The sequence below is a fragment of the Pollachius pollachius genome, assembly GCF_949987615.1.
Source record: "Pollachius pollachius genome assembly, chromosome: 4".
Classification (NCBI taxonomy): domain Eukaryota; kingdom Metazoa; phylum Chordata; class Actinopteri; order Gadiformes; family Gadidae; genus Pollachius; species Pollachius pollachius.
In genome coordinates, this window is record NC_136937.1 from 13,526,393 (window position 1) to 13,598,481 (window position 72,089).

The window sequence follows — 72,089 nt, forward strand, 5'->3', positions numbered from 1 at the left end:
GGACTCTGAAGTCCGCAGCAGGAATGATGCCCTGAGAATCAAGAAGAAGATGGAGGGAGATCTGAATGAGATGGAGATCCAGCTGAGCCATGCCAACCGCCAGGCTGCTGAGGCTCAGAAGCAGCTGAGGAATGTTCAAGGACAACTGAAGGTACTACTTGAACTAAACTACTGTCCAGGACATTATATCTGGACATTTGTTTCCTGTTGTGACATCTTCCATTTTCATTTTCATATTAGGATGCCCAATTGCATCTTGATGATGCTGTCAGAGGAGGTGAAGACCTGAAGGAGCAGGCTGCAATGGTGGACCGTAGGAACGGTCTCATGGTGGCTGAAATTGAGGAGCTGAGGGCAGCTCTGGAACAGACAGAGAGAGGCCGCAAAGTGGCTGAGCAAGAGCTGATTGATGCCAGTGAGCGCGTTGGACTTTTGCACTCTCAGGTAAACAAACATATTCTTACAAGAAATGCTCCCAAGTTCCCTAAAATATTAGCAAGATTATCTGCGTGTCATAACCACTGGCATTCATTTTAGAATACAAGTCTTCTGAACACAAAGAAGAAGCTGGAGACTGACCTGGTCCAAGTCCAGGGTGAGGTGGACGACATCGTCCAGGAAGCCAGGAATGCTGAAGAGAAGGCCAAGAAGGCCATCACTGATGTAGGTTTGGTATTATTTTCTTAATTCATTGAATTGGACATTGCTTGAACTTTCAATTAATATTTTATATTTTTTATTAGGCTGCCATGATGGCTGAGGAGCTAAAGAAGGAGCAGGATACTAGCTCTCACCTGGAGAGGATGAAGAAGAACCTGGAGGTCACTGTGAAAGACCTGCAGCACCGCTTGGATGAGGCTGAGAACCTGGCCATGAAGGGTGGCAAAAAGCAGCTCCAGAAACTGGAGTCCAGAGTAAGATACTGGCACACATGGATGTATTTACAGTTCCAGCAATATACGAGTATATTTAATGAAAATATTTGATTTCTTAAGGTGCGTGAGCTGGAAACCGAGGTTGAAGGTGAACAGAGACGTGGAGTAGATGCTGTTAAGGGTGTCCGCAAATATGAGAGGAGAGTGAAGGAACTCACCTACCAGGTATGGCAGTTTATATTAAAAAAAAAAATTGAAACAATGTAAATCAGAAAAGATTACAGTTAAGAGTCTGGGGCATAACCATTTGCATTACTTTAGACTGAAGAAGATAAGAAAAATGGTGCCAGACTCCAGGATCTTGTTGATAAGCTACAGCTGAAGGTGAAGGCTTACAAGAGGCAGGCTGAGGAAGCGGTAAGTAGAAACGACGTCACAAAATCAAGTTATTGCATAAATTTTGGTACGTCTTATTTAAACAAAATATGAATCTTCCTACAGGAGGAGCAGGCCAACTCTTACCTGTCCAAGTGCAGGAAGGTTCAACATGAGCTGGAGGAGGCTGAGGAACGTGCTGACATCGCTGAGACTCAAGTCAACAAGCTGAGGTCTAAGAGCCGTGATGGTGGCAAGGTAAGTTCATCAGTGCATAATGGTGTGTTCGCGATGCATCGTACACCAACCGCACAAGTTGCTATTGTGATGTAAATTTTTGGCTTGTAGCACTTATAGTGCAGCCATCTTTGTTTGTCGAGTCGTACGATTAACCTCTCTGAACTCGTTTGACTCTCAAAATCCCGAGATATTACGACCAAAAGGGGAGTGCCTCGGTTAAATTACGCATGAAATCTGGGAGATTTCCCACTTTGCAACTCGTGTGGGTGGTGTACAAGGCATCCCGAACACACCATATGCCCATTGACTGAGAAAGAAATGTAATGCAAACAAAATTGGACAAAATGCTGGTTGGTTTAATTTTTTTCTTTTTTCTCTTCCCCAGGGAAAGGAGGCAGCTGAATAAGATGTAATGCATCATTGTACAATTAGAAAGGCATGTCATAAAACATGACTTCTTGTTTATAGTAAATTATGAGCTGCAATAAAATATTACAAAGCATCTTTTTTTTCGTTGGTAGTTTGACTAATTACTTCAGTATTTTGAGCACCAATGGGCCATTCATCACAATTTCACCAACTTTTGAATTTGAATCTGATAGTCGATATTAATGACACTCATGAATACAGAATTGTAAAAATCAGCACAACTCTGGAATGGGTACTAGGAAATATATTATAACAGAAAATGAACGCTGAATTATATGTACATTCATTTTTTTTTTTTTTTTTAATGATTCAAAGTTGTGCCTTGAAGATGGTTTAGTGTACATTTAAGAGTGGAGATAACAATTGATACTGGGGAACAAACAACCACAAAACAATTTCTGAAACTAAATGGGCTAGTGAACCTTTAACCCGAGAACAACAAGTCCTGAATCCACTAAGGATCTCCCTTATTATGTTACAATCACTCACCATTAAGTAATATTAGTTAATAAAAGTTAACTAAGGGCTAGAAATCATTTACTAATGGTGTTCATGATGAATAAGGAATGAATGTAGTGTTTTTCAATGTTGTGAACAATCAAAAGTATATTCTGCATATAGTACATGCCATTTAACAGGCCATTGTTTTCATTGGCAATCTTCCAATCAAACTAGCCTGAAGCTCCAATGACAGCACGAATTGTCCTCCAAATGTTGTCTTTTTTTAAATGTTCTCCTATAAACAATGAGTGATTCAGTGAATCACTCTTCAGAGTGATTCAATACCCCTCCGCTTCACATTGGGATAGTGCTTCACCCTGCCAGGGTTTATTTCATGACAATGACTGGCTCGCTGTACATTATACCTTACTAAATAAATTGGCAGGGGGAGACGGTGATAAAGAACGAACATGTGAGGCAGTCAGACTGCCCCTCTAGTCCATGTTCACAGCATCTAAAATGTTTCAGAAATGTAGAAAATTTATCAAATTTTAAATAATCAATTCAATTTGGTTCCTAATGGGCCTTGACGCCAGACGAATGTCTCTATTGTAGCATCATCCATTCAGTATTTCTCCCGAACTTACAGATGGCTAGTCAGACACTGTGAATTGGCCTTATTTCCAAGAATCTATTTAAACACCTACAGTCGAAAGATTTGGCCAGTCTCACCCATACCCTCTGAATTACTTTCTACTGATTTGAAGTTGGCTTGTAAACATTTGGCAAGCAATTACCAAAAAATATGATGCAACTAGACCGACAAAGAAAAAGAAGGCTGATCACATAACACTTATACTCAAATTCAAACACTGCCTTCCTATGCACTTCAGAATTTACCTCAAATTATGTCTGCTATAAATAATTTACGAACACTGGGCCAAAATATATCGCTGAACTGCTCGCTGATGTTGAACCCCGTAATCAGCTTAGGTCATCAAATCCTGGCCTTCTAACTGTTTATCTTTTACCTATCATGCTGCACACAGGGCCGGAATAAGTAATTTTGAGGCCTGAGGCTATATACCAGGAGGAGGCTACTATATCGCTCCGACGCACATGACACACACACAAACCCTCGGCACGTGCACTGACACATCAGCGCTTTGAAGTCCACATGTTACGGCTCCAGGATGTTCGCTTGCTACGTCTAGGGGGGAACCATAACACATGTAACTGTTGGACTGACTGGGAGAACAATAACGCATGGCACAACAGCAAACTAGTTACATTTATTTGGCGAGCATTCCGCCAAGGGGAATAGGGAACTATAAGCGGAGCCAAATCAAAGAAAACAAGATAAAGTGACAACTAACTAGTGCACACATACAACCTAGCTAATACATACAGAGGGTGGCCCCGCTTCTAACTTGATGTAATAACAGAGGAAAAACTACGTGATGGTAGTGTACACCCAAGGGTATCTTATCTATTCACCTAAACCCCTATGGCATCTCAAAAACAAAGGCAACAGCATGACACAGCCAACAAACAGGCAGACAATGGCGTGTTACAATGGAGACAGGCAGGTGCAGGTTATCAAGGCCTGATGACACTGATTGGCCATCAGACAGCTCCCAGATTGGACAGGGGGTTGGACGATGGTGGAGGAACAGCCAATGGCGTGAGACCTACAGAGAACACAGGAAGACACAGGAAAACAACCACACACGTAACACCACAGAACCACTCTATGAATATGATCGCACACTAGACAGTTTAAAGCCAAGGAACAAATGTATGTGCAATGACATACACTGTAGACTATAAAAAAACAATAATGTAAATGTACACAGATTTCAATTTATTCCAAAGTAAAAACAAAATAGCCAGGGAATGGCCATTGTTACCACAATCCCAAACACAAAAAAGGCAGTCAGATATTCCTGGAGTGCAAGTGCAACATCTCCAGGGTAGAAAGCATTTGAATTAGCCCTACATACAAACAAGCTATTTTGAAACTATTTTACAATAAAGTAGTGTAGGCAGCAGGCGGCCTATATCAGGGAACAAACATTTGACTCACCATCACCAATATTGATGATGTTAAAGGGCCAGTTTACGGTTCTTTCTCAATGCAAAATCATGAATGAGCTCTTCAAAGTCAAGTTGGCGCAGCAGGTCATGCTCTATGGAGCGCAACAGTGTGGTTCCGGAAGTAACGATCCCATTAATTTTCTCCATAGAGGCTTTGATTAAAAGCTGTCGTTACCATCTGAAGTATACGTACCAAGTGCCGTTATATTGTGAAATGATGATATGCTCCTGCAGAAGCCACAAGTTAATGAGGTAAACATCTAGTTTTTAGAAAAACACGTTTATTTACGATTTCTTTTTAACCACTACACTACCCATAATCCAAAAGTGCAACATGACTGGAGATAATTGGTGGAGCTTGCTGTTACCATGGAAACGTTTACTGCACCCACAAAAGTCAAGTCACCCATAACTACTACTGAACTGGATAATTTACCACAGAAACTATGATTTCCCTTAGATTAATGGAAAGTTAGAGAATTTTTGTAAGGCCTATAGAGGAAATGTGCTCTAGATGTTGATTTTTTTTAATATTAAATATAAAATAAAGTAAAAATATACAATGTAGCACTAGCAAGGCTTTTTTTTAATGTTGGTTGCATAAAAGCTAAGAATGCAGAATATTTAATGAATATGTAACTGGAATACGAAACTGAATTCTCATTGAAGTCAGGAACGAAGGAACGTACCATGTCGATGACAACGCCATACACTATATGAAACACTATACATACACACACACGTACACACACGCGCATGCACACACACACACAAAAACACACACACACACACACACACAATATATGACACAACTTATATTAACAATGTTAACAATAAAATAATGACAAAGGGTATAAAATGGAAGTAATGTGCTAAACTAGTGGGTGGAACCATTGTGGAAGGTTTCACAATGGTTAATGGGATGAGTAGTCCTCCGCTGTTCACAAATATAATGTACACAGTCTTTACCTTTGCCTTTTATTCCGTTTTCCAAATTATTTTTTGGCCAGTATCAAATCTTTAATGGATATGACTATCTTGACGAACGATTGCCTTGGTTCCAGGCTTAAAACTCTTTCTATAATGATTTTAAGAAAAGTAAATGGAGAAAATGAATGGGTAATTAACTTCAGTCTGTCTTCACAGATAGATGTCCTCATTCTATGCCTAATAATTCCCAATTTGGAAAACGATCTCTCCCCACTGGCATTACTGTCGGCGCTATGTCAACATTTGGGTAAACACTTTGGAGGTGCCTCTCCCATATTAATGAAAGTAGATTCCTCACTGTTGGATATTTTAGATCATACATCCGGTTAGAATAAGGGAGGGAGACAAATGGGAAACAGCTTTTAACACACCACTTGGTCATTTTGAGTACCTGTTTATGCCTTTTGAAATAACCTATGCCATAGCTGTTTTCCAGGCTCTTGTGAATGATGCTCTCTGCGACCTCCTCCACCGTTCAGTTTTTGGCAACGATTGACAACAAAAAAAATTCCCGCAACATGGAGGAACACAACATCCGCTTGAGGCAGGTTCTCCAGAGACTCCTCTAAAGTTCAATGAGAGCTCTGTGTTATTCCTGGGATCCATCATTGAGAGCGTGGAGGTGAAGACTGATCCAGGGAAGGTGCAGGCTGTTGCAGAGTGGTCTACACCTACGACTGTTAAGCAGCTCCAGTCCTTTCTTGGCTTCTCCAACTCCTACCATTGGTTCATCAGGGACTTCAGCAGTGTGGCAGCGCCTTTTGCCAAGCTCACCTCTCCTGCAACTCCCTTCTCCTGGACCGCTGAGGCAGAAACTGCGTTAAGGGAGCTTGAGAGATGTTTTACTTCCGCCCATGTCCTCATCCACCCTGATCCTTCACGTCAATTTGTGGTGGAGGTGGATGCTTCAGATTTGGCGAAGTTGTGTCCCAGCGCTCCGCCTTCCAGAAATATCAAGACCAACACTTTCTCCCGCCTTTTTTTTTTGAGGGGTTGGCTCCCATCTGCGAAACTATTCTCCCGTCGTCCTGTGTGGTGGACGCGGTGACATGGGAGATTGAGTCGTTGATTTGGGAGGCCACCTCACTGAACCGGACCCAGGCAATGGCCCTACAAATCGTGTCTTTGTGCCTGTGTCAGTCCGCTCTCAGGTCCTCCAGTCGGCGCACAACTCTAGGTTTGCCTGCCATCCAGTAATCAGTCACACACTCTCTCTGCTGAAGCGGAATTTCTGGTGGTCCACACTGGAGGCTGACAACCATGCCTTTGTGGCCGCCTGCACTGTGTGTGCTTGTGGGGAATCCTGCTGGCCTGCTCCGTCCCCTGACAATCCCCTCTCAACCCCGGTCATATATCACCCTCGACTTTGTTACAGGTTTTCCTCCTTCTAAGGGTAACACAGAGATACTCACCATAGAGGAAAGTTTTTCTAAAGTGGTTCATTTTGTGGCTCTCCCTAAACCTCCCTACTGCTTTTGAAACGGCAGAACTCTTGGTAAATAATGTGCTTCGTCTCCATGGAAAACCCTTGTACATTGTTTCTGACCGTGGACCCAAATTTATGTCAAAAGTATGGAAGGCTTTCTGTCAAGCTCTGGAAGCTTCTGTGAGCTTGTCTTCTGGATATCTGTTGCGTCTCTGCAAGAAATCCTTCTTCTTGGCGCACCCATTTGGCCTGGTTGTGCCGTGGGTTACCAGCTACCTCTCTTCCCAGCTCAGGAGGTGGACATTGCCGTCCCATCGGTTCAGTCTGATCTCCGTTGCGTTCGCAAAATTTGTAGGGACGTTGGTTCCACCTTGCTCTGCTCAGCTGACCGCAACCGGTCCCAGCCCCCAAACTAACTCCAGGGGCAGAGGGAAGGGACCTACCCCTCAAGACGATTTCCAAGAAACTCACCCCCATTTCTGTTGGCCCTTTTTGATTGACTTTCATAAACCCCAAACTGGTCAGACTCATGTTGCCTTCCAATATGAAGGTTCATCCAACCTTCCATGTTTCTCAGTTAAAGCCTGTTTCCACCAGCCCTGTGCCCCCCGGTTGCATCTCCTCCACCTTCATATCATCGATGACCCCCCCCCCACTGTTTGGTGGCTGCTGGGCAAGTGCCGTCAGGGAAAGGGTAACCAATACTTATGGGAGGGCCAATACCCTGAGGAGCGTAGCTGGGTGCCCCACAGCAACAACTTGGATAAGTTATTGGTCCGTGATTTCCATGAGCACCCGGATAGACCTGTTGGCTTGCCTGGAGGCGCCCATTGAGGAAGATAACTGTTATGGTGGTGGCCATACCTAGCAGATGCTTTGCTCTGTCTCCCCCTCTCAGTGCCTTACAGGCAAGGCATTCCCTCATTTTCCCCGGCTCTACACCTGTTTGACAGGGACACCAGCCATCCATCTCCGGTCATCATCCTGCCCTACCTCAACCCCGGTTCATCACCCATTCAGATCGTTGTTACAACCAAAGTGGTAGATAACCAGTCTTGGCATTGGTGGATTTTTTATTTCTAAATACATTTCGTTTTACATGTTACCTCCTGTTCTTCATCTCTGTGTTATCCTTGCCCCAGGATCACCAACCCTTTACCTGCCTGGCAACCATTCTGTGTGATCATCTACCTTCCAGTAGGGTTGCCTGCCTGTCATCCATCATTGCCTGTCCACCTCCTGTTTATTCCCTACTGCTCACATCCTCCCTACAATAAACCTCTGGTTTAATTCAACATCCGTTGTCTGCGTCTTTGCTTTGGCTCCCCGAGTTTGGTCATAACATAAAGACCATAACATGGTGCCGGCAAAGTTGGTTTAAATTGATCTTTCACAATTGTTTAATTGATTTACATGATGAAACATGTGCTTCAATAATTCTACACATTTTGAATTGCAAAATCTTATACATCTTTTTTTTTTTTTACAAGAGAACTGTTTTATTTGTTTTGATTCATTCCATCTCCATCTAAAAATATCATAATTTCAGTTCGACATTTATAACACATTTTTTAATAGTTTTCTGAATAAGATATACAGATAAACACTGTATCAACAAAAAAAATTGTGTCAGAACAACAGAATAGATATAAGAACATATAGAGAATTTGGATGACAACAACTATATAAACTATTTTTCATAGCATTATATTCACATTATTGTTCATGAATGTTTCTGAACACCAGTTATTGTAAGTTTTTGTTTAGGATTTTTTTTATTCTGATGCATTTATTAATTAATACAATTGTTTAATTATTTTAAAATATACAATCTAAAGAGGAATCTGCACTTACATCCTAAATTTTGCAGGAAACCAAGGCGGTTGACAAGTAGACATATAGTAAACATAGTGCTGGGTTTTAAATCTCAAAAATCCTATTTACAACTGTACTGCAACACTACACCCATAGACAGAGATCAGGTTTCCCCATTGAAGCACAAAGTCTTGTGCTTTGTAAGCAGTAAGGTCTGAAAAAGCTGTAAACCTGTTACCATGTTATTTATAGATTTTGACATCTATATGTGACATTCGTAATGTTCAGGTATCTTTAAGAACGGTGAAATATATAAATATGCAACTTCAAAGAGTAACGTGAATAAAAAATACAATTGGATTGGATTAACTTTATTAATCCCCAATGGGGAAACTGGTTTGCCACCATGGTCTGTATACAACATAGAAAATACATTAAACAGGAATACCAGTACCAACATAAAACAAGAAACAAGCATGGTCACAGAGGGAGTTTGGTCCACTACCATAGTAAAATAATAGAAGGCTAAAACCAAATTAAAAATAGGGAATAAATAACAATATTATGAAGTGCAAATGATCAATGTGCAAGATTGTATCACTCTTGCCAGTATGCCATATTGCCACAACTGGTCAACAGCATCAATAAATATAAATACAGCAGAATTACAACCATCAAATCAGTAGTCCTGATTAAAAAGCCTAGCTGCTGCAGGAACAATGAAAGGAGTAATGCCACATGTTTATTGCATATTGTTGTATCTTGTACAATAAACGGCGTCCATCAGATCTTTAAACTAACTGTTTAAAGCGCTTCATTTGTATAAAGATTACAATGATTACATCACAATGTCCATATAATTGTTCTTCATTGCATGCGTTCATTTTCCATTTGCAAATCAGCCCAATATTTTGTATAGAACACATGGCAAATGTATACCAAATCTATAAGAGGGTTTGCGCCTCATGCCCATTTTGAGTGTGGGCTTACCCAGTGGTCTGCTATATAAGAGGGCCCTGAGAGGGATGTACAGCTTGCAGGGCAGTTGAGGAAGAAACAACTGGTGGTAAGTCAGAGTGACGCTGAAGCTCTCTTTCATTCAAAACTTTAAAAAAAAAAGACGAATAGATTGATTTTCAATTGAAACATTAGCGTTGTTGCAAATCAAGCCACACTATTTTATCATGTTTTCTTCGTTCTTTCTTTGTTATTAATCATGAAGGTTGTATTCTGAGGCGTTGAAATTAGGTATACCTTTGTTAGGTATACCTAATTTTGATACCGAAGCCATATTGCCTTATTTTAACAATTTCTTCAATACAGCCTGTTTAGACAATTCACAAGGAACAAAAGCTGTTGTTGAACCATTAAGGCTAGACGGTAATGCAGAGTGATGTTACAGATCTCACTTCAAATATTATATATAATATAGTTTGACTCTAACTTGATATTGGTATCTAACTTAGAGATTGTTTTAAGTAAAAAATATCTATTGTCGTGCACCCTGGGGGCTCACCTGGTAGAGTGCTTACAATAAAGGCTCAATACTTAAAGCAGACACCCAGGTTAAATCTCGCTCTCTCTCCTTCCCAGATCTTCCTGTCTGAATCTTACTGTATCTGTCATAAAAAAGTAAAAACATATGATCTATTGCATGTCATACAGTGTTTGTATTTTTAGGAATATAAATGTGCAATTACAATGAAACACGATTATACGAAAGTTGTAAAACGTTCATGTTTCAAGTTAATTGTATTGTAAGTGCTGAAATAGCATCTGTTAAATCAGTTTAAAATATTATGTCTTTCAATTTCAGGGCTGAAACTTGAAGATTCTCATTAGAAGAAAAACAAGGTAAGACTTATTTGATGTCGGCCATATCGACCTCTATGAGAACAATCTGAGGACAATATCATATGACATACATCAAAACATTTTCTGTTTTTCTCTGACAGTAAGCTGCCACCATGAGTACGGACGCGGAGATGGCCTATTATGGCAAGGCTGCAATTTACCTCCGTAAGCCAGAGAAGGAGAGGATTGAGGCCCAGAACGCGCCCTTTGATGCCAAGAGTGCTGCATATGTGGCTGATGCTAAGGAGCTGTACGTCAAGTGTACCATCATTAAGAAGGAGGGTGGCAAAACCACCGTTAAAGTCTTGGCTACAGAAGAGGTAGGCTGCTCTTAATTTATTGCCATGCAGAAAATAGTTTGAAACGTTTCAAGGTTATAGATGAAACAAAACTAAAAATGGTGTGCCTTTTCTAGGAGAGAACAGTCAAGGAGGATGATGTCACACCCATGAACCCTCCCAAGTACGACAAAATTGAGGACATGGCCATGATGACCCATCTCAATGAAGCCTCTGTGTTGTATAACCTCAAAGAGCGTTATGCAGCATGGATGATCTACGTAAGATATTTAACCTACTAAATGAAGTTAAATATTACTTAACAATATCACAGATCATATTAATGATCATCTCTGAATGATTTCCTTCAGACCTACTCTGGGCTGTTCTGTGCCACTGTAAACCCCTACAAGTGGCTCCCAGTGTACGATCAGGAGGTTGTCAATGCCTACAGAGGCAAGAAGCGTATGGAGGCTCCACCCCACATCTTCTCTGTCTCTGACAATGCCATCCAGAACATGCTTACTGGTATGCATAAGCAAATGTGGTATAAATGAATGAACTTATGTTAGGTTGAAATATTTGAATAAATGTTCTTTTACCTTTTTTTATTTTGCAGATAGACAGAATCAGTCTGTATTGATCACGTAAGTTTGTATTTTTTCTTGATGTTTAGTTGAATGATTTAACATTAGAAGTAAAATCGTATGCCACAAAAATCTCACAAAGAGTCGGGGAGACGTAAAAGACTACTAATTACTTTCTTTTCATACCCAGTGGAGAATCCGGTGCTGGAAAGACTGTGAACACCAAGCGTGTCATCCAGTACTTTGCCACCATCTCAGTGGCTACTGACAAGAAGAAGGAACAAACTTCCAAGATTCAGGTATGCTTAAAAAAACATAAAATCTGTTTGCTATATAAAAAATGTATCATCATAAATGACATGAACCACACAAGAGATGTAAGGATGCCCTGAGAACTAAAGATCAAAACTGGAACTTTCCTCATAGGGGTCACTGGAGGACCAGATTATTGCAGCCAATCCCCTGCTGGAGGCCTACGGTAATGCCAAGACTGTGAGAAATGACAACTCATCTCGTTTCGTAAGTACAAACTTAGTTTGTCAAACAATGAAATTAAAAACTTGATCTGTGACAAAAACTGAAGTGAGTCTTTTCCAAACAGGGTAAATTCATCAGAATCCATTTCGGTGCAACTGGTAAACTGGCCAGTGCTGACATTGAGACTTGTAAGTACCAAATACTAGTACCAAATTACCAATGAAACAGCTCTCGTAATAGGTTGAATAGGTTTGATTTATTAATGTGAATCCAAACTTTATTTTACTAAATTAAAACCCTAAAGATCTGCTGGAGAAGTCCAGAGTGACATTCCAGCTTCCCGATGAGAGAGGCTATCACATCTTCTACCAGATGATGACCAACCACAAACCTGAGATCATTGGTAAGATGGTGTAGTAGTGAGAAATAATTTCATTAAGATGTAATGTTATACAGGGTTGCCTTTAACTTATGTTTCATTTTGGATTTTGGAGTAAAAAATACAAATAATATATGTGACCATATAATATATATTAATAACATTTTCTTTCTCTAGAAATGACCCTCATCACCACCAACCCCTACGACTTCCCCATGTGCAGTCAGGGTCAGATCACTGTGGCCAGCATTGATGACAAAGAGGAGCTGGATGCTACTGATGTGAGTCAATGTTTACAACTACCTTAGGTAGCATTTTTGGCAGGGACTAACTCGGACCAAAAAAGCTTGTGGGACTTTTGGTCTGATTCCAGAAAGCTCTATATGTTTCTAACCTAGGTAGAGGGCATTTATCATACTGACGATACAAGGTTATATCCCGCTCTGAAATTTTCCAAAATCTTTGTATAATCGATGTATTGATTATCCTTTTCCTACAGCTTGCCATTGATATTTTGGGTTTCAACAATGACGAGAAGATGGCCATCTACAAGTTTACTGGTGCTGTACTTCACCACGGTAACATGAAGTTCAAGCAGAAGCAGCGTGAGGAGCAGGCCGAGCCTGATGGCACAGAGGGTAAGTTGATTGTGTTTTATAACAACCACTGGACATTTCCAAAGTCCGGGTTCGCTGCAATTAATTGTTTTCACAATGTGTAAATATATGTAGAAATTCAGCAATTTCTACCAAAGGATCATACTTTTTTCTTTCATATAAACAATTTAGAGGCTGACAAAGTTTCCTACCTACTTGGTCTCAACTCTGCTGACATGCTCAAGGGTCTGTGCTACCCCAGAGTGAAGGTCGGAAATGAGTTTGTCACTAAGGGACAGACAGTACCTCAGGTATGTTAATACCATGGAATAACAATCAAAAAGTGATTTTAATAGTAGTAATTTGTACGTATATCTAATCTCCCACCCTGCTCTAGGTGTACAACTCAGTGAGTGCTCTTGGCAAGTCTATCTATGAGAGGATGTTCTTGTGGATGGTCATCCGTATCAACCAGATGCTGGACACCAAGCAAGCAAGATCATCCTATATTGGTGTGCTGGATATTGCTGGTTTTGAGATCTTTGATGTAAGATTGCATTTCTTATAATTTCAACGTTTCTCTGTCTAAAATCAGTGTCTCAGTGATTGAACATTTGCTAAACTAATGTTCTCTATCAGTATAACAGCATGGAGCAGCTGTGCATCAACTTCACCAATGAGAAACTGCAACAGTTCTTCAACCACCACATGTTCGTCCTGGAGCAAGAGGAGTACAAGAAGGAGGGTATCATCTGGGAGTTCATTGACTTCGGCATGGACTTGGCTGCCTGCATTGAGCTTATTGAGAAGGTAAACATGACTTGTACAACAAAATATGACCTTTCACAGTGTCATTCAAAACTATCTTATCATAATGTTGCCCAATATTTCTTTCTAAATAGCCAATGGGCATCTTCTCCATCCTTGAAGAGGAGTGCATGTTCCCCAAAGCCTCAGACACTTCCTTCAAGAACAAGCTGTATGAACAGCATCTTGGCAAAAACAAAGCATTTGAGAAGCCCAAGCCGGGGAAGGGCAAGGTTGATGCTGACTTCGCCATGGTGCATTATGCTGGTACCGTGGCCTACAGCGTCGCGGGCTGGCTGGACAAGAACAAGGATCCCCTGAATGACTCTGTTATTGGGCTGTACCAGAAGTCCTCAAACAAACTGCTGCCTGTCCTGTATCCCGCTGTTGCTGTTGAAGGTACAATATCTGTTTGGGGTCTCAAGTATTACGCTTTTGCATATTTCAACTTTACTATGGAATTGTAACTCTCATTTTAAGCATTCAAATAATTATCATTATTTAAAAAATGATATTATAGATGCTAGCGGTGGCGCCAAAAAAGGTGGCAAAAAGAAGGGTGGTTCCATGCAGACTGTGTCTTCACAGTTCAGGGTAAGCATTCGGAGAAAACTGAAGTTCATTCTTGATATCCATTTATTTGTAGTTTCTTTTAATTCAAATATCTTATGTGAACAGGATAATTTGGGCAAGCTGATGACCAATTTGAGGAGCACCCATCCTCACTTTGTGCGTTGTCTCATTCCCAATGAGTCTAAAGTTCCAGGTAATAAATCTTAAAATACTCTCTAAACTAAATACTCTATACAGGTTGGCGTTGTAGTAGAATATAGCAAAATAACAGTCATATTTTAAAAGTCTGAAACCTACAACACTTCACAGGAATGATGGAGAACCACCTGGTTATCCACCAGCTGAGGTGTAACGGTGTACTGGAGGGCATCAGAATCTGCAGAAAGGGATTCCCCAGCAGAATCCTCTATGCTGACTTCAAGCAGAGGTATTAACGCTTTGACAGAACAATTATATTGTCATAATTATACAATAACTTCATTCATACAATTATATACTTGTTTACACACACCGTTCTTTTAAACAATTAACATTGCACTTCTACAGATACAAAGTACTGAATGCCAGTGTCATTCCGGAGGGACAGTTCATTGACAACAAGAAGGCTTCTGAGAAACTGCTTGGGTCCATTGATGTGCCTCACGACGAGTACAAATTCGGACACACCAAGGTCTGTTTATTGTTGTCAATAAGTATATTTGTGCTTGATTGAAAGTTACTTTCTGACTAGTTCGTCTTACCTTAAGGTGTTCTTCAAAGCTGGTCTTCTGGGTACTCTTGAGGAGATGCGAGATGAGAAGTTGGCATCTTTGGTCGGAATGGTTCAGGCTCTCTGTCGTGCTTACCTCATGAGGAAGGAGTATGTGAAGATGACAGCTACAAGGTTTGTTTCAAAAGATTGATACATAAGAAGATACGCTATTTTGTCAAATAAAAAATGGTGCATTAAATGGACTGCCTTTTCGCCACAGGGAAGCTGTTTACACTATTCAGTACAACATCCGCTCATTCATGAATGTCAAAACCTGGCCATGGATGAAGGTGTACTACAAGATCAAGCCTCTTCTGAAGAGTGCGGAAACTGAGAAGGAGCTCTCTGCGATGAAGGAGAACTATGAGAAGATGAAGACAGACCTGTCTACTGCCCTGGCAAAGAAGAAGGAACTTGAGGAGAAGATGGTTTCTCTACTGCAGGAGAAGAATGATCTTGCGCTGCAAGTGGCCTCTGTAAGTAAAAATATTTATCTGTCTCAACACGTACACACAATGAGATCCATTTGATATGACATTTGATATGACTGATATGACACCTTTTAAACAGGAAGGAGATAATTTGAATGATGCTGAAGAGAGGTGTGAGGGACTCATCAAGAGTAAGATCCAGCTGGAGGCTAAACTCAAGGAGACAACCGAGAGACTCGAGGATGAAGAGGAAATGAATGCTGAGCTTACTGCCAAGAAGAGGAAGCTGGAGGATGAATGCTCTGAGCTTAAGAAGGACATTGATGACCTGGAGCTTACCTTGGCCAAAGTGGAAAAGGAGAAACATGCTACTGAGAACAAGGTTTGTAAAGATTCTTTGAAAGGAGATAAATTAAAATACAAATAAGCATGTATTACACATATGTCTGTTTTGTTTAGGTGAAGAACCTTACAGAGGAGATGGCCTCTCAGGATGAGAGCGTTGCTAAGCTGTCAAAGGAGAAGAAAGCCCTCCAAGAGGCACACCAGCAGACGCTTGATGACCTGCAGGCAGAGGAAGACAAGGTCAACACTCTGACCAAGGCCAAGACCAAGCTTGAACAGCAAGTGGATGATGTGAGGTTCCTTTTTTTTATGAAATTAGAAAAAACCTGTAATTCTTTTGAAATGCAGTCAAATAATAATATATTTTTTAATTGCAGCTTGAAGGTTCTCTGGAACAAGAGAAAAAACTCCGTATGGACCTTGAGAGAGCCAAGCGAAAGCTTGAGGGTGACCTGAAATTGGCTCAGGAATCAATAATGGATCTTGAAAATGACAAACAGCAGTCTGATGAGAAACTCAAAAAGTAATGTGATTGAACAAAAATCATGCTTTGATTAGAAAGATTCACAAGAAGTATGTTAATAAGTTGTGTGGTATTGTTTCATCATCAGGAAAGACTTTGAGACCAGTCAGCTTCTAAGCAAGATTGAAGATGAGCAGTCCCTGGGTGCTCAGCTTCAGAAGAAGATCAAGGAACTTCAGGTAAGACAATGTATATGACAATCCCACATAATTCATAAAGGTCATTAATATTAGTACATTTTTACAAAATATGTGTTCCTTACTTATTAGGCCCGTATTGAAGAGCTGGAGGAAGAAATTGAAGCTGAGCGTGCTGCTCGTGCCAAGGTTGAGAAGCAGAGAGCTGATCTCTCCAGAGAACTTGAAGAGATCAGTGAGAGGCTTGAGGAGGCTGGTGGAGCCACTGCTGCTCAGATTGAGATGAACAAGAAGCGTGAGGCTGAGTTCCAGAAGCTGCGTCGTGACCTTGAGGAGTCCACCCTGCAGCATGAAGCCACTGCTGCTGCTCTGCGTAAGAAGCAGGCTGACAGTGTAGCAGAGCTGGGAGAGCAGATTGACAACCTCCAGCGTGTCAAGCAGAAGCTTGAGAAGGAGAAGAGCGAGTACAAGATGGAGATTGATGACCTCTCCAGCAACATGGAAGCAGTTGCTAAGTCCAAGGTGACTTATCTTTGAAATTAAATGCAAAATACGATATTATAATTAATACTATATAATCTGTGTAAGAAACCACTTGTGTTAACAAGTAAAACGTTGCATCACCAGGGAAATCTGGAGAAGATGTGCCGTACCCTGGAGGACCAGCTGAGTGAAATCAAGGCCAAGAGTGATGAGAACAGTCGCCAGATAAATGACATCAGTGCTCAGAGAGCAAGGCTGTTGACAGAGAATGGTAAGTATTCACAATTACTTTAAAAAAAACCTGCATATTAGAATAGCCCTAACAATAACCATAAATAACCTTAACACTAACCTCCAACAAATGCAACCAAACCTTATTCATATATTTAGGGAGAAATGTGGTATTGCTATATTTTGTAGCTAACAATTTATGTCATCACCTAGGTGAGTTTGGTCGTCAGCTCGAGGAGAAAGAGGGTCTCGTCTCCCAGCTGACCAGAGGCAAGCAGGCCTTTACTCAGCAGATTGAGGAGCTGAAGAGGCTCAATGAGGAGGAAGTCAAGGTAAACCATCATTTTTAATCCATTAATTTGATTAACATGATTCCATTATGTCATTGCAGATTCTACATTTTTGTAACTTTTAATGAGTTAATTAATTGAGTCAATCACCTTTTGCAGGCCAAGAATGCTCTTGCTCATGGTGTGCAATCAGCCCGCCATGACTGTGACCTTCTGAGGGAGCAGTTTGAGGAGGAGCAGGAGGCCAAGGCTGAGCTGCAGCGTGGAATGTCCAAGGCCAACGGTGAGGTGGCTCAGTGGAGGACCAAGTATGAAACTGATGCTATCCAGCGCACAGAGGAGCTTGAGGAGTCCAAGTGAGTATAATATTTAATACTTTTGCTAAAGTTTACACTATATTTGATGAATGTCACAAATTAAACCATGTTATACTTTAACAGGAAAAAGCTTGCCCAGCGCCTTCAGGAGGCTGAGGAACAGATTGAGGCTGTGAACTCAAAGTGTGCCTCTCTGGAGAAGACCAAACAGAGACTCCAGGGTGAGGTGGAGGATCTCATGATTGATGTGGAGAGGGCCAATGGACTGGCTGCCAACCTTGACAAGAAGCAGAGGAACTTTGACAAGGTGTGTTGTCATTCATTGAGATGGCCGTTTAAATTGTATTATCATTTGATTATTCTTCAAGTGATTAACATGTTCCGCTTTATTAACAATATTGTGCAGGTTTTGGCTGACTGGAAGCAGAAATATGAGGAGGGCCAGGCAGAGCTTGAAGGAACTCAGAAAGAGGCTCGTTCTCTCAGCACTGAGCTTTTTAAGATGAAGAACTCCTATGAAGAAGCTCTGGATCAGCTGGAGACCCTGAAGCGTGAAAACAAGAACCTGCAACGTGAGTTAAACTGTTCATTTCGGCATCAATGTTTCCAAGATTACTACATATATAACTTTATTGGAATTCATTCAAACAACAATATGTAACCCTCTCAACAGAGGAGATTTCGGACCTGACTGAACAAATTGGTGAGACTGGAAAGAGCATCCATGAGCTGGAGAAATCCAAGAAGCAAGTGGAGACAGAGAAGAGTGAGATCCAGACAGCCCTAGAGGAAGCTGAGGTGATCATAATAAAAATACGAATGAATCGAGCGATAATTTTGTTATTATGAAATAGAATATGTAATGAATATGCCAACATTGGTTTATAATTTAGGGTACTCTGGAGCATGAAGAGTCCAAGATTCTGCGTGTCCAGCTGGAGCTGAACCAGATTAAGGGTGAGGTTGACAGAAAGCTGGCTGAGAAGGATGAAGAAATGGAGCAGATCAAGAGGAACAGCCTGAGGGTCACTGACTCCATGCAAAGCACACTGGACTCTGAGGTCAGAAGCAGGAATGATGCCCTGAGAATCAAGAAGAAGATGGAGGGTGATCTGAATGAGATGGAGATCCAGCTGAGCCATGCCAACCGCCAGGCTGCTGAGGCCCAGAAGCAGCTCAGGAATGTTCAGGGACAACTTAAGGTATGACACAAACAAATGTCTAGGACATTAAATAAATTGACATTTATATCCTGTTGTGTCATCTTCCATGGTGTTTCCATGTTCATTTTAGGATGCACAACTGCATCTTGATGATGCTGTCAGAGGAGGTGAAGACCTGAAGGAGCAGGCTGCTATGGTGGACCGTAGGAACGGTCTCATGGTGGCTGAAATTGAGGAGCTGAGGGCAGCTCTGGAACAGACAGAGAGAGGCCGCAAAGTGGCTGAGCAAGAGCTGATTGATGCCAGTGAGCGCGTTGGACTTTTGCACTCTCAGGTAAACAAACAAACATATTCTTCCTAGAAATGCTCCCAAGTTTCCTAAATATTCAGCAAGATTATATGCGTGTCATAAACAATTACAATTATTTTAGAATACAAGTCTTCTGAACACAAAGAAGAAGCTTGAGACTGACCTGGTCCAAGTCCAGGGTGAGGTGGACGACATCGTCCAGGAAGCCAGGAATGCTGAAGAGAAGGCCAAGAAGGCCATCACTGATGTAGGTTTGCTACTACTTGTTAATTCATTGAATTGGACATTCGTTGAATTCTCGATTAATATGTTATATTTTAAATTAGGCTGCCATGATGGCTGAGGAGCTGAAGAAAGAGCAGGACACTAGCTCTCACCTGGAGAGGATGAAGAAGAACCTGGAGGTCACAGTGAAAGACCTGCAGCATCGCTTGGATGAGGCTGAGAACCTGGCCATGAAGGGTGGCAAGAAGCAGCTCCAGAAACTGGAGTCCAGAGTAAGATTCTGGCACACATGGATGTATTTACATTTACAGCATAATAAGAGTATATTTATTGAAAATATTTGATTCCTTAAGGTGCGTGAGCTGGAAACCGAGGTTGAGGGTGAACAGAGACGTGGAGTAGATGCTGTTAAGGGTGTCCGCAAATATGAGAGGAGAGTAAAGGAACTTACCTACCAGGTATGCCACTTTTTAATGAAAATAATATTTAAATCAAAGAATATCAGAAAAGACTACAGTCTGAGACATAACCATTTTCATTACTTTAGACTGAAGAGGATAAGAAGAATGGTGCCAGACTCCAGGATCTTGTTGACAAGCTGCAGCTGAAGGTGAAGGCTTACAAGAGGCAGGCTGAGGAAGCGGTAAGTAGAAACGACGTAACAAAATCAGGTTATTGCATCAATTTTGGTACGTCTTATTTAAACAAAATCTGAATGTTCCTACAGGAGGAGCAGGCCAACTCTTACCTGTCTAAGTGCAGGAAGGTTCAACATGAGCTGGAGGAGGCTGAGGAACGTGCTGACATTGCTGAGACTCAGGTCAACAAGCTGAGGTCTAAGAGCCGTGATGGTGGCAAGGTAAGTTCATTACTGTATAATGTTTGTTCAAGATGCGTCGTACACCGCCCGCACGAGTTGCCCTTGTGACGTGATATTGTGGCTTGAAGCACTTACAGCGTTCCAGTTTGTCTTTGTGGGCATCGCTATGCGACGAGTCGGGGAAGAACAGTAATTGGTTAGTCATTGTTATTGTTGGCTACATAAGCCTCTTTAGCAAAACAGCTCGAAAACAAACAACAAAAGTTTACATTGTATTGCACGAAGAGCAAGACTGTGCAATGCATAAATTGGTGATCGGATTAAAGCGTGTAAGAGCATTTGAAATCGACATTTAAATAACCAGTGTGGTACAAATACAAAGAAAATACATCTCATTATCGGCAAGGCCATCTTTGTTTGTCGAGTCCTACGGTCTACCTCACTGAACTTGGTGGACTCTCAAAATCCCGAGATATTACGACAAAAAGGGGGCGTTCCGCTGTGAAATGCCGCAAGAATTAAGGGGGGTTTCCCACTTTGCAACTCGTGCGGATGGTGTATGAGGCATCCCGAACACACCATAAGCCCATTGACTCATGAAGAAATGGAATGCAAACAAAAATGTTGGGTTTTTTAACGTTTTTCTTTTCTTCTCTTACCCAGGGAAAGGAAGCAGCTGAATAAGATGTAATGCATCATTGTACATTAAGAAAGGCATGTCATAAAATATGACTTCTTGTTTATAGTAAATTATGAGCTGCAATAAAATATTATTACAAAGCATCCTTTTGTTGGTAGTTTCACTAATTACTGATCAGTCAATTTTAATGACACTCATATGAATACAGAATTGTACAAATAAGCACAACTCTTGAACGGGTAATATAAAATAGTAGTTGTACCGTGCAGAAGTTTTACTGTTTATTTAAGAAATAACAATTCATACTTGGGAATAAACAACCAAAAAACATTTTATGAAACTCGTTAATGTTACATTTGTCTTCCTGATTCATGCTTGAGCAAAATAATGCACCCATGTTAAATGGGGTGGCGATCCGTTAACCTGAGATCAAGTCCTGTATCCATTGAGGATCTGCCTTATTATGTTAACCATTAATGAGTTTGACACTCTAGAATGACGGTACAATCATTCACCATTTATTAATACTAGTTAATGCAGAAATATGCATTCAAATAATGCATACACCCAAATAATGCATTCACCCACAGTTAATTAAAAGTTAACTAATGGCTAGTAATCATTTGCTAAAGGTATTCATGATGAATAAGGAATTTATGCAGTGTTTTTCATCGTTGTGAACAATCAAAAGTAGATTTTGCATAGAGTACATGTCATTTTTTCAAATGTTTTCATTGGCAATCTTCCAGCTGAACTAGCCTGAAGCTCCAATTACAGCACCAATTGGATTGGGAATTCAAGGCCCCTCCACTTCAGATTGGGTAGTGATTCACCCTGCCAGGGCTTATTTCATGATATGACTGGCTCGCTGTATGTTATACCTCACTAAGTGAATTGGCAATTCAATTGAAATTGGTTCCAAATGGGCCTTTACGCCGAGAAAATCTCTATTTGAGCTTCATCAATTCACTGTTCCTCCCGAACTTACAGATGGCTAGTCGGACGCTTGTAAATTGGCATTATTTCCATTATTTTCCTTCATCACTTCAAACACATCTCTGAACTGCTCGCTGATGATGAACAACATAGACGGCTTAGGTCATCAGAGCCTGGCCTTCTAACTGTTTCCATAGTAAGGACAAAAGTTGGAAAAGCATATTTTACCTATCATGCTGCACACAGGGCTGGATTAAGTAATTTTGAGGCCTGGGGCGATTTACCAGGAGGAGGCCCCTATATCGCTCCAACGCATATGACATGCAGACAAACCCTCGGCACGTGCACTGACACATCAGCGCTATGAAGTCCTATGAATATGATTGCACACTAGACAGTTTAAAGTCAAGGACAAAATGTATGTGCCATGACATACACTGTAGACTATAATAAACCAATAACGTAAATGTAAACAGATTTTATGTTCACAGATTTATTCCAAAGCAAAAACTCAATAGCCAGGGAATGGTCATTATTACTCACAAACCAACACGCACAAAAAGTGATAAGACTACAGTGCAAGTGCAACTTCTCCAGGGTGGAAAGCATTTGAATTAGCCTTCCATACAAACATGCTGTTTGAAAACTTTTTTACAATTATTAGTGTACAGTGTAGGCAGTGGGCGGCCTATATCAGGGAATAAACGGTGATGTCAAAGGGCCCGTTTTCTGCGCTTTCTCAATGCGAAATCATTCATGAGTTCAGTAGGTCATGCTCTATAGAGCGCAACAGTGTGGTTCCAGAAGTAAAAATCCCATTCATTTTCTCCATAGAGGTTTTGATCAAAAGCCATAATGTTGTAACCATCCAATGTATATGTACCAAGCGCTGTTATATTGTGAATCGATGGTATATGCTGCTGAAGCCAAAAGTTAAAGACAAAAACACCTAGTTTTGAGAAAAAACACGTTTTATTTGCAATCTCTTTGAAACCACTACAATACCGATAATCCTAAAGTGTAACATGACTGGTGATGATTGGTGGAGCTTGCTGTTACCATGGAAATGTTAACTGCACTCTCAAAAGTCAAGTCGACTGCTGCTACTGAACACGATCGTTTACCACAGCAACCATGATTTCCCTTAGATTAATGGAAAGTCAGAGAGTTGTTGTAGGCGCTTCAGAGGAAATGTTTTTTTTATATTAAATATATGATGAAATTTTTTTTAAATACAAATAAAAGATATAGCACTGGCAGTGCTTTTTGTAATTGTGGTAGCATAAAAGCTAGGAATACAGAATTTTCAATGAATGCGTAACTGGAATACGAAAATTAATTCACATGTATTCAAAACTAGTCACCTTATGACGCTGGACAATGAGAGGGGATGGACAAAATTTGGTACAGTGGTGAAGGAGTGCCACACTCCACGGTAGTACATTATACAGACAAACAGGCACCACTTCAGACCCATCTTTCGGGGCCCACGGGCTCCTCAACGAGGACAGGTTGCGTTGAGTCGTAACACATACACAAACAAGGACAGTGAATAGGGAATGGCAAAATGATTATTTTCCGGAATCAGTTCTTTCAGTCCAGTTCACTATCACGATTTGTTTGTTTGATTTGTTTGTTTGATTTGTTTGTTTGATTTGTTTTTTAAGTCAGATTAAGTCATTTGACAGGGAATCTCACAGGTGTCTGGGCCCGCCCCCCCCCAACCCCTTTGCTTATAAGTATTGGGTACGCCCGCCAATTAAGACCATAAGGGTACGTTCAGCGGTCGACACGCCAGCCGTAATTGAGCTCCGCACCGAATCGAACCGCACCGCTCGGTGGCAACAAGGCAACAAGACAAAAGTTATTAGTCACTGTGTGCTCGGAAAAGAAAAAATGCAAATTTCTGTAGCATTTGCCTACGCGACGCAGTTCAACCATTTCCATGGTAGGTAAAACAATACTTTATGAAAGCATGCAAAGTGTTGTAGAACAAAATAAAAATAAAACGTATAAAGTGCTTGCATGATATTGAATCCTACAGCGATCGTTAGTTAACTTGTGTGGTGGTGCCTTGTCATTTGTTTACCCATGGGCCATTGCAACGCGATTGCTATCTGCTGTAGTACTCTCATTGGCTGAATCTTTGAGAACGTTTAAGACTCAATATAATCAATATAAGGTCGCGGGGAGACGGAGCTCTGTTCATTTGTATATTTTATTTACGTGACCATATTTTTGTTTTATGTTAAAAAAAAAAGAATCGAAGAATCAGTTCTCTTGTTTTGGGAATCAGTTCTCGTCGTTCACCTTCGGGATTTGTTCGTTGTGAAGGAATCGTTCGTGACCGACCCATCCCTAACAGTGACACACACTGATGACCTAACCAAGGCCTGACATACTTATGCGATCAAGGTCCAGTAATTCAGACAGGTATGAGAAATATGTGTGGTTTAAATTTAAATTGTTAATGTTGAATTTACCTGTTCGGTACTGGAGTATTGGAGAAAAAAGGTGAATGAAAAGAAAGTTCTTTGGAAATTAATATTATGTGTTATGAGATTGAAATGCAGAATGTGTTATGATAGAAGTAATGTCTAAAATGTAATGTTAGAGGTGTAAGAATATTGACCAAGTTGACTTTTAACTGTTTAAGAATCATTAATGCTCTGCATGTCTTAACAGATTTAAAGAAGGGGAAATGTGTTGTAATGGCACTAGTTTATGTGCAGAACGGAGCACGCATGAATACATTGGGTGATACGTTTGTGTGGGGTCGTAGGGAAATTAGTTCAGAAAAGTCACGGCGTACGAGAAAGTGCTCTCGCTAGATGCTCTCCCATGTAACCCTAACCCTAACCAGTTAATAAACCAGTCTTTGGAATTCTCATTTGATTCACGTTCGGCATTCTACAGTTTACTTCGCATTTTATCACTTTCAGATTATTTTAACTCCACAGGCATGAAGAAGGGCACACACTTGACCTTGTGCTCTCCCATGTTTTTTGTGTGGATGATGTGAACTTGGTCGATTTTTGCTGTCTCTGATCACAATGCAGTGCTCTTCCAGGTTCCACTCTTCTCTGCTGACCCCTAACCCACCACACTCAAACACACTTTCTCATACTTGTGAACAAGGCCTCAACGTAGAGGAGTCAGTATTTTTAACATCTCTTGCAGAAATATTTTAGATTATACCATCTGGTTAGAATATGGGAGGGAGACGAATGGAAAACAGCTTTTAACACACCACTTGGTCATTTTGAGTACCTGGTTACGCTTTTTGGACTAACCAATGCCATAGTTGTTTTCCAGGCTCTTGTGAATGATGCTCTCTGCGATCCCTCAACCGTTGAGTATTTGGCAACGATCAACGACTTTTTTTTCGCAACATGGAGTAACACATCATCCATTTGAGACAGGTTCTCCAGAGACTCCTCGAGAGCTCTATGTGAGCTCTGTGTCATTCCTGGGATACATCATTGAGAGCGTGGAGCAGAGATGGAAATTAACTTTTTTGCCCACCAGCCACTGTGGCAGGTAGATTTAAAAATCTACCAGCCACTCATCTTTTCTACCAGCCACTTTTTAAAGCTATATATATTTTTTAATATACGCAGACATTTTAAACAATATAATAGTAACAATAGATAAGAAAAGTGTTTTTCATACACATCATTTATCCATCAGAAGTGATTTTTACTGTAAGTAGGTGCTACCAAGGAACTGGGTTGAAAATGTTACACTCTTACCGCATATGACAAACAATACACAGGTATCTGCCATGTTAAGTCATGTTTATTTCAAAGGTGTTACGATGACAAGTTTGGGGATAATTCAAATATACAAAGTATTTTCAGTAAAAAACAAAGACATATTATCAATAAAACAACGTGGCTACACCATCATAAGTCAATAGGAACATTTGTTTTTTCAGTGCACTGGCCTTTTAATTTCTTCAATTCAACCAGATGTATAATGAAATCTGCCCCTATAATGCAACAGATGTATCCTCTCGGTATAGGAAGACTCATACTCTGCCTATGCATTCGAAATTAACATTTGAAAACAGGCCATGAAGAAACAAGAACAAGAAACAATGACTTAATAAGTGCAAGACACATTGAAAAACGTCAGAATACATTAAACTACATATATATATATATAGGAACTCGTTAGCGTATCTGTTTGTGTACGCTCGCTATGCAGCCCTGCTATTGCGCATTCACAGACTGGCTTTTGTCAAAGGAATACCCGGTCAATGATGGATTTAATATGGACACAAACGACTAAACATTGGATCTTTGCATGGATTTATATGCACGTTACGGGACGAATTGATAAGCTCCTGTAAGGGCTACGATGGCACAGATGACAGCTGATTTGGAACGGAACAACAGCAAAGTAAGGAACTCCGACTTTTTTACTGTTCAATTATTAATGTTGTTTTTGAACGAATATTGGAATACTCGCTCAGAATATCCAACGAGTATTCGGGACAGCCCTACGTCTTAGCACACAAACTTGACATCTGTTTTGACCAGACTGACAGAAAGCAGCTGTTTGCCAAACAAGTGAGCAGAGCTCTAAGGTTACCCAACATGCTAGTTTTTCGACAGCAACAAACTATTGCATTAGGCCTAATAGAAAATTTAAAAATAACTTACGTGCCATTCGAAGTCTTCAAATGGCCTTCCCTTTTTAGAAATTGCGTGTGCATTTCGAAATAGTAGAGCCATTCTATCAAGCTGGGCTGTTTTGAGGCTAACGAGCGTCCTCATCGCTGTCGTGGTTTCGGGCGCTGATTTTCCCTTGGCAATTTTCAAAACGTGAAGGTGACTTTTTGAGGACTCGTGGTCCTTCATGGCTTCCAATTTTAGGTTTTGTGTCCCACTCACAAAACTATTGGACCTGTGGCCATCCGAAGCATGTTTACGACAGAGAGCACAGAACATTGTCTGGCTCGTCCCGTCAAACACCAGCCGGTCACGGTGTTGCCCACTGTCCGATGTTTGCCATCTCTTATTAAAAATATACTGAATGTTGAAACCGGCATATTATCTCTATGGTTACCAGTATATTATCCTGGATGTTGACAGTCGCAGTTCAGCAAAAGAGGCGTAGAAGAAGAAGGGGGCCGGGTGTTGACAGTAATGGTTGTGGAACTGTGCAGCGCCGTATGACGAATGTATTAAATATGCAAATTTGAACGGACCATGACTGGAAAGTATTACCCGACACAGTGGCGGGTGAAGTGACACAATTCACCCGCCACCATACAAATCCACCCGCAAATGGCGTGTGGCGGGTGTAAATTTCCATCTCTGGAGTGGAGGTGAAAGACTGGTCCAGGGAAGGAGCCGGCCGTGGCAGAGCGGTCTACACCTACGACGGTTAAGCAGCTCCAGTCCTTCCTTGGCTTCTTCAACTTCTACTGTTGGTTCATCAGGGACTACAGCAGAGAGGTAGCGCCCCTTAAAGTCACCTCTCCTGCAACTCCTTTCTCCTGGACGGCTGAGGCAGATGCTGTGTTCAGGGAGCTTGAGAGATGTATTACCTCAGCCCCTGTCCTCATTAACCCTGATCCTTCACGTGTTTGTGGAAGAGCTGAACGCTTCGGATTCTGGAGTTAGCGCAGTTGTGTCCCAGCGCTCCAACTCAGAAAAAAATCCCGTTGCTTATCCCCCGCTGAGAGGAACTATGACGTTGGGAACCAGGAGGAGGAATGGAGGCACTGGCTGGAGGGAGCCGAACACCCCTTCATAGTCTGGACCGACCACAAGAACCTTGCCTACATTCAAACAGCTAGACGCCTCAACGTGGGAGATTGAGTGGTTGATTCGTGGAGCCCACCTTACTGAACCAGACCCAGGCAATGTCCCTACAAACCATCTCTTTGTGCCTGTGTCAGTCCACTCTCAGGTCCTCCAGTGGGCGCACACCTCCAGGTTTGCCTGCCATCCGGGAATCAGCCGCACACTCTCTCTGCTGAAGCGGCATGTCTGGTGGTCTACACGGGAGGCTGACAACCATGCCTTTGTGGCTGCCTGCACTGTGTGTGCTGGTGGGAAACCCCAACTACCTCCTGGGGCAGAGGGTTTGGCTTTCCTCAAGGGACCTACCCCTCAAGACTTTTTTCAAGAAACTCAGCCCCCATTATGTGGGCCTTTTTTGATTGACTATCATAAACCCCACAGTGGTCAAACTCAAGTTGCCTTCCAATATGAAGGTTCATCCCACCTTCCATGATTCTCAGTTAATGCCTGATTCCACCACGGCGGCCGTACCTAGCAGATGCTTTGTTCTGTCTCCCCCTCTTGGTGCCTTACAGGCAAGGCATTCCTTAATTTTCCCCGGCTCTACACCTGTTGGACATGCACACCAGCTATTCATCTCCGGTCATCATCCTGCCCTACTGCAAACCTGGTTCTTCACACACTCGGATCGTTGTTTCAACCACAGTGATTGAAAACCAGTCTCGGCATTAGTGATTTTTTTTATTTCTTAATACATTTTGTGTTCAAGGTTTCCTCCTGTTCTTCATCTCTGATTTCTCCTTTCCCCAGGATCAACAACCCTGTACCTGCCTGCCAACCATCCTGTGTGCTCCTCTACCTGCCTACCTGCCAGCAGCGTTGCCTGCCTGTCCTCCATCCTTGCATGTCCACCTCCTGTTTATTCCCTACTGCTCACATCCTCCCTACAATAAACTTTTGGTTTAATTCAACCTTCGTTGTCTGCCTCTGCGCTTGGGTTCCCCCTGTACGGTCATAACATGGTGCCGGCAAAAGTTGTTTCAATTGATCTTTTACAATTGTTTAATTGATTTACATGATGAAACAAATGCTCAAATAATGCTACACATTTTGAAGTTCACAATGTTATTACAAGAGCTGTGTATTTGTTTTGATTTGTTCCTTCCTATCGCTAAATAACACAATTTCGGTTGGACATTTATAATACATTTTTAATAGTTTGCTGAATTAAATATAGAGATTAACACTGGTCATTTTATCAAAAAAATTTGTGTCAGAACAACAGAATAGTTTAGAAAATATATAGAACTTGGGTAACATCTTGAACTATATAAACTATTATTCATACCATAACATTTACATTATTGTTCATGTATGTTTCTGAACACCAGTTATTGTAAGTTATTGTTTTTGTTTATAGATGTGATATTTCGCATTTGCATGTATTTATTAATTAATAAAATTGCTTAAAGATTTTAAAAGAACATCTATAATGAATCTCCACTTACATCCTATATTTTCCAGCAAACCAAGGCCATTGACAAGTAGACACGATACACATAGTGATGGGTTTGAAATCTCAAAAAATCTGCAACACTACACCCATAGAGAGAGATCATGTTTACCCATTGAAGCACAAAGTCATGTGCTTTGTAAGCAGTAAGCATCCTGTTAGGGTCTTAATAGTGGAAACCTGTTACCACGTCATATTTATAGATTTAGTCTTCTAGGTGTGACATTCTTAACAATGTCTTGAAGATGAGGATGAGGACTTCTAGGTGTGACCTTCTTACTGTTAATATATATTTAAGAAAGGTGAAATATATAAATAGGCAACTTCAAAGAGTGATGGGAAGAAATAAAAAAATACAATACATATGAAGGAGGAAAGTCACATGTTATTGTATATTGTTGTATCTTCTATAATAAACGGCATGCATCAGCTCTTTAAACTAACTGCTAAAGAGCTTAATATGTATATAGATTACAATGATCTTACATCACACTATCACTATAATTGTATTAATTGTTCTTCATTGCATGTGTTAATTTTCTATTTGCAAATCAGCCCACTAGTTTGTAAAGAACACATAGCAAATGTATACCAAATCTATTAGAGGGATTGCGCCTCATGCCCATTTTGAGTGTGGGCTTACCCAGTAGTCTTCCATATAAGAGGACCCTGAGAGGGATGAACAGCTTGCAGGGCAGTTGAGGAAGAAACAACTGTTGGTAAGTCAGAGTGACGCTAAAGCTCTCATTCATTCAAAACGTTGATGAATGGTTTGATTTTCAATTGAAACATTAGTGTGGTTGCAAAGCAAGCCACACAATTGTTATCATGCTTTCTTCATTCTTTCTTCGTTATTAACCATGAAGGTTGCATTCTGACATCATGTGAATGAGGTGTTGAAGAAATGTAATAGCCTTTGCAACCAAAGCCATATTGCCTTATTTTCCCTATTTATCTTCAATACAGCAATATTTTATTTTCAATTTTGACAATTCACAAGGAATAAAAAACTGTAGTTGAACCACTTAAGGCTAGAGGGTAATGCAGTGATGTTACAGATGACACTTATTCAAATATTTTATGCATAGTTTGACTCTAACTTGATATTGGTGTATACCCTCGTAGCTCACCTGGTAGAGCACTTACAATAAATATTTTTTCTCTCCCTTCCAGATCTTCCTGTCTAACTCTTTTAAAAATGTATGATCTATTGCATGTCATCCAGTGTTTGTATTTTTAGGATAAAATGTTCATGTGCCATGTTAATTTGTATTGTAAGTGCTAAAATAAGATCAGTTAAATCTGTTTAAAATATTATGACTTTCCATTTCAGCGCTGAAACTTCAAGATTCTCATTAGAATTAGAACAAGGTACAAGTTATTTTATGTCGGCCTTACCGGTCTCTATGAGAACAATCTGAGGACAATAGCATGCGAGAAACATCAAAACATTTTCTGTTTTTTTCTGACAGTAACCTGCCACCATGAGTACGGACGCAGAGATGGCCTATTATGGCAAGGCTGCGATTTACCTCCGTAAGCCAGAGAAGGAGAGGATTGAGGCCCAGAACGCGCCCTTTGATGCCAAGAGTGCTGCATATGTGGCTGATGCTAAGGAGCTGTACGTCAAGTGTACCATCATTAAGAAGGATGGTGGCAAAACCACCGTTAAAGTGTTGGCTACAGAAGAGGTAGGCAGCTTTTCATTTATCGCCATGCAGAAAACACTTTGAAACGTTTCAAGCTAAAAAATGAAACGAATACAAAATGAAAAATGGTGTGCCTTTTTTAGGAGAGAACAGTCAAGGACGATGATGTCACACCCATGAATCCTCCCAAGTATGACAAAATTGAGGACATGGCCATGATGACCCATCTCAATGAAGCCTCTGTGTTGTATAATCTCAAAGAGCGTTATGCTGCATGGATGATCTACGTAAGATATTTCACCTACTAAATGAAGATAAATATTACTTAATATATCACAGATCATATTACTGATCATCTCTTAATGATTTCCTTCAGACCTACTCTGGGCTGTTCTGTGCCACTGTAAACCCCTACAAGTGGCTCCCAGTGTACGATCAGGAGGTTGTCAATGCCTACAGAGGCAAGAAGCGTATGGAGGCTCCACCCCACATCTTCTCTGTCTCTGACAATGCAATCCAGAACATGCTTACTGGTATGTATAAGAAAATGTTTAGAAAAATTGTTTGGAAATTATTTTTGGTTTAAATGTTTGACTAAATGTAATACTTTAATTTATTTATTTTGCAGATAGACAGAATCAGTCTGTGTTGATCACGTAAGTTTTTATTTTTTCTTGATGTTTAGTTCAATGATTTAACATTAGAAGTAAAATCGTATCCCACAAAAATCTCACAAAGAATCGTGGAGACGTAATAGACTACTAATTACTTTATTTTCATACCCAGTGGAGAATCCGGCGCTGGAAAGACTGTGAACACCAAGCGTGTCATCCAGTACTTTGCTACCATCTCAGTGTCTAGTGACAAGAAGAAGGACCAAGCCCCTGGAAAGATTCAGGTATGCTTTAAAAAACATAAAATCAGAAAACTATGTAAAAAATGTATAATCATAAAAGACATGAAACAAACGAGATGTAGAGACGCACTGAGGACTGAGGATCAATACTGGAACTTTCATCATAGGGGTCACTGGAGGACCAGATTATTGCAGCCAATCCCTTGCTGGAGGCCTACGGTAATGCCAAGACTGTGAGAAATGACAACTCATCTCGTTTCGTAAGTACAAACTTAGTATGACAAACAAATGAAATGACATCCTTGATCTTTGACAAAAACTGAAATGAAGCATTTCTACAGGGTAAATTCATCAGAATCCACTTCGGTGCAACTGGTAAACTGGCCAGTGCTGACATTGAGACTTGTAAGTACCAAATACTAGTACCAAATGACCAATGAATGAACTCACATAATTGGTTGAATAGGTTTTGTTTTATTAATGTGAAACCAAATTCTTTCTATTAAATCAAAACTCTAAAGATCTGCTGGAGAAGTCCAGAGTGACATTCCAACTTCCCGATGAGAGAGGCTATCACATCTTCTACCAGATGATGACCAACCACAAACCTGAGATCATTGGTAAGATGTTGTAGTAGTAAGAAATAATTACAGTAAGATGTAATGTCATACATGGTTGCCTTTAACTTATGTTTCATTCTGGATTTTGAAGTACAAAATACAAATAATTAAAATTAACATATTTTATATGTTAACTACATTATCTCCCTCCAGAAATGACCCTCATCACCACCAACCCCTACGACTTCCCCATGTGCAGTCAGGGTCAGATCACTGTGGCCAGTATTGATGACAAAGAGGAGCTGGATGCTACTGATGTGAGTCAATGTTTACAACTAGTTTAGGTAGCATTATTAGCAGGGACTAACTAGGAACAAAAAAGTGCATGGGACTTTTGGCAGATTAGAGGTTAAGTAGGAGGGCTTTAACTCAGTGTTACAGCCTACGGTCTCAACTCAGAATGGTTGCTGGACGAGCTCAGTGAGCTCAGATAGCAGATTCCAGAAAGCTCTGTATGTTTCTAACCAATGAACAGGGTATTTATCATACTGACGATATAAGGATATATCTCACTCTGAAATATTCCAGACACTTCGAATAATCTTTGAATTGATTATCTTCTTCCCACAGCTAGCTATTGATATTTTGGGTTTCAACAATGAAGAGAAGATGGCCATCTACAAGTTTACTGGTGCTGTGCTTCACCATGGTAACATGAAGTTCAAGCAGAAGCAGCGTGAGGAGCAGGCCGAGCCTGATGGCACAGAGGGTGAGTTTTTTTTTTTTAGAACAACCACTGGACATTTGCAAAGTCCAGGTTTGCTGCAAATAGTTGTATTCACAATGTGTAAATATGTGTAGAAATTCAGCGATTTCTACAAAATGGTCTTACTTTTATCTATCATATAAACAATTAGAGGCTGACAAAGTTTCCTACCTACTTGGTCTCAACTCTGCTGACATGCTCAAGGGTTTGTGCTACCCCAGAGTGAAGGTCGGAAATGAGTTTGTCACTAAGGGACAGACAGTACCTCAGGTATGTAAATACATTGGAATAACTTTCATAATAGTTGTAATAGTTGTAATTTGTATGTATATCTAATCTCCCATCCTGCTCTAGGTGTACAACTCAGTGAGTGCCCTGGGCAAGTCTATCTATGAGAGGATGTTCTTGTGGATGGTCATCCGTATCAACCAGATGCTGGACACCAAGCAAGCAAGATCATCCTATATTGGTGTGCTGGACATAGCTGGTTTTGAGATCTTTGATGTAAGATTGCATTTCTTGTAACATTTTCCCTGGCTAAAAGCAGTGTCTCGGTGGATGAACATTTGCTAAACTAATGTTCTCTATCAGTATAACAGTATGGAGCAGCTGTGCATCAACTTCACCAATGAGAAGTTGCAACAGTTCTTCAACCATCACATGTTCGTCCTGGAGCAAGAGGAGTACAAGAAGGAGGGTATCATCTGGGAGTTCATTGACTTCGGCATGGACTTGGCTGCCTGCATTGAGCTTATTGAGAAGGTAAACGTGACTTGTATAACAAAATATGACTTTTCTCAGTATGATTCAAAACTATCTCATCATAATGTATCTCAATATTTCTTTCTTAATAGCCAATGGGCATTTTCTCCATCCTTGAAGAGGAGTGCATGTTCCCCAAAGCCTCAGACACTTCCTTCAAGAACAAGCTGTATGAACAGCATCTTGGCAAAAACAAAGCATTTGAGAAGCCCAAGCCGGGGAAGGGCAAGGCTGACGCTGACTTCGCCATGGTGCACTATGCTGGTACCGTGGCCTACAGCGTCGCGGGCTGGCTAGACAAGAACAAGGATCCCCTGAATGACTCTGTTATTGGGCTGTACCAGAAGTCCTCAAACAAACTGCTGCCTGTCCTGTATCCAGCTGTTGCTGCTGAAGGTACAATATCTGTTTGCAGACTTAAGAATTAAGACTTTGTATATTTCAACGTTACTATGGTATTGTAACTCTCATTTTAAGTGTTTTATTAATTATCATTATTTAAAACATGATATTATAGATGCTAGCGGTGGCGCCAAAAAAGGTGGCAAAAAGAAGGGTGGTTCCATGCAGACTGTGTCTTCACAGTTCAGGGTAAGCATTTTGAGAAAACTGAAGTTCATTCTTTAAATCTATTCATTTGTAGTTTCTTTTAATTCCAATATCTTATGTGAACAGGATAATTTAGGCAAGCTGATGACCAATTTGAGGAGCACCCATCCTCACTTTGTGCGTTGTCTCATTCCCAATGAGTCAAAAGTTCCAGGTAATGAATCTTAAAATACTCTCTACATTACAGGTTGGCGTTGTAGTAGAATATAGCAAAATAACAGTCATATTTTGAAGTCTGAAATCTATAACATTTCACAGGAATGATGGAGAACCACCTGGTTATCCACCAGCTGAGGTGTAACGGTGTGCTGGAGGGCATCAGAATCTGCAGAAAGGGCTTCCCCAGCAGAATCCTCTATGCTGACTTCAAGCAGAGGTATTAACGCTTTGACAGAAGATTTATATCGTCATAATTATACAATAACTGAGTTTATATATTTAGAACTTGTATATATACACCTTATTATTATAAATGAACATTGCACTCCTACAGATACAAAGTACTGAATGCAAGTGTCATTCCGGAGGGACAGTTCATTGACAACAAGAAGGCCTCTGAAAAACTGCTTGGGTCCATTGATGTGCCTCACGACGAGTACAAATTCGGACACACCAAGGTCTGTTTAGTGTTGTCAATAAGTATATTTGTACTTGATTGAAAGTTACTCTCTGACTAGTTTTTCTTACCTTAAGGTGTTCTTCAAAGCTGGTCTTCTGGGTACTCTTGAGGAGTTGCGAGATGAGAAGCTGGCATCTTTGGTCGGAATGATTCAGGCTCTCTGTCGTGCTTACCTCATGAGGAAGGAGTATGTGAAGATGACAGCTACAAAGTAAGTTTCAAAAGATTGATACATGAGAAGATATGCTATTTAGTTTAAAAAAAAAAGTGTATTAAATGGACTGCCTTTTTGCCACAGGGAAGCTGTTTACACTATTCAGTTCAACATCCGATCATTCATGAATGTCAAAACCTGGCCATGGATGAAGGTGTACTACAAGATCAAGCCTCTTCTGAAGAGTGCTGAAACTGAGAAGGAGCTCTCTGCGATGAAGGAGAACTATGAGAAGATGAAGACAGACCTGGCCACTGCCCTGGCCAAGAAGAAGGAACTTGAGGAGAAGATGGTTTCTCTACTGCAGGAGAAGAATGATCTTGCACTGCAAGTGGCCTCTGTAAATATATATATATATATATTTTAAATATTTACCACAATGAGGTAAATGTGATATGAGTTTTGATATTAATGATATTTTAAACAGGAAGGAGATAATCTGAATGATGCGGAAGAGAGGTGTGAGGGACTAATCAAGAGTAAGATCCAGTTGGAGGCCAGACTCAAGGAGACTACTGAGAGACTGAAAGATGAAGAGGAAATGAATGCTGAGCTCACTGCCAAGAAGAGGAAACTTGAGGATGAATGCTCTGAGCTCAAGAAGGACATTGATGACCTGGAACTCACATTGGCCAAAGTGGAAAAGGAGAAGCATGCCACTGAGAACAAGGTCTGTAAAGATGTTTGCACAATACAAACATCATCAACATCATCTCAACTGTTCTCAATAATACAATGGAAGGTTTCACTTTACTCATGAGCAAGTATGGCACGTGATTTTGTTTCGTTCAGGTGAAGAACCTTACAGAGGAGATGGCCTCCCAGGATGAGAGCGTTGCTAAGCTGTCAAAGGAGAAGAAAGCCCTCCAAGAGTCACACCAGCAGACTCTTGATGACCTACAGGCAGAGGAAGACAAAGTCAACACTCTAACCAAGGCTAAGACCAAGCTTGAACAGCAAGTGGATGATGTGAGATTCCTTTTTTTATGACATGCATGCAAAACATGTTACATCTTCTGAAATGCGCTCAAATAAAATATATTTTATTGCAGCTTGAAGGTTCTCTGGAACAAGAGAAAAAACTCTGTATGGACCTTGAGAGAGCCAAGCGAAAGCTTGAGGGTGACCTGAAATTGGCCCAGGAATCAATAATGGATCTTGAGAACGACAAACAGCAGTCTGATGAGAAACTTAAAAAGTAATGTGATGAAATAAAATCCTGCTTCTTACTAGAAAGATTCATACGATGAGTATCTTATTAAGTTGTGTTGTATTGTTTCATCATCAGGAAGGACTTTGAGACCAGTCAGCTTCTTAGCAAGATTGAGGATGAGCAGTCCCTGGGTGCTCAACTTCAGAAGAAGATCAAGGAGCTTCAAGTAAGAAAATTTATAGAGGGATTATCAGTCTACGTCACTCCCCACTCTACGCGCATGTCATATGCAGAAAGAGACAAGAGCGACAAGAGCCGTAATCATGTCTTGTTGTGCGGTTGGTTGCACAAACCGTTTTAATAAGACTGATTATCCCATTTATTCTACTTCTTGCTTGCCAACATAATAAAACAATTCAAACAATTCTTACTAATAATTATGCTTTTTCTTATTCGTATTGCATGCTTGATAAATGAATACACTGTTTGAGTTCATCTCCCTCAAAAAGTAGTCCCCTTTAATTACGATCAATAAAACATGTTTTTGACACCTCAAAGGCCTTATACCATGTTCACTTGAAAAAGAAAAGAAATTAAGATCATTCATTCATATTTTCATGCATTTTACAATCCAAATATAAGGTTTTTTACATGCCATAATTTAGTTTCCCAGGTAACGCCACAACCTAAGGTTCTTATGCAACGGAAACGTTGTTACCTCCTCCAGTAAATAGGATGGACCTTAGGTATTCAAGTCCGCTGAAGAATAATCACCGCGCCATTCGTTTCAATGGGAATCGCGACGGTCTATACTTTCAACATAAAGTGTACATATTTATAATTTGAAATTCGTCCCAGCCTTTATAACACAGATACTATAGTTCTATAGCATATAACCACGTTTTCTGATTACAGTTTAAAGTAAAAGTAAGCTGACGACATCGCTAATTAACACCGCAACCGCAAATTAACCAAACTGTGATAACCGGTCAAACAAATGTTCTTTTTGCGATCATTATGCGCGCGCATCCGCCGTGTTGATAAACAAATAATCCCCCTATCTGACAATCCCACATCAATGTTTCATAAATATTAGTACATTTTTACAAAATATTATTTCTTCCTTACTTATTAGGCCCGTATTGAAGAGCTGGAGGAAGAGACTGAGGCTGAGCGTGCTGCTCGTGCCAAGGTAGAGAAGCAGAGAGCTGATCTCTCCAGGGAACTTGAAGAGATCAGTGAGAGGCTTGAGGAGGCTGGTGGAGCCACTGCTGCTCAGATTGAGATGAACAAGAAGCGTGAGGCTGAGTTCCAGAAGCTGCGTCGTGATCTTGAGGAGTCCACCCTGCAGCATGAAGCCACTGCTGCTGCTCTGCGTAAGAAGCAGGCTGACAGTGTAGCAGAGCTGGGAGAGCAGATTGACAACCTCCAGCGTGTCAAGCAGAAGCTTGAGAAGGAGAAGAGCGAGTACAAGATGGAGATTGATGACCTCTCCAGCAACATGGAAGCAGTTGCTAAGTCCAAGGTGACTTATCTTTGAAATTAAATGCAAAATACGATATTATAATTAATACTATATAATCTGTGTAAGAAACCACTTGTGTTAACAAGTAAAACGTTGCATCACCAGGGAAATCTGGAGAAGATGTGCCGTACCCTGGAGGACCAGCTGAGTGAAATCAAGGCCAAGAGTGATGAGAACAGTCGCCAGATAAATGACATCAGTGCTCAGAGAGCAAGGCTGTTGACAGAGAATGGTAAGTATTCACAATTAACTAAAAACAACCCTGCATATAGAATAGCCCTCAAAATAACCATAAATAAATCTTTATATAACCTCCAACAAATTCAACCAAATCTGATACATATATTTCAGAAATAAATGTTGTATTGCTATATTTTATAGCTAACAATTTATGTCAACACCTAGGTGAGTTTGGTCGTCAGCTTGAGGAGAAAGAGGGTCTCGTCTCCCAGCTTACCAGAGGCAAGCAGGCCTTTACTCAGCAGATTGAGGAGCTGAAGAGGCTAAATGAGGAGGAAGTCAAGGTATACCATCATTCAAATCATTTAATTTCATGGTTCGATATGTCATTGCAGGTTCAACATTTTTGTATGTTTAAATGTGTTAATTAAATGAGTCAATCACCTTTTGCAGGCCAAGAATGCTCTTGCACATGGTGTGCAATCAGCCCGCCATGACTGTGACCTTCTGAGGGAGCAGTTTGAGGAGGAGCAGGAGGCCAAGGCTGAGCTGCAGCGTGGAATGTCCAAGGCCAACGGTGAGGTGGCTCAGTGGAGGAGCAAGTATGAAACTGATGCTATCCAGCGCACAGAAGAGCTTGAGGAGTCCAAGTGAGTCAAATACTCTATATCTTAGCTAATGTACACATTCTACTTGGCTGAATGTCCACTACTTAAACCATGTGACACGTTAACAGGAAAAAGCTTGCCCAGCGCCTTCAGGAGGCTGAGGAAAAGATTGAGGCTGTGAACTCAAAGTGTGCCTCTCTGGAGAAGACCAAACAGAGACTCCAGGGTGAGGTGGAGGACCTCATGGTTGATGTGGAGAGGGCCAATGGACTGGCTGCTAACCTAGACAAGAAGCAGAAGAACTTTGATAAGGTGTGTTGTCATTCATTGAGATGAAGACGTTGAACAAATATTATCCTATGATTCTTCTTCAAGGGCTAAACATGTACCACTTTATTAACAATGTTGTGCAGGTTTTGGCTGACTGGAAGCAGAAATATGAGGAGGGCCAGGCAGAGCTTGAAGGAACTCAGAAGGAGGCTCGTACTCTCAGCACTGAGCTTTTCAAGATGAAGAACTCCTATGAAGAAGCTCTGGATCAGCTGGAGACCCTGAAGCGTGAAAACAAGAACCTCCAACGTGAGTGCAATATTTAATTTTGGAAAACCTTTTAAAGACTACTGCATATATATCTTTAATAGAATGTATAACAATATCAATATGTCAACCTCTTAACAGAGGAGATTTCAGACCTGACTGAACAAATTGGGGAGACAGGAAAGAGCATCCATGAGCTGGAGAAGTCCAAGAAGCAGGTGGAGACTGAGAAAAGCGAGATCCATACAGCTCTTGAGGAAGCTGAGGTGAGGACCATTAAAAATTACATTTATATGTAGCTATTCCTTTTTATTAGGAAATTTTGTTGTTCCTTTAAATTAAATATTCTAATATTGTTTTATAATTCAGGGTACTCTGGAGCATGAGGAATCCAAGATTCTCTGTGTCCAGCTGGAGCTCAACCAGATTAAGGGTGAGGTTGACAGGAAGCTGGCTGAGAAGGATGAGGAGATGGAGCAGATCAAGAGGAACAGCCAGAGAGTCATTGACTCCATGCAGAGCACGCTGGACTCTGAGGTCAGGAGCAGGAATGATGCCCTGAGAATCAAGAAGAAGATGGAGGGAGACTTGAATGAGATGGAGATCCAGCTGAGTCATGCAAACCGCCAAGCTGCTGAGGCCCAGAAGCAGCTGAGGAATGTTCAGGGACAACTGAAGGTATGTCAATAAAATTTAATAGTAAATTAGTAAATTAAGTAAATTAAAATGTATGCACATTTAAAATATAGTGGCTTTTATATTTTGTTGACCTTTTCACTTGTTTTCATGTGAATATCAGGATGCCCAACTGCATCTTGATGATGCTGTCAGAGGAGGTGAAGACCTGAAGGAGCAGGCTGCCATGGTGGACCGTAGGAACGGTCTTATGGTGGCTGAAATTGAGGAGCTGAGGGCAGCTCTGGAACAGACAGAGAGAGGCCGCAAATTGGCTGAGCAAGAGCTGGTGGACGCCAGTGAGCGTGTTGGACTGCTGCACTCTCAGGTAAACATACAAAACTTCTTCCAAGAAATAATGGATTGAATTTATATAGCACTTTTCTAGACACTCAAAGACGCTTTACAGTGAAGGGGAAACCTCACTAACAACCACCAGTGTGTAGCACCCACTTGGGTGATGCACGGCAGCCAATCTCCGCCAGATCGCTCACCACACACCAGCATGAGGTGGAGAGTGAGGGAATTAATGAGTCAGCCAATTATACAGGAGGATGATTAGGGGGGCAGATCGAATGAGCCTGGTTGGGCCAGGACACCGGGGAAACCCCTACTCTTTGCGATAAGTGCCTTGGGATCTTTTATGACCTCAGTGAGTCAGGACCTCGGTTTTACGTCTCCTCCGAAGGACGGGAATTAACAAATAAAATGCTCCCAAATGTTCCATAATATTATGCAACATTATCATAATTGGTTGCAAACATTGACATTCATTTTAGAATACAAGTCTTCTGAACACAAAGAAGAAGCTGGAGACTGACCTGGTTCAAGTCCAGGGCGAGGTGGACGACACCGTCCAGGAAGCCAGGAATGCTGAAGAGAAGGCCAAGAAGGCCATCACTGATGTAGGTTTTCTTTTATTGTTAATTCATTGAATTAGACATATCTTGAACTCTCGATTAATATGCTATATTTTATATAAGGCTGCCATGATGGCTGAGGAGCTGAAGAAAGAGCAGGATACTAGCTCTCACCTGGAGAGGATGAAGAAGAACCTGGAGGTCACAGTGAAAGACCTGCAGCACCGCCTGGATGAGGCTGAGAACCTGGCCATGAAGGGTGGCAAGAAGCAGCTCCAGAAACTGGAGGCCAGAGTAAGATATCAAACATACACATGTCAAACATGGATGTGGATGTATTTACAGTTCTAGCATTAAAGAAATATGCATTAATTGAATATATTTCATTACTTAAGGTGCGTGAACTGGAAATAGAGGTTGAAGGTGAACAGAGACGTGGAGTAGATGCTGTTAAGGGTGTCCGCAAATATGAGAGGAGGGTGAAGGAACTTACCTACCAGGTATGCCATGCTTATATTGAAATAATATTAAAATCAATGAATATCAGAAAAGATCACAGTCAAGAATCTGGTGCATAAACATTTATATCACTTTAGACTGAGGAGGATAAGAAGAATGGTGCCAGACTCCAGGATCTTGTTGATAAGCTGCAGCTGAAGGTGAAGGCTTACAAGAGGCAGGCTGAGGAAGCGGTAAGTAGAACCTACATAAAAAAATTGGGTTATTGCATACATTTTTTTACTTCTTAATTAAACAAAATATGAATGTTCCTACAGGAGGAGCAGGCCAACTCTTACCTGTCCAAGTGCAGGAAGGTTCAACATGAGCTGGAGGAGGCTGAGGAACGTGCTGACATCGCTGAGACTCAAGTCAACAAGCTGAGGGCCAAGAGCCGTGATGGTGGCAAGGTAAGTACATCACTGTATAAGCCCATTGACTCAGAAAGAAATTAAATGTAAACCAAAAATTTGGTTGGTTTAATGATATTACTTTCTCATCCCCAGGGAAAGGAGGCAGCTGAATAAGTTGTTATGCATCCCTGTACATTTAGAAAGGCATGTCATAAAATATGACTCTTGTTTATAGTAAATTCTAAACCGCAATTAAGTATTTCCGTCTTTTTTTGTTGGTAGTTTCAGATTAATGCATTAATTTGAATAACAATGGGTCATTCAACACCATTTCACCAACGTTTGAATTTGAATCTGATCAGGGACTATTAATGAACTCACATGAATACAGAATTGGATGGATAAGCACAACTCTGAAATTGGTACTATGAAATATATACAAAAAACTATCAATGAAATATTGTATGTACATTTATTAGCAATTCATACTGGGGAACCAACAACCAAAAAACTTTCTGAAACATACTGGCACAAAAATATACACCCATGGTAAATGGGATGGTGATCCATAAATCTTTGCCTCAATACAGTCCTCATTTCAGATCGCTTGTGAAATGTGTAGGATGCCAGCTGGTTTTAATGTGTTTTTCTCTGAATAACAAGCTTGACATCAGAACCAAAAGTCCTGTATCCAAAAGGATCTGCCTTTTTATGTAAACCATTAATGGGTTAAGTGCTGTGTGGTTGTAAGGTTATTTGCTGAATTGGTAAAACTTCACTATGACGGTACAATCATTCACCATTAATTAATTATGCAGTTAATGTTAATGCAGTAATAAGCATTAACTAAAAGTTCATTACAAGTTAACTAATTTCTAGTAATTATTTACTGATGGTGTTCACTAATAAGGTATTACTTAAAGGTCCCATGACATTCCATCAAGTGTGAGCGTGATTAGCCTTACAAGCCGTTTTGAAAATCTGGCTCTTTTGACATCACAAGTGGGCATGTCCACTTAGATTTTTTATTTTTATTTTTTTTGGCCATGCCATGACCAGATTATTGTCTCTTTTTGGGGGAAATTCTTCCTTTCCTTTCAACCCATTGGTTGCTGGTGAACACATAGGGCACACCATAGTGCCTGGAGCTGTGGGCAGCCGCAGTGCAGCGCCCGGGGAGCAGCTGGGATTAACAGGTGCCAGGTGCTGAAGGGCACCTCATTCGTGGGTGAAGACGTATGTAGGAGTGTGCTGCACAACTACTGCCCCCGTCCACTTTTTCTTTTTGCCTAATGGTCAGGATTCGCACCGGCCACCCACCGGTTACCGGTCCAATTCCTTAACCAGTATGCCACGGATGCCCCCTGATTTGTTCTGGATAGATCAGTATACCAGCCTACCCAGTGGACTGTAGTAAGTGTTGCTCATCTATCCTTCACACATCTAGGTGGACACGCCCACTTGTGATGTCATAAGAGCCACATTTTCAAAACGGCTGGTAAGGCTTATCACACTCACACCTGGTGGCATGTCATGGGACCTTAATAGATTTTCGTTGTTGTGACCAATCTAAAGTAGATTTTTCACACAGTAAACATAATTTAACGATCGTCCAACCAAACTAGTCTGAAGCTCCAATGACAGCACCAATCGTCCTCAAAATGTGGTCTTTCGTTAGATTGTCCTCGTATAAGCAATGTCTGGGGTCGTACAACTCGCTGTGTTCCTTTAGCTCAACTATCAACGCACAACGTCCATGATTGCAAATAAAAAAAAGCACGAAGATGCAAAGAAAAAAAGTCTGTGGACGCACAGTGTTCTGGTTTTTTCGGGGGCCTATGACTAGTTATTTCGTTTCATATGCTATGAACATGATCCAGACGGTCGGACCATGATGCACCCCCGCCTACACCCTATATAGTGTAGCCAGACTACAATGCAATTGTATGAAGGATGTACTTGTATGAACTACTCCTATTATTTTTTTAAAGGAGGTCATTTTCTCCCCCTGCAATATTGTTCTATGCTGTTCTATTCTAACTAATCTATACATTATTGCATTAATTGACTCCCTAACATACATTCTTTCTTTGAAAAAACTGTTAAAAGTATTCAAAGAAGGGCATTTCGTCTTCGGTAAAAATTTACTTATTTTCTATTGTATAATTTTTCTGCGCTGTCCATCTGCTGCCTGTCTGCTGCTCGTCTGCTGCGATTTGGAGCGTTTTAATTATATGTTATACATGATTATATTATATTCTGAGTAAAAATATTGATTTCTTTATTTAGTAACCGTTTCATATGCAGGCACTAAAAAAACCTCTTCAGAGTGATTAAATACCTCTCCGCCTACATTGGGATAGTGCTTCACCCTGCCAGGGTTTATTTCATGATAATGACAGGCTCAGTGTACGTTTTACCTTACTAAGTGAATTGGCAGGGGAAGACGGTGACTAAAAACGACCATGCGAGGGAGTCAGACTGCCCCTCTAGTCCGTGTTCACAGCTACTAAAATGTTGCCGAAATTAGGTAAAACATTTATCAATTCACTTCAAATTGGCTCCAAATGGGCTGTACGGAGCTTGATCAATTTAGTATTTCTTCGGAACCCCCAGATGGCTAGTCAGATGCTGGTGAATTGGCATTATTTGCAGGAATCACTTAAAACACCTACAGCCTCAAGATTTGGCCAGTCTAACCTAAACATTAGACAAGCGATTAGAAAAAATGATGATGCAACTAGACCGATAACATAGAAAAAGAAGGCTGATCACATAACCCTTATACTCCGATTCCAACACTGGCTTCATATGCACTTCAGAATTTACATCCAATTATGTCTGCTATAAATCATTCACGAACGCAAAAATATTTCTCTGAACTGCTTGATGATGATCCCCCTAGACCGCTTAGGTCATCAGAACCTTGCATTCTAACTGTTCCCATAGGAGGACAGAATGTGGTAAAGCATATCATGCTGCACATAGCACAAACAAACTTCTAGAAAACCTTCACTCTGCTCCGAACTCTTGCCATTTTTAAATCTAGACCGAAAACTTGATACCATCCTATTATTTTTTATTATTTAGAGTGCCATACATGTTTTAATACTGTCTTTCTGTATCACTTCTCTACTATTGTATATTTTCAATTCAATCTTTATTATTCTGCATTTAATTGTAACATTCTCTCACCTTTTTGGCCTATATGTAAACGACTTTGAGTTGCCTTGTGTAAGAAATCAGCTGTACAAACAAAAATGTATTGATTGGTTGAAGTCATTGTGTACTCTAGATGTTTGATTTTATTTTATCAAATATTAATGTGATTTTGAACGGCTAGATCAAACGACTGAACAAATTCAGAAGACGATTGATATCAAAATAGTAGTGGTTGTTACACTTTGTGTTACAATATATTGTCTTGATACAAAAAATAATGTACAATTTAAAAACACTGCCTCTGCTCTAAATATTATTTATTTTACATTATCCTTTCTATGAGTTTTTTGTATTTCCTTAGCTTTTTGCTCAAAAGCATTTTTTTATCAAATCAAATGCGTTCTTATTAGCCGATTCCTGCAATTGAATTATTAAAAATCAAATTATTTCAGAGAAAAGTGAGACTTAAAAACAACATGCTTCCCCTGTTCCCTATAAACTCCTAGTTCTGGGAATAGGAATATATATTTAACAGCACATTAATGGAAATAAAGAGATGCAAAAATAAAAAAAAACATATTTTGGCACTTCATTGAAAGAAATTATGCCTACTAAGGATTCAAAATTATTTAAATTAGGACTGAAAACAATTGCTTACATTAAATTAATTTGATGATGGGAGGAGTGATAAAAATAAAGGGTTGCCTGCAAAGTTTGTTTCAATTGATGTGTTACAATTGTTTTATTGATTTACATGATGAATCATATACTAAAAGAATACTACACATTTTGAACTGCAAAATCTTAACAATTTTTTTTACAAGGGATGGGTTTTACATACCTTGATTCGTTCCTGCTCTATCTCAAAATACCACATATTCCGTTGGACATTTAAAACACATTTTTTAATAGTTTAATGAAATAGATATAGACTGATAGAATATAGAATAAACATAAAGGCCATTTTGGCATCAAAGACATTGTGTCAGAATACCAGAAAAGATAAGAAAACATATAGAACTTTTGTGACCCCTTGTGAACTACAAACAACTATAATTCATACCATAACATTCACATTATTGATCCTTTTTGTTTCTGATCACTTGTTATGAGTTTGTTTTTTAACAGGATTTTTTGAACATTTAGGTATATGTGTTCATAAATAAAATAAAAAAATATTTTTTAATAATAGAATCTAAAATGAATTTCCACCTACATCCTCAATTTTACTTCAAACCAATGCGGTTGACAAAATTGATAAAAACACATATAGTGATGGGAATCTCAAAAATCCTATTTACATGCTGCAACACAACACCCATAATAAAAGATCAGGTTTCAAGCAAGAAATGCAAGCACATAGTCTAGTGTGTTGTAAGCATCCTATTATGGGCTTATTAGTGGAAACCTGTACAATGTCATATTTATAGATTTTGACTTCTACTTTTTTTTTTAATTCTTAGTGTTGAAGTATATTCAACAAAGGTAAAATATATAAATAGGTTACATCGAAGAGTAATGTGAATGAATAAAAAATGTAAAACAAAGTAAGTAAATCTACATGTTGTTGTATCTTTCACAATGAACTGCATACATCAAACAGTTTAAATATCTACATTTTGTATATAGATCACAATGATCTTACATCGCACAATCACTATAATTGTATGAATTGTTCTTCATCTCATGTGGTCATTTGATAATTGCAAATCAGCCCAATAGTTTGTACAGAGCACAAAGCAAATGCAAACTAAATCTATTAGAGGGTTTGCGCCTCATGCCCATATTGAGTGTGGTCTTACCAAGTGGTCTGCTATATAATAGGACGCTGAGAGGGATGAACAGCTTGCAGGGCAGTTGAGGGAGAAACAACTGGTGGTAAGTCAGAGTGAGGCAAAAGCTCTCATTCATTCAAAACTTTGATGGATAGTTGGATTTTCAATTGAAACTGTTCAATTAGAATTGATGCAAAGCAAGCCAAACTATTATAATCGTGTTTCCTATTAATATTCTTTCATGTGTCATGTTAATTTGTATTGAAGTAAGTGCTGGAATAGTATCAGTTAAACTGCTAAAAGATCGTGTCTCTCAATTTCAGGGCTTGAAACTTGAAGATTTCTCATTGGAAGAAAGCAAGGTAAGAGTTATTTCATCTCAGCCATACCGGTATCTATGATTAACAGTCTGAGGACAATATCATATTAGATACATTAAAACATTTTCAATCTTTGTATCACAGTAAGCTGCCACCATGAGTACGGACGCGGAGATGGCCTATTACGGCAAGGCTGCGATTTACCTACGTAAACCAGAGAAGGAGAGGATTGAGGCCCAGAACGCGCCCTTTGATGCCAAGAGTGCTGCATATGTGGCTGATGCTAAGGAGCTGTACGTCAAGTGTACCATCATTAAGAAGGAGGGTGGCAAAACCACCGTTAAAGTGTTGGCTACAGAAGAGGTAGGCTGCTCTTAATTTATTGCCATGAAGAAAATGGTTTAACATGATTCAAGGTAAAAAATGAAGCAAAACAAAAAATGGTGTGCCTTTTTTAGGAGAGAACAGTCAAGGACGATGATGTCACACCCATGAACCCTCCCAAGTACGACAAGATTGAGGACATGGCCATGATGACTCATCTCAATGAAGCCTCTGTGTTGTATAACCTCAAAGAGCGTTATGCAGCATGGATGATCTACGTAAGTTATTTCACCTACTAAATGAAGATAATTATTACTTAACAATATCACAGATCATATTAATGATCACCTATGAATGATTTCCTTCAGACCTACTCTGGGCTGTTCTGTGCCACTGTAAACCCCTACAAGTGGCTCCCAGTGTACGATCAGGAGGTTGTCAATGCCTACAGAGGCAAGAAGCGTATGGAGGCTCCACCCCACATCTTCTCTGTCTCTGACAATGCCATCCAGAACATGCTCACTGGTATGGATAAGCAAATGTAGTATACATAAATGAAATGATGTTCGGTTGAAATTTTTGAATTAATGTAATACTTTCATTTATTAATATTGCAGATAGACAGAATCAGTCTGTCTTGATCACGTAAGTTTATCTCTGTTCTTGATGATTAGTTGATTGATTTAACATTAAAACAAAAATCTTATCCAACAAAAATCTGTCAAAGAATCGGACCATGTCAAAGACCCTTAACTACCTTCTTTTCATACCCAGTGGAGAATCCGGTGCTGGAAAGACTGTGAACACCAAGCGTGTCATCCAGTACTTTGCAACCATCTCAGTGGCTACTGACAAGAAGAAGGAACAAGCTTCCAAGATTCAGGTATGCTTAAAATCAGTACACTTTATGAAGAATTATTATCATAGATGACATGAAACACACCAGAGATGTAGGGACGCCCTGAGAACTGAAGATCAATACTGGAACTTAAATCATAGGGGTCACTGGAGGACCAGATTATTGCAGCCAATCCCCTGCTGGAGGCCTACGGTAATGCCAAGACTGTGAGAAATGACAACTCATCTCGTTTCGTGAGTACAAACTTAGCATGTCAAACAAATGCAATGACATACTTGATCTTTGATAAAAACTGAAATGAGGCTTTCTAAACAGGGTAAATTCATCAGAATCCATTTTGGTGCAACTGGTAAACTGGCCAGTGCTGATATTGAGACTTGTAAGTACAAAATTACTAGTACCAAATTACCAATGATTTACTCACATAATGGATGGAATAGGTTTTGATTTATTTATGTGAATCAAAACTTTACTTTATTAAATTAAAAACTTAAAGATCTGCTGGAGAAGTCCAGAGTGACATTCCAGCTTCCTGATGAGAGAGGCTATCACATCTTCTACCAGATGATGACCAACCACAAACCTGAGATCATTGGTAAGATGGTTTAGTAGTGAGAAATAAGTACAGTAAGATGTAACGTTATACAGGGTTACCTTTAACTAATGTTTCATACTGGATTTTGAAATACAAAAAACAATACAAGGTTTTGATTATTGTCCCTCAAGTACAAATTTAAGTCTTTAAAATAACCATATTTTTATTTAATTTTTTTCTCAAGAAATGACCCTCATCACGACCAACCCCTACGACTTCCCCATGTGCAGTCAAGGTCAGATCACTGTTGCCAGCATTGATGACAAAGAGGAGCTGGATGCTACTGATGTGAGTCAATGTTTACAACTACCTTACATAGCATTTTTAACAGAAAGGGACTAACTGGGACCAATAAAGTGCTTGGGAATTTTTGGCCGATTTGAAAATTGGAGTGCTTTAATTTCATGTTACAGCCTACGGTCTCTACTCAGAATGGTTGCAGGCCGAACTCAGTGCGCTTACGGCAGCGGTCAGATTGCAGAAAGCTCTGTAATTTTCTAACCAAGTTAGAGGGCAAGGATATTATATCGCTCTGTGATATAATATCCTGCTCTGACGTTTTCCAGACTCTTCAATTAATCTTTGAATTCACTTTTCGTTTCCTACAGACTGCTATTGATATTTTGGGTTTCAATAATGACGAGAAGATGGCCATCTACAAGTTTACTGGTGCTGTGCTTCACCATGGTAACATGAAGTTCAAGCAGAAGCAGCGTGAGGAGCAGGCTGAACCTGATGGCACAGAGGGTGAGTTGATTTGATTGATTTTTGTAAACAACAACTGGAACCAAGTCAAGCTTGGCTGTAAATAGCTGTATTCACTATATGTACATATATTTAGAAATTCAGTAATTTCTACAAATCTTTCTTAATACTTTCTTTCATATAAACAATTTAGAGGCTGACAAAGTTTCCTACCTGCTTGGTCTCAACTCTGCTGACATGCTCAAGGGTCTGTGCTACCCCAGAGTGAAGGTCGGAAATGAGTTTGTCACTAAGGGACAGACAGTACCTCAGGTATGAAAATTCCATGGAATAATTATCAAAACGTTAATGAAATAGCAGTAATTTGTATGTATATCTAATCTTCCACTCTGCTCTAGGTATACAATTCAGTGAGTGCTCTGGGCAAGTCTATCTATGAGAGGATGTTCTTGTGGATGGTCATCCGTATCAACCAGATGCTGGACACCAAGCAAGCAAGATCATCCTATATTGGTGTGCTGGATATTGCTGGTTTTGAGATCTTTGATGTAAGATTGCATTTCTTATAATAATAATAATTTCCCCAGCTAAAAGAAGCATCTCAGTTGATGAACATTTTCTAAACTAAAGTTATCTATCAGTACAACAGTATGGAGCAGCTGTGCATCAACTTCACCAATGAGAAACTGCAACAGTTCTTCAACCACCACATGTTCGTCCTGGAGCAAGAGGAGTACAAGAAGGAGGGTATTATCTGGGAGTTCATTGACTTCGGCATGGACTTGGCTGCCTGCATTGAGCTTATTGAGAAGGTAAACATAACTTGTATAACTAAATATCACAATTCTAAGTATAATTGAAAACTATCTTATTGTAATGTTTCCTAATATTTCTTTCTACATAGCCAATGGGCATCTTCTCCATCCTTGAAGAGGAGTGCATGTTCCCAAAAGCCTCAGACACTTCCTTCAAGAACAAGCTATATGAGCAGCATCTTGGCAAAAACAAAGCATTTGAGAAGCCCAAGCCGGGGAAGGGCAAGGCTGACGCCGACTTCGCCATGGTGCACTATGCTGGTACTGTTGGCTACAGCGTTGCAGGCTGGCTAGACAAGAACAAGGATCCCCTGAACGATTCTGTCATTCAGCTGTACCAGAAGTCCTCAAACAAACTGCTGCCTGTCCTGTATCCAGCTGTTTCTGCTGAAGGTACAATATCGGTTTGAGATCTCAAGTATTAAGACTTTGTATATTTCAACTTTACTATGGTATTGTAACTCTCATTTCATTTTCACGTGATATTCTAGAGGCTAGCGGTGGCGCCAAAAAAGGTGGCAAAAAGAAGGGTGGTTCCATGCAGACCGTGTCTTCACAGTTCAGGGTAAGCATTTTGAGAAAACTGAAGTTGATGAGTGAAATTCATTTATTTGTAGTTGCCTTAAATTAAAATATATATCTCACATGAACAGGATAATTTAGGCAAGCTGATGACCAATTTGAGGAGCACCCATCCTCACTTTGTGCGTTGTCTCATTCCCAATGAGTCAAAAGTTCCAGGTAATACCTAAATACTTTCTACATTACAGGTTGGTGTTTTAGTAGAATATAGAAAAATGAATGTTATTTTAAATGTCTGAAATATATAACATTTCACAGGAATGATGGAGAACCACCTGGTTATCCACCAGCTGAGGTGTAACGGTGTGCTGGAAGGCATCAGAATCTGCAGAAAGGGCTTCCCCAGCAGAATCCTCTATGCTGACTTCAAGCAGAGGTATTAGCTCTTTGACAGAACAATTATATTGTCCCAATTATACAAGAACTTAATTTATACATTTCAAACTTGTTTATATACACCTTTCTTTTAAACACTTAACATTGCACCCCTACAGATACAAAGTACTGAATGCAAGTGTCATTCCGGAGGGACAGTTCATTGACAACAAGAAGGCCTCTGAGAAGCTACTTGGGTCAATTGATGTACCTCACGACGAGTACAAATTCGGACACACCAAGGTCTGTTTATTGTTGTCAAAAAGTGTATTTTTACTCTATTGAAGGTTACTCTCTGACTAGATGTTTTTCTTACCTTAAGGTGTTCTTCAAAGCTGGTCTTCTCGGTACTCTTGAGGAGTTGCGAGATGAGAAGCTGGCATCTTTGGTCGGAATGATTCAGGCTCTCTGTCGTGCTTACCTCATGAGGAAGGAGTATGTGAATATGACAGCTACAAGGTATGTTTCAAAACATTGATACAAAAGAAGATATGCTATTTTGTACAGCTAATAATTTTTTATTAAATGGACTGACTTTTTCGCCACAGGGAAGCTGTTTACACTATTCAGTACAACATCCGCTCCTTCATGAATGTCAAAACCTGGCCATGGATGAAGGTGTACTACAAGATCAAACCTCTTCTGAAGAGTGCTGAAACTGAGAAGGAGCTCTCTGCAATGAAGGAGAACTATGAGAAGATGAAGACAGACCTGTCTACTGCCCTGGCCAAGAAGAAGGAACTGGAGGAGAAGATGGTTTCTCTACTGCAGGAGAAGAATGATCTTGCACTGCAAGTGGCCTCTGTAAGTAAAAGTATTTATGTACAAACAATTAGGTACATGTGATATGACATGTGATATGACTGACATGACAACACATTTTAAACAGGAAGGAGATAATCTGAATGATGCCGAAGAGAGGTGTGAGGGACTCATCAAGAGTAAGATCCAGCTGGAGGCCAGACTCAAGGAGACAACTGAGAGACTCGAGGATGAAGAGGAAATGAATGCTGAGCTGACTGCCAAGAAGAGAAAACTTGAGGATGAATGCTCTGAGCTCAAGAAGGACATCGATGACCTAGAACTCACGCTGGCCAAAGTGGAAAAGGAGAAACATGCAACTGAAAACAAGGTTTGTCAGAGATAGTCAGAGCGTGAAACTAAAAATTAACAAAGGAGCTACCATGTTACCAATTTGCAAGTATGACAAGTTATTTTGTTATGTTTAGGTGAAGAACCTGACTGAGGAGATGGCCTCTCAAGATGAGAGCATTGCTAAGCTGTCAAAGGAGAAGAAAGCCCTCCAAGAGGCACACCAGCAAACTCTTGATGACCTGCAGGCAGAGGAAGACAAAGTCAACACTCTAACCAAGGCTAAGACCAAGCTTGAACAGCAAGTGGATGATGTGAGGTTCCATTTTTCATGACATTAGAAAAACATGTAACATTTTCTGAATTGCAATCAATTCAAATCTATTCTTTAATTGCAGCTTGAAGGGTCTCTGGAGCAAGAGAAAAAGCTCCGTATGGACCTTGAGCGCGCCAAGCGTAAGCTTGAGGGTGACCTGAAATTGGCTCAGGAATCCATAATGGATCTTGAGAACGACAAACAACAATCTGATGAGAAAATCAAAAAGTAATGTGATCAAACAAACAAAATCCTGCTTTTTATTAGAAAGATTCATACGAAGAGTATCTTATTAAGTTATTTTGTATTGTTTCAACATCAGGAAGGACTTTGAGACCAGCCAGCTACTTAGCAAGATTGAGGATGAGCAGTCCCTGGGTGCTCAGCTTCAGAAGAAGATCAAGGAGCTTCAAGTAAGATAATTGAAATGACAATCCCACATCAATGTTCCATAATTAGTAGTACATTTTCACAAAATATTATGTATTCCTTACTTATCAGGCACGTATAGAAGAGCTGGAGGAAGAGATTGAGGCTGAGCGTGCTGCACGTGCCAAGGTTGAGAAACAGAGAGCTGATCTCTCCAGAGAACTTGAAGAGATCAGTGAGAGGCTTGAGGAGGCTGGTGGAGCCACTGCTGCTCAGATTGAGATGAACAAGAAGCGTGAGGCTGAGTTCCAGAAGCTACGTCGTGACCTTGAGGAGTCCACCCTGCAGCATGAAGCCACTGCTGCTGCTCTGCGTAAGAAGCAGGCTGACAGTGTAGCAGAGCTGGGAGAGCAGATTGACAACCTCCAGCGTGTCAAGCAGAAGCTTGAGAAGGAGAAGAGCGAGTACAAGATGGAGATTGATGACCTCTCAAGCAACATGGAAGCAGTTGCTAAGGCCAAGGTGAAATATCTTTCAAATTAAAAGTACCATATAATAATTAATACTATATAATCTGTATAAGAAACCACTTGTGCTAACAAGTAAAACATATGACCAGGGAAATCTGGAGAAGATGTGCCGTACCCTGGAGGACCAGCTGAGTGAAATCAAGGCCAAGAGTGATGAGAACAGTCGCCAGATAAATGACATCAGTACTCAGAGAGCAAGGCTTTTGACAGAGAATGGTTAGTATACACAATTCCCTCAAAACGACCCTCTATATTTGAACACCCTCGTTACAATAACGATAAATAAAACAAACACATACCTTCCCTAACCTTATTCAATTATAAAGGGAATAACTGTGGTATTGCTTCATTTTATAGATAACAATTTATGCATTTTCCTAGGTGAGTTTGGTCGTCAGCTTGAGGAGAAAGAGGGTCTCGTCTCCCAGCTTACCAGAGGCAAGCAGGCCTTTACTCAGCAGATTGAGGAGCTGAAGAGGCTAAATGAGGAGGAAGTAAAGGTAAACCATCATTTTTAATCAATTAATTTCATGGTTACATTATGTCATTGCAGGTTCTACATTTTTGTATGTTTAAATGTGTTAATTAAACAAGACATCACCTTTTGCAGGCCAAGAATGCTCTTGCACATGGTGTGCAATCAGCCCGCCATGACTGTGACCTTCTGAGGGAGCAGTTTGAGGAGGAGCAGGAGGCCAAGGCTGAGCTGCAGCGTGGAATGTCCAAGGCCAACGGTGAGGTGGCTCAGTGGAGGACCAAGTATGAAACTGATGCTATCCAGCGCACAGAGGAGCTTGAGGAGTCCAAGTGAGTATAATATTTAATACTTTTGCTAAAGTTTACACTATATTTGATGAATGTCACAAATTAAACCATGTTAAACTTTAACAGGAAAAAGCTTGCCCAGCGCCTTCAGGAGGCTGAGGAACAGATTGAGGCTGTGAACTCAAAGTGTGCCTCTCTGGAGAAGACCAAACAGAGACTCCAGGGTGAGGTGGAGGATCTCATGATTGATGTGGAGAGGGCCAATGGACTGGCTGCCAACCTTGACAAGAAGCAGAGGAACTTTGACAAGGTGTGTTGTCATTCATTAAGATGACTGTTTAAATATTTCTATCCTATGATTCATGTTCAAATGCTAAATATGTACCACTTTATTAATAATATTGTGCAGGTTTTGGCTGACTGGAAGCAGAAATATGAGGAGGGCCAGGCAGAGCTTGAGGGAACTCAGAAAGAGGCTCGTTCTCTCAGCACTGAGCTTTTCAAGATGAAGAACTCCTATGAAGAAGCTCTGGATCAGCTGGAGACCCTGAAGCGTGAAAACAAGAACCTCCAACGTGAGTTAAACTCTATTTTGGAATTGAAGTTTTCCAGATGACTACATCATTTGTTTTAATGGAATATATAACAATATCAATACGTAAACCTCTAAACAGAGGAGATTTCCGACCTGACTGAACAAATTGGTGAGACTGGAAAGAGCATCCATGAGCTGGAGAAATCAAAGAAGCAGGTGGAGACAGAGAGGTGTGAGATCCAGACAGCTCTAGAGGAAGCTGAGGTGATAAGGGTTCACAAAAAATAAAAACCATGCAGCTATCATTTTTTAATTCAGAAATTGAATTTGTCCTTTCAATTAAACATTCTAACATTGTTATATCATTTAGGGTACTCTGGAGCATGAGGAATCCAAGATCCTGCGTGTCCAACTGGAGCTCAACCAGATTAAGGGTGAGGTTGACAGGAAGCTGGCTGAGAAGGATGAGGAGATGGAGCAGATCAAGAGGAACAGCCTGAGGATCACTGACTCCATGCAGAGCACACTGGACTCTGAGGTCAGAAGCAGAAATGATGCTCTGAGAATCAAGAAGAAGATGGAGGGAGACCTGAATGAGATGGAGATCCAGCTGAGTCATGCTAACCGCCAAGCTGCTGAGGCCCAGAAGCAGCTGAGGAATGTCCAGGGACAATTGAAGGTATGAAACAGAAGTAAGAAGAAATGTATGCACATTTAAAATATAGTTGCTTTTATATTTTGTTGTGGTCTTTTCACTTCTATTTTCATGTGAATATTAGGATGCCCAACTGCATCTTGATGATGCTGTCAGAGGAGGTGAGGACCTGAAGGAACAGGCTGCCATGGTAGACCGTAGGAACGGTCTCATGGTGGCTGAAATTGAGGAGCTGAGGGCAGCTCTGGAACAGACAGAGAGAGGCCGCAAAGTGGCTGAGCAAGAGCTCATTGATGCCAGTGAGCGCGTTGGACTTCTGCACTCTCAGGTAAACAAATAAACGTATTCTTCCAAGAAATGCTCCCAAATTTTCAAAAACATTACATAAACAACATTATTATTACTGCTTGCAAAAATGTTAATTTATTTCAGAATACAAGTCTTCTGAATACAAAGAAGAAGATTGAGACTGACTTGGTCCAAGTCCAGGGTGAGGTGGACGACATCGTCCAGGAAGCCAGGAATGCTGAAGAGAAGGCCAAGAAGGCCATCACTGATGTAGGTTGGCTATTATTTGTTACTTTATTGAATTGGACATGCTTGAACCCTTGATTAATAGGCTATATTTAATATTAGGCTGCCATGATGGCTGAGGAGCTGAAGAAAGAGCAGGATACTAGTTCTCACCTGGAGAGGATGAAGAAGAACCTGGAGGTCACAGTGAAAGACCTGCAGCACCGCCTGGATGAGGCTGAGAACCTGGCCATGAAGGGTGGCAAGAAGCAGCTCCAGAAACTGGAGTCCAGAGTAAGATAATGTCACAAAAGGATATCCATACAGTTCCAGTTCATTAAAAGTAAAGTATATTTATTGAATATATTTGATTTCTTAAGGTGCGTGAGCTGGAAACAGAGGTTGAGGGTGAACAGAGACGTGGAGTAGATGCTGTTAAGGGTGTCCGCAAATATGAGAGGAGGGTGAAGGAACTCACCTACCAGGTATGCCGGTTTATGTTGAAAATAATATTAAAAAATAATCAATATCAAAAAGTTTTATACTTAAGTTTTGAGGCACAACAATTTTCATCACTTTAGACTGAAGAGGATAAGAAGAATGGTGCCAGACTCCAGGATCTTGTCGATAAGCTGCAGATGAAGGTGAAGGCTTACAAGAGGCAGGCTGAGGAAGCGGTAAGTAGAAACAACATAACAAAATTGTGTTATTGCATCAATTTCGGTACTTTTAATATAAACAAAATATGAATGTTCATACAGGAGGAGCAGGCCAACTCTTACCTTTCCAAGTGCAGGAAGGTTCAACATGAGCTGGAGGAGGCTGAGGAACGTGCTGACATCGCTGAGACTCAGGTCAACAAGCTGAGGTCTAAGACCCGTGATGGTGGCAAGGTAAGTTCACCACTATATAAGCTCATTAACTTAGAAAGCTATTCAATGCAACAAAAATATAAGGTTGGTTTGATGATTTACTTTTTTTCTCTTCCCCAGGGAAAGGAAGCAGCTGAATAAATTGTATTGCATCATTGTACATTTTGAAAGACATGTCATAAATGATCAACCCAAATTGTAAGTTCAATAAAATATTATTACAAAGTCTTTTTTTGTTGGTTGTTTCAATGATTAATTTATTAACGTGAATAAAAAACGGACCTTCAACACATTTCGATATTTATGACACACAATATATTATTGTGGTGTGCACACACAGACATAATTCCCTAAACCGTTAGCACCATTATTAACCGTGGCTTCTTTAAGAACAGCCCCAGTTGGAAGATATAAAAGGTGATTGTTGAGACACACATTGGTGAACTTTGGGGATGATTCCGGAGCCCTCATCACAGCGGACAAGGCAAAATACTATTCTAGGCTCATCTACTGGCCACGTTCGGACTGACTGAAGCAAAGTGTGCCTTGTTACGTAAATTAAGCACATAAGCTGCATTACCCCCACATAGCCACATGGGAGCAGGATCAAACATTTAAGCTGTTATTACTACACACAGCCACGAGGGAGCAGGATCAAACATACAAGCTGTAATAACTACTCCAGCCACAGAAGGCAGCATCTTTAACACATATGAGGAAGCCGGAGCTATTACGTCACATAGGCCACGCCTACTCGATACAAACACAGAGCCAGGAGTTAGAAGAGGTCAGAAACATATGGCAGCCCTGAGCTACTAGATAGATACAAAGGTCTGCTGTTTGTCGCTCCACACATGTGTTAATTACAATTCCCCTCCTTTTCACTTCATAGTTTCCATACCGAAATACTTTAACAAATAAAGTGAGTTAAAAGCAATCCGGTTTGAACTACTTTCTTCAAGAACACGACAGCCTGAAGTGCACAATGCTCTGCTTCCAAGGATGGCATTTCACCTGGAATTTTGCCATGGCGGAAGTAGCTAAACCCCTGATAGGGGCTGATTTCCTGTGGACATATAGATTATTGGTGGATGGCATCCTCTGCCTTTCAGGCATAAAACGCTGCCAAAGCTTTCCAGCGTCTAATTGACTCCGTTCTGCGGGATCTCCAATTTCCGTTCATCTTTTTCGATAACATCCTCATTTCCAGCGTCTAAAAAGAAGAGCCCCTGTTCTACCTGCAGACCCTTTTCGCCTGCCTCGACCATCATGGTCTTATCTTGAACCAAGCAAAATGTCCATTTGGATGGTTTTCCATTGATTTCCCTAGGCGTCACATCATTAAGGAAGTTGTGGTTCCTTTACTATCAAAGGTGGCTGCTATGGTTGACTCCCCTAGGACCCAGACAGTCAGGTTGCTCCAGGAATTTTTTGGGGACAAACTTTTACTGTCGTTTTGTCCCCATCAGGGCGCTGTTGGGAGTTTTTGAGGTGCTTGAGTGTTGTTTAGATCTTCCCCCCTCCTGTGGGTTCACCTACCTTTTTACCGTGGTGGTATCGGATGTAGTTGTGGATGTAGCTCGGGCCTTCATCAGGGTTTGGGTTACCCGTTCGGCGTGCCGTCTGACATCTCATCCGACCGCGGCCCGTAATTCACCTCCACAATCTGGGGTGAGATAGGCCAGAGCCTCGGGATCAGGCTTCATCTCACTACTACCTAAGACCCTCAGGAAAATGTGTGAGTGCTTCCACCGCTTGATGGAGCCTGCCCTGAGAGCCAGCATCAAGGGCAAGGGCTGGTGCGACCGGCACCTGTGGGTCATGCTGGAGATCAGGACCATGCCCAAGAAGGATCTTGAATCCTCCCCCGCCCTTGATTTGTAAAGTCTCAACGTTCTGCCCACCTGGACACCGCGGGGGCATTTGTGCCCGTGCCCACTGAACACAGCCTGCCCTGATCCCTGGTTACCTCCAGGCTACAGAGTTTGTCTTTGTCAGACACGATACTCCCAGGGGACCCCTGCCTGGCAACGGACGATCGCGTCCAGCGTTGCCTGGCAGCGGACGATCGCGTCGAACGATGATGTAGGAAGGTTCATGAACATCGGCGAACATTCACGCTCATTCATTAATCGTCACAAGACAAAATAACATTAAACAGATAACACTTATTTTACAAATGACATTTATTAGCGTTGCTAACTTTATATTTGTATTGTATTTAATTGATTAAATTATTAAATGCGATTGTTTAATCGCATTTAGCTAGTAAACTGAGTGTATTAACATAAGCTAGCTAGACTATGATACACTCAATACAATAAATTATTGTATTGTATTGTAAATTCAATACAATACAAATATAAAGTAAAAACAAGTGTTATCTGTATTATGTTATTTCGTCTTTGGCAACATGAGCACGAATGTTTTTTGAAACCTGCCTGGCAACGGACAATCGCGTCGAACAATGACGTAATGTTTCGAACGCGGATTACGTAGGCGGTACAATTTACGCCCCCGGTACAATTTTGGTGTGACAGTTCCTCCCCCCCCGCGCGTGGGATGCGTGTGGTGATCTGATATATACACAGAAAGAATTACATAATTCCCTAAATCAATCGCGCCATTATTAATCGTAAGAACAGCCTCAGTTTGACGAGGTAAAGGGTGGTGACTCCTGTTGTAATTGTTGGTGACATAAGAAGTCATACTGGGGAAACTACAACCAAAAGAAAATTTCTTGAACTGAATAAAGGTACTCTTGCCTTCCTGATTTAGACTTGCACAGACATTGGCGCACCAATACATTGAAATGTATTGGTGATCCATTAATCATTGCTTCTATACAGTCCTGATTTGCAGTTCACATTTCAAATGTGTAGGATCCAGGCTAGTTCGGTGTGTTTCTCTGTGAATAACAAGGTACCTCAAAACAAGTCCTGCATCCAAAAGGATCTGTCGATACACGTATTTGTACCAAACCGTCATGGTACAGGCACTTCTGGGTGGTTACAGAGGTGGGCCGCAGTCCGTAAATGTTGCGTACATAGCGTTAAAATGGCGAATGTAAAGGCTTGTTTTGCGGTGCGGAAATTAAAACTTGTAGTTGGAGTTCTCCCCGGACCGTTTAGCCTTAGGCTCCACTCGCACAAGCCCAGTAGCAGCCAGCTAGTGAGAGTAGCAAGAGGCAGGCCCAAGGAAGGCGTAGCCGTAGCACAGGACGTCCCGCCGCCAGGCATTAAAATTAACGGCGTCCCGTCGTCCCGAGGACGTAATTAATTTTTATTGGGAGGATCAATATTCTCTCTCGGGTTGACCTCGGGACGAAGAGAATTTTGTGGGCACTGACTTCCTTTTTCTGTTTAAGTTTTCAACACTTTCTGCGAACCCGAATGGGTTCGCTGTCGGTGGAAAAGACTTATGTGAAAAGGTAAATGGGAAAATAACTTAGCTTCATTCAATTGGCTGGCGCGCTCGCGTTTGTGTTGTCCAGTGAGACGCAGAGACTGCTTGCAACAATGGTGACGACCTTTTAACACTGCCAAGCCGGATCGGTCGCAGCTTGGCACGCCTGGCGATTTCACCGTCTTATCTCAAGTTTCCTGTGTAAAACCGAGGGGGTAAAATCCCCCGTTCGTCACGGCGCAGGCTTTCTTGGTTCACTGGAGAAGACTAGAGATGCGCGGATAAGCTGTAATGTCATCCGCACCTGCTGCCTAATATCAATATCATAATATTGAACAATTGATAACCGCAATCGCCCGATCATCGGGTGACCACACAACCCGATTTTGAGTTGCGTGTTCCGTGTCACGACAAATAAACCAAAAGCCACATAGAAAGAATAAAGCATCCTGCATATTTCAACAGTGTCTGTGTGGGCATACGCAGCAGGGATGATCGCACAGTGGAATGCTTATGGAAAACCAGCGGACGAGCGCTGGGCGGAGATGTTACAATTAGACGCTACAACAGAAATGAAAGAAGAAATCGTCACAAGAAGATCTGTGCTGAACTGATTCGGTCTGCTTGTCTTGATCAGCGATTTGGCGCAAACACTTCAAATGCAATGGCTGAGAGAAAAGAAGGGAGGAGATTATTAGCATACTAGAGAGACGCCGTTTTTTACACACGGTTTGATGCTCAAAACTGTGTTTTTTACCCGTGCTCTTGAAGGACTTTCTTTTCTTACTTTTTTGAGGTCGTTTTCTGGCAGTGTTGGCTTGCCATAGCAACACCTCTACCCCCCAACCGGAACCACGGAGTCGTCGCATTGACATCAGAATGAAACCCAACAAACCGCCAATGTGTGTAGGGTCCGGGAGGGTAAATTGGGGTGCTGGCTCAAGCAGGTAATTTACCTCGGGCAGTGTAAACGCGCTGACTGTGCCGCGAAAAAGGCGTGAGCAGTTCCTGCTGCGAGAGTGGTTTCTCCTGCATGAAACGGGTGAAGTCGGACTGGAGGTCTCACCTAGCCAATGACACTCTGAACAGCCTCATTCAAATCTCAATGCATTACCCTCCTCTTGTCGAATACAACTCACTAAATGAAGTCACTAAATGATGGAGTACTGGCAGAAGGTCACATTCTGTGACTGAGGGTGTTGGTTGTCATCTTGAAGCTAAACAAATGTGGACTGGAAATAAATATATTATTTTATCAACATAATGCATTGTGTTTTTATTATATTATCAGTAAGTAACAACTCAAAATGTAAAAAAGATTCTTGGGAGAATTTGGGACGATTCGGGACGGTTCAAAATGTTTTTCGGGACGTTTCCGGGACGGTTGTGAAAAAGGTTAGTTTTAACCTCTGCCCGCCGCCCCTGCGAGCGCAACTGTGTGGATTGATGGCCAGCTCACGACACTATTTCAACAACCCCTGTCTGAGAATTCAGAACGGGCAAATGCCATAACCAAGTCTATTGGTGTTTTCATTGCTGCTGATAAATGGCCATTCTCCATATATCAAACATATGATGAAGGTAAACATACTCTAATCTTAAATCAATGCTGTAATATACTGCACATTACTTGAAACCTGAATATTATTGACTGAATGAACGGAATATACGATTTCTTTATTATGATTACCTTGTATGAATTGTTTCAGTAGGCTTATATTTATGCTGTTATATTAGTGCCAAATTAAGTTTTGTTGTATCTAAGTGCAATGAAATGAAGTGTATTCTATTATTTTCTAAGGTGATTAAGCCCAGGTATGCAGTTCCTTCTCATCCACACCTCAGCCAGAAAGTCATACCAGCTAGGTATGAAGAAAATAAATCTGCTGTGGTCCACCACCTGTCCAGTGCATCTTCTGTAGCACCCACAACTGATGGGTGGATACATCCAGAGCTACAGAGAGCTACTTATCGGTGACTGCCCATCACATGACCTCTGAGTGGGACATGATAAACCATGTTTTACAAACTCACCCCAATTATGACCGGCACTTAAGGAGGCGGTGTTGGAGTGGGACTTGGAGAGGCCAGGAACTACAATTCCTGTCACAACAGACAATGCTAAAAATATTGTAAATGCTGTCAGTGAAGCAGGACTGAGCCCCCACATTGGATGTTTTGCACATACAATTAACTTAGCAGCACAGAAAGCAACAGGACTCAGGCAGGTGTCCAGAGTGCTAGGTAGAGTCAGAAAGGTTGTGTTTTTTTTTCATTGTAGCACAACAGCTGCAGAGAAAACCTGATGGGAAGGTAAACTACTTCCTGTCATGATTTCCTCCAGAAAGCCACAGCCCTTGACCCAAGGTTCAAGACCCTCCCTCATGTGGAAGATGCCTGTTGTGACACCATCTACAACAGCCTCATCACAGAGATTGTCACCATGGAAGAACAGGTATTGTGTTCAATTTCTTGAGCATAAAATGTCCTAAATGCATAATTTTAAACACTTGCCGTTACTGTCATTAGGCTTAGGCCTACTCAATATTTAATTCATTTTTCAGTAATTTTATTTTGCAGAAAGAAGAGGTCACAGGGACAACAGCAGCCAGTTCATCCTCAGCAAGAGAACAGCCAGAGGCAGCTTCAGGACAAGGAGGAGAGAAAATGGCCTGCTGAAAAAGCAGTGGACTGCATTTCACTGGATTCCAATCCACTTTCATGGTGGAAGACCGATGAGCACAAATATCCTCATGTTGCTAAGTTAGCAAAATGCTAACAATCAGCGCACTTAGTGAGTGCGGATAGTGTACTACGTTTAAGAGTACTCATGGAAGTATGGATATCGGAACACAGCACTGGTCTAAGTGCACTAGCGGATAGCGCAATTGGTGTTGCTATTTTAACGTGCCATGGCAGGTCGGAACTGCAACATAACATTACACACCAGTAGGCTATACACAGCACAAACATGTAAACGATTTGCCCAATTTAAATATTATGATGATGTGGATTGTGGAAACATTTTTTTTCCATGGGCTGCATGAATGAACACTGTAGTAGGCTATGCCATGCGTTAAAATAATAACAATAATAATGTAACATAATTCACACATTCATACGAACAGGCCACATATGCCCTTGCCAATTAAAGAGGCTTCTCTCTCATTTTAGGGAGGTATCCTGAGCCTAGGGAGGCGTCCAGCTCATACAGGAAGCCATTCATCATGTGTCAATTCTAGAGATACGAGCGGTCAAGATGTTCGAGAGACCCAGAAGCTCAAGGCCGCAAAAACAAGTGTAATGCCAACACATAGCCGCAAGAAATTAGCATAGAGAACATATACGTGTATCCAGGAGGCGGGAGTTCAGCACCATGCTTAGCCAATCAGAGCACATAACTGAGTCCACGCCTGCCCAGTATTAAAGTCCCAACACAAAGCCCAGGGGGCTAGAACGCTCCAGGTAACGCATCCTTCAGAATGCCCTACTAAGTGTATCTCCACATGTGTCTATACAATTCCCCTCCTTTTGCTTCATAGAGACTAGTTCAAAACTTTACCAAATAAAGTGAGTTAAAGCGATCCTGACTCTACAGACTTTTTCCAAAAGAACACGACAATAAACTTGAGCAAAGTAGGCTATATCCCAGCCTTCCAAAACAAATTCTTGTTTTAGGGTAAATGATAACGTTGAACCACGACATGGAGGAGAAAGGGATTGTTGCCCGCGATTGTCTCCTGCTTGAGCCCCGCTTCCCACTGCCCGCTGCCAAGGGACCACCGCCTCGGCACTGCCCGCTGCAGGAGGCGGTGGTGCCTAAGCGCTGCCCGCTGCCGAGGTGGCGGTCCCTCTGCAGCGATGCTCCGACAGGAGACAATCGTGGGTAACATTCCCTTTCTCCTCCATGTCGTGGTTCAGTGTACTTCAGATTGATGTGGACGTGGAAGAATGAAATACGTCGGAGAACCCGACGCAGTCGTTTGAGATTCATAATATCGTTTGGAGGCGCACACAGCTTTTGCCTGTGATAATATATATTATATGATATAGATATCTTTGTATAATATGATATTATTTAGATATAGAGCTCCAGGACTCCCGCCGGAGCACCCAGAGTGTTATAGAATATTTACAGAACACGACCAAAGGCTGTGTGCGCCTCGCCATTGCGATACATCCACTGTACAGAGAGCGCATGGGTACCGTGGCTGCAAGCTGCTCAGGGCCACACCCCCACCCTCCTCCTTAAATCTATGGAAGAAATTAATGATTATATTCTATATATTCTAATGGTAGAAAGCATCTAAAAACGCCTCTGGAATCTTATCTAGGACTTGGCACAGCGCCAGGGAGTCTGGGGTCAGAGCGTGAGCTAGAAGCCAACACGACACCGGAGGCTATGGGGTCAATGTGTGCTGACCTCAGCCTGGGGTTAAGATTAGTGTTGCCGGCCACTCGTTGAAAGGAATGTATGATTGATCGGCCATGAGTGGCCGTGGGCGGACACCTCAAACAAGAAACAGCTTTGCACGTGAGGATAAAAAAGAGGCCGGGATCTGTTGACCGGCAGTGCTTTGCAAACTACTCGGCTTTGTTGTTGCCTTTGTAACGATAAAGTATTTTTGTCATACTTGCTCCGGACCCCTCGATTTCTTTTGCTCTCTTAGTTAGTTGAAGTGATAGAACTCGGTTATTTTCTACCACCAACCATTTGCATTAAAGCTACAGACACCGAAACGGCGCGTTTGGGAAAGCTCAATGTGCGACTGGCTCGTAGTGGCTGTAATTCTGCACCACGGCTGAATTTCGGGAACGTCTTTAAATACTGTGTTAGGGGCCCACTAATATCTATATTAAACCATCCATAAAGTAGCATGCCATGGGACCTTTAATTAATAATAGTTAATGCAGTAATAAGCATAAACGAGATTTTAATCAACAGTTAACTATTGGCTAGTAATAGTTTACTAATGGTATTCAAGATAATTAAGATGTTAATGTATACATTATTTAATAGGGTGTTGCTTTACTCTTACCCCATTAAGTAATGTATAAATTAATATCTTTGTTAACATGTACACTAGGGATGTCCCGATACCACTTTTTCACTTCCGATACCGATACCATAGCTTAGGCTAGCTGCCGATAGCGATATCTATCCGATACTTTGTTTAACTCTTGAACAAATAATAATAAAAACATATATGGAACCACCTTAAAACATCTTACTTAAGAAAAGTTGGCTTTAATCAAGTGAAAAGATTTGAACAGACTACAAAAGTTTGAATGGAGTAAACAATGTAAACATGCATACATTTTAAAAAATGTGAATGGTTGGAAACATATAGTGAAGAGTTAAATAGCTAAATGGTTATGGTTTGAATACATTTAAGATAATATATACAATAGCTGAGCTGTTACAGATAATAGTTTGAAATGGTTGAATCAAGTGTGTACGCTTGAGCGTATGCAATGCATGCAATGCATCTGTCATCACTTGTAGTAACCAGGAAGTGTTGACATTATTCTTTCACATCTAGATAATCAAGACTAACTCACAAAACGATAAGGCTTGTACGGTTGGACTCCTTGTAGTCTCTTTCATATGGCATATTGTTTGCGTAGATATCATGATGTGAAAAAGATTGTTTACGTTAGCATTTAGCTTCTACCGGGAGTATATCGGATATGTAAGAAGCAGCTAGCCTCTAGCCATATAAATGGGGGTCCTCACACACAAACGCCCGATTTATACCAATCATATATGTGCATGCACCTAATTGACGACTAACTGTTATCACGTGACACTTTACGCGGATCGGATGATATTTCTTACTCCCCTCTGATATCCGATCCAGCGTAATGGGCCAATATCGGACCGATATCGATGCCGTGGATTTGATCAGGACATCCCGAAAGGTGCGTTCACCAGCCAACCGTTCTCTGCAGTGCAGTCCGGGTTGAACTGCAGCAAATTCGCCTGACAAAACTTGCACAGCGACAGTTTATGATTTGTTGCACGACAAAACTTGGGCAACAATGCGAACGGGCGACAAATGTGTCTTTTGGTGTGAATGCACCTTAATGAACGCCATTACCTTAGTAAACAACTGTTAGTTCATCATTTGTCAATGCTTGGTCTGTTACTTCTGTATAGCAGACCTCTGCTCTGAATAAAAGACCATTGCAATATGGGGTCAGAAGAGTCTCATTAATAATGAATGCACAGAGAAGGATTCACAAATGTATTTTGTGATTTATATATAATTACCCTCTTGTCACAAATACATTTCAATGCACACACAAATGGATATCGGTATGTATAAATGTAAAATAAATCCATAAACAAAAATAAGTTTCACAAACACATTTCTGATCCACACACAAATGTGTCTTGTTTTAAATAAATGTAATATAAATCCATAAATATATTAATTTAAAAAATATTTGCAATTTTCATCAAAATGTATTTGGATGTTGTTACATTTATATACAAACTGTTAAACTTGAATTTACAAGATGCTTTTCATTTGTAAACTTGTTTGCATTTGTGTGTGAACTGGTCTGTATTTATATGTGGATTTTTGACTCTCCTTATGTGGCTGGATTCACAAATGCATTTCTTTCAACAAGGAACTATCTGTAGCCAATCAGATACCTCCCTCGTTTTCAGCCAATCACATGACTGCAGTGACGTGGTTTTTAGATTGTCGGTGCCGTTTACTACTTCAACGGCACCGACAATCCCAAACCCAGTTGAAACTAGATGGAAAAAGTGTGTAGTTCAAAACGTGACGCAGCTTTGACTTCTTCGCCACCTAGAGATTGTTATGTACGATCATTCAAAAGCCCCGTTATTTCCCATAGATATTTGACCGAGGGAACCGGGAGGCTCGGAGGCTGGACTTATTCTTCAGTAGGGGTCGGGACTGCAGTCATGTGATTGGCTGAAAACGAGGGGGGCATCTGATTGGCTACAGAGTTCCTTGTTGAAAAAAATGCATTTGTGAATACAGTCACGTCAGGAGAGTCTCAAAAATCCACATATAAACACAGACCAGTTCACACACAAATGCAAACAGGTTCACAAATGAAAAGCGTCTTGTTAATTCAAGTTTTACAGTTTGTATATAAATGTAACAACATCCAAATACATTTTTTATGAAAATTGCAAATATTTTTTTAATTAATATCTTTATGGATTTATATTACATTTATTTAAAAGAAGACACATTTGTGTGTGGATCAGAAATGTGTTTGTGAAACTTATTTTTGTTTATGGATTTATTTTACATGTATACATACCGATATCCATTTGTGTGGGCATTGAAATGTATTTGTGAGAAGAGAGTAATTTAAATATAAATCACAAAATGCATTTGTGAATCCTTCTCTGTGCATTCATTATTAATGAGACTGTTCTGACCCCATATTGCAATGGCAACCCAGTCTCACAACAAAATGCTGAATAGCTACGTTGCTCCAAAGCATAAAAAATATGACGTTTTCTATAGGCCTGCATCATGTGACTGTCAAGGTTCTGTATGGAAAAAATGTTGATAACATTCTAGTTAGAAATGTGCATTTTACTTTCATTATCTTTATTCAGTGATTGTATATGATGTTAGTTGTTGGTTGTTAAGAATATTCTTTCAGGTCTTGGTGTTTGGTGTTCTTTCAACGAAAACATACGATTTTAAGAGTACCACAGAGATTACATATTTCTTCTTCTTTTGATTTCCGAAAGACGCAGTGCTGCCGCCACCATCCGGTAACCCGAGATGCCCTATTTCAACGGTCTGAAACGCAAGTGAGAAGCGCAAAACAGAAGTAGCTTTGTGGGTGGGTCTCTGCCGCCCACAAACCTGACGAGTTGATATTTTGACGCACGTTTGCAGTCTCCGAGGAGACAGATGCATGACCACATGAATTTTAAACTTCAAATGGCTCAGTTTGTGTTCAAATAATATGGCCTAATTCACCCACATAGGGTTTTCTTCTACAAATTCAGAAATACAGAGTCGTCATGTAAATTTCGGCAAAGATAACACGCATATGAAATGCGGTCCTGTGGCCGCAACTGTGGGTCTATTTAATTATATGTGGCGATACATTAACAAACATCACTTCTTACAAGTATTGTATACATTATCGTTATCGACTTGTGATCCTAATATGCATGTGTCCTCCCGTTAATATACATCGCCATGGACTGTATTATGCGTTACGTGTTTAGTATGCGTGTGTTTAAACAGATGGATGCACACATGCGCGCGCATTCATTTATTCTTTTTAATGTAACCAAAACCACCCTAACACCAACAATAAGTTAGTGTACAATAACACTAACAATAAGTTAGTGTTAGGGTGCCTGTGTCTGCGCACCCTAACACTATATGTGGGTGTAAGTGCGTGTGTGCGCGTGCCTGTGTGTGTGTGAGTACATTTAGTGGTGGTGGAGGAGTAGGGGGTTTAATTATTTGAAAGGGGCACCACAACCCCCCGTTCCACCATACACACACACACACAAAAGACAACATAATGTTATTAATTATTTGGAACGGCACTATCTGGTGTCCCACGAGAGAGTGCCATTGCCCTGACCTTTCCACACGTGGTGTTCTTAAGCCTCCCTCCTCAATCCTAGGAAGTAGTAGTTTCCACAGCAGCCAACTTGGCAGTCTGCAGGTGGCTTAGAGGGGCCCCTAGTAGATATTCCCTGAAGCGCTCCGTCACTGTCTACTTTGATCCCAGGAACTCAAGTTTCATCGAGCTGTAGTTTGACATATTTCTTTCTGATGGCCTCAAGGTTCTACTGGCAAAGGCAATGGGTATTCTCTTGCCATCTACTTCCTGAGACAGGACAGCCCCCAGGCCCTGGTGACTGGCATCAATTTCAAGGATAAACGGCTTTGAAAAGTCAGCATATTTGAGTACAGGGGCGCATACAAGTTCCTGTTTCAATGTCTGAAATGCTTGTTTGCAGTGGTCATCCCAGCGATTCCCCAGCTTGGCATTAGGTCCTCCACACTTCTTCTTGCCCGGGACTTCGGCTACAAGCTTGTGTAGGGGACCTGCATGCTTGGCAAAGACTGACCAAACCTACGGTAATAGGAGGCGAACCCCAGAAATGACCGTAGTTCGGTCAGGGTGGTAGGGCGCTTTCATTGCAGGACGGTCTGAATTTTATCAGGATCTGTCGCCACTCCACTTGCCGATATTACATGGCCTACATATTGCACCTCCTCCTTGAAAAAATGACATTTGCTCAATTTGAGTTTTAAGTTGTGTTCTTTGAGCCTGCTCAAGACTAATTGTAGCCGCTGGTGAAAAGAAGATGATGTCATCCAAGTACAACAGCAAAGACTGGAAACTTTGATCACCAAAGAATCGTTCCATCAGGCGCTGGAATGTACTAGGTGCATTGCAAAGCCCAAAGGGCATGCGATTGAACTCAAATAAGCCGAAGGGTGGGCAAAAGGCCATTTTGTCCTTGTCCCGTTCTGCCATGGGCACTTGATTGTACCCAGAGGTGAGATCTAGTGTGGAGAACAGCGTGGCTCCCGTCAGTACATCCAAGGATTCCTCTATTCTTGGAAGGGGAAATGCGTCCTTTCTGGTCTTGGCATGGAGTTGCCTGATATCCAAACAAAGGCGGATGGCACCATCCTTCTTTTGCACCACTACGATCAGGGAAGCATATGGACTACTGCTATACCTTTCTCCACTAGCTCTTGAACATGAGCTTTGACTTGTGCAAACTGTGATGGAGGTAGACGCCGGTAACGCTGGCACACTGGGGCTGTATCCTCTAGGGGTATCTCATGATGGACTAATGAAGTACAACCCAAGTCCCCATCATGTTCACTGAAAACCCCACTGTATTTGAAAATCCCCTGTATTTCTCTAGGAGCCCGCTAACTTCCTGTTGTTGTGAGGTAGAAAGGTTTGGCCATTGTAACCCCGAGAAATCTACAGAGGCTGAGGTGCTAGCCCCTGCTGATTTCACAAGAACTACCTGATCACCACAGGGTGTGGGGTCTACAATATGAAGAGTTCCAAGAGTAATGCAGGGTTGGAGCCACTGCTCCTCTGTCCCCACATTAACCACTGGCACATTCACCTTCCCTTGGGTGATTGGCAATAGGGCGGAAGAAATAAGGAGGTTCGCCGGCAATCGGCCTTCCCCATATGGCAGGGACTCCAAGAAGCATGATGTAATAGGGCCTGGGACGAACGAGCAAGTCACCTGCACAAACGTAAGGCACCCCGCGGGTAGGCGAAGGGCTGGACCTGGCTGCACCACTGCCTTTCCAATGCAGCCAGAGCCGGAGAGTCGTTCTAAGGTTTGGCATTCGGATAGAGCTCGTTTCCAGCCATTCTCTGCAGTCTGTACTGACTGACAGTGAAACAGGTCTTGCCCATGTTCCTCAAAAAGCTCCTGGTAGCAACGGCTGATTGCATTCATTCCCAACAAGCCCGGCACTGACAACTTCTGTTGTCAGGTGGTGGGGTCCCATGAATCTTTAACAACTAACACTCCTATCTTTGGAAGTGCTTTGCCCAGTACCTCCAAATCCAGCACAATATAGCCGAAGTAGGGAATGGTGAGCTCATTAGCTGCTTTGAGCTGTAGCCAATCACACAGCTGCATCGTTTCATTGGTTTGAGGCTGCACATGCTGCCGGAAGAAGCTCTCAGTCACTGTTGTCACCATGGAACCGGTGTCAAGAAGGCATCCTGTAAGTACGCCTCAAGACGGATGTCAATGACTGGACAACTTCCAATAAGATGAGCCTTGGTTGAGAGAGTCCTATTCTGTTCAGAGCCCAAGAAACCCCCTCCTAGTGCCGAGCTTCCGACACCGGAGGGCGCTAGTTTTCCTGCTGCATGACACTATTGGCGCCTACCACAGTATGCCCTCCAGTAGGAAAGTTACCCTGTGCTGCCACCCCCTGACCTCCTGAAATCAAGACCCTCCACATTCTTGCTATGTGACCAGCTTTGTTACAACGTAAACATATAGGTTTCCCATCTGCTTGGAATTTGTATGGCCTAGATTGAGCCATGGCCGGTCTGCTGGAACTGGGAAGACTGTGTGACTGCCCTAATTGAGACAAAATTGCATCAAGCTGAGACTGCTGTTTGCGGAGGCACTCCTTCAATTCTGTTAACTCTGAGGGAGGACTGGCTGTCACTGCATTAGTATCTGCCTCATAGGAATTGCAGGAGTACGCTCGAGCACGGGGTGTGGATTGTACCCGCCTATTTAGCCAGTCAAGAGTTTCACTGGGTATGTCCCTGTAAGTTAGGCGCTGGTTTGTTGAAATTTGATCTAGTAAGTCACCTTGCAGTTTGTCATTACGGAGACCTTCAACAAACTGCTTACGAAGGATACGATCAGAATGCTCTAAATCTTGATCTTTTTCTTTAATCTGTTCCATCAACTCCATTAACACATGGGAATACTCCCTTACAGATTCACTTTCGAATAAAAATAAAACTGACGGTACAACGCATTAAGGGATTTAGAGCAACAAAAGTTGTTTTGCAAAATTTCTAAGATTTTCTGTGGGTCATTTCGATCAGCTGCTGGACTAAACTTGATCTCCCGCTTAGCTTCCCCATCCAACAAATTATACAGAAACAACGCTTGCTAGAGTTTAGACACACTGCAGGCTGCTAATTACCTGCCTGCCTCCTCAATCCAGTCTTCTACAGACATTGTCAACAGACATTTTACCCGAGAACCGGGGACATTTTCTTTCTCGTGGTACACATACCAAACGCTCAACAGGGGTTGGAACACTAGGATTGCTGAGTGGCTCGAGGTCTGAGTCTGATGTATTAGAAGCACCTTCCTGCCCTCTGAGTCGCTGGTTGTCAGCTCTAAGCTGATTAACCATCTCAGTCAAACCCCTAACCTGTTCCTCCAGTCTCTCCATGATGATGAGGCAGCCCAACTTGAGCACGATGCGCGACGGACCT

General features: G+C 41.2%; 4 protein-coding genes across 5 annotated transcripts in view; all 4 read left to right on the forward strand.

The window, feature by feature from the left end:
* The window catches only part of LOC307075189 (myosin heavy chain, fast skeletal muscle-like), a gene marked incomplete at both ends in the record, with an annotated part of 10,041 nt that extends 8,145 nt beyond the window's left edge, over positions 1–1,896 (forward strand). Inside the window, 8 exons of the mRNA XM_079735695.1 lie at positions 1–151; positions 241–444; positions 538–663; positions 744–914; positions 996–1,100; positions 1,197–1,292; positions 1,377–1,508; positions 1,876–1,896. The exon at positions 1–151 is cut by the window's left edge and continues 158 nt beyond it. Coding sequence (XP_079591821.1) covers positions 1–151; positions 241–444; positions 538–663; positions 744–914; positions 996–1,100; positions 1,197–1,292; positions 1,377–1,508; positions 1,876–1,896 — 1,006 coding nt within the window. The remainder of the gene's footprint in view (positions 152–240; positions 445–537; positions 664–743; positions 915–995; positions 1,101–1,196; positions 1,293–1,376; positions 1,509–1,875) is intronic.
* Positions 1,897–10,655: 8,759 nt separating this feature from the next.
* On the forward strand, positions 10,656–20,949 carry LOC307075209 (myosin heavy chain, fast skeletal muscle-like; the record flags this gene model as incomplete). Its single annotated transcript, XM_079735719.1, has 39 exons — positions 10,656–10,862; positions 10,958–11,101; positions 11,192–11,348; positions 11,440–11,467; positions 11,598–11,706; positions 11,834–11,926; positions 12,009–12,072; positions 12,189–12,287; positions 12,441–12,544; positions 12,763–12,901; positions 13,052–13,170; positions 13,257–13,406; positions 13,499–13,669; positions 13,762–14,065; positions 14,187–14,260; positions 14,345–14,432; positions 14,549–14,666; positions 14,786–14,909; positions 14,986–15,122; positions 15,211–15,466; positions 15,561–15,803; positions 15,881–16,057; positions 16,144–16,289; positions 16,378–16,468; positions 16,559–16,948; positions 17,054–17,180; positions 17,354–17,472; positions 17,590–17,786; positions 17,871–18,054; positions 18,154–18,319; positions 18,421–18,545; positions 18,641–18,949; positions 19,041–19,244; positions 19,342–19,467; positions 19,547–19,717; positions 19,799–19,903; positions 19,993–20,088; positions 20,173–20,304; positions 20,929–20,949. 39 exons carry the CDS (start codon positions 10,656–10,658, stop codon positions 20,947–20,949), a joined length of 5,814 nt encoding a protein of 1,937 aa, XP_079591845.1.
* Positions 20,950–30,594: 9,645 nt separating this feature from the next.
* Positions 30,595–41,708, forward strand: LOC307075207 (myosin heavy chain, fast skeletal muscle-like; the record flags this gene model as incomplete). The annotated part of the gene is made up of 39 exons (XM_079735716.1): positions 30,595–30,801; positions 30,903–31,046; positions 31,136–31,292; positions 31,388–31,415; positions 31,546–31,657; positions 31,783–31,875; positions 31,957–32,020; positions 32,137–32,235; positions 32,389–32,492; positions 32,806–32,944; positions 33,093–33,211; positions 33,296–33,445; positions 33,533–33,703; positions 33,796–34,099; positions 34,221–34,294; positions 34,379–34,466; positions 34,571–34,688; positions 34,806–34,929; positions 35,006–35,142; positions 35,230–35,485; positions 35,573–35,815; positions 35,938–36,114; positions 36,198–36,343; positions 36,434–36,524; positions 37,434–37,823; positions 37,929–38,055; positions 38,229–38,347; positions 38,457–38,653; positions 38,740–38,923; positions 39,025–39,190; positions 39,290–39,414; positions 39,518–39,826; positions 39,948–40,151; positions 40,603–40,728; positions 40,807–40,977; positions 41,079–41,183; positions 41,280–41,375; positions 41,460–41,591; positions 41,688–41,708. 39 exons carry the CDS (start codon positions 30,595–30,597, stop codon positions 41,706–41,708), a joined length of 5,817 nt encoding a protein of 1,938 aa, XP_079591842.1.
* A 5,239-nt stretch (positions 41,709–46,947) lies between these two features.
* Positions 46,948–56,834, forward strand: LOC307075208 (myosin heavy chain, fast skeletal muscle-like; the record flags this gene model as incomplete). 2 transcript variants are annotated; one of them, XM_079735717.1, is made up of 39 exons in its annotated part: positions 46,948–47,154; positions 47,250–47,393; positions 47,484–47,640; positions 47,733–47,760; positions 47,890–47,998; positions 48,115–48,207; positions 48,290–48,353; positions 48,471–48,569; positions 48,754–48,857; positions 49,178–49,316; positions 49,468–49,586; positions 49,673–49,822; positions 49,916–50,086; positions 50,179–50,482; positions 50,581–50,654; positions 50,743–50,830; positions 50,930–51,047; positions 51,166–51,289; positions 51,369–51,505; positions 51,595–51,850; positions 51,936–52,178; positions 52,276–52,452; positions 52,537–52,682; positions 52,777–52,867; positions 52,956–53,345; positions 53,443–53,569; positions 53,735–53,853; positions 53,964–54,160; positions 54,245–54,428; positions 54,528–54,693; positions 54,793–54,917; positions 55,024–55,332; positions 55,433–55,636; positions 55,741–55,866; positions 55,945–56,115; positions 56,202–56,306; positions 56,403–56,498; positions 56,583–56,714; positions 56,814–56,834. In XM_079735717.1, 39 exons carry the CDS (start codon positions 46,948–46,950, stop codon positions 56,832–56,834), a joined length of 5,814 nt encoding a protein of 1,937 aa, XP_079591843.1. The 2 variants fall into 2 exon arrangements, with proteins under 2 accessions (XP_079591843.1, XP_079591844.1); XM_079735718.1 differs by having other exon boundaries at positions 47,253–47,393.
* Between the last annotated feature and the right edge of the window lie 15,255 nt (positions 56,835–72,089).